Source organism: Mustela putorius, unplaced genomic scaffold (genome assembly GCF_011764305.1).
Source record: "Mustela putorius furo isolate JIRA1106 unplaced genomic scaffold, ASM1176430v1.1 tig00000253_pilon_pilon_pilon, whole genome shotgun sequence".
Classification (NCBI taxonomy): Eukaryota; Metazoa; Chordata; class Mammalia; order Carnivora; family Mustelidae; genus Mustela; species Mustela putorius.
In genome coordinates, this window is record NW_025421329.1 from 11,509,932 (window position 1) to 11,570,879 (window position 60,948).

The 60,948-nt window shown below is 44.9% G+C and overlaps 2 protein-coding genes, 1 long non-coding RNA gene and 1 other non-coding gene across 9 annotated transcripts; 3 read left to right on the forward strand and 1 right to left on the reverse strand.

The window, feature by feature from the left end:
- Positions 1–1,253: 1,253 nt before the first annotated feature.
- CST7 (cystatin F) lies at positions 1,254–11,443 on the forward strand. Its single transcript, XM_004754083.3, has 4 exons — positions 1,254–1,409; positions 8,045–8,217; positions 9,585–9,701; positions 10,242–11,443. The coding sequence occupies exons 1-4, from the start codon at positions 1,340–1,342 to the stop codon at positions 10,317–10,319; spliced, it is 438 nt and encodes a 145-aa protein (XP_004754140.1). The 5' UTR covers positions 1,254–1,339; the 3' UTR covers positions 10,320–11,443.
- A 2,443-nt stretch (positions 11,444–13,886) lies between these two features.
- LOC101671220 (adipocyte plasma membrane associated protein) lies at positions 13,887–59,046 on the reverse strand. 6 transcript variants are annotated; one of them, XM_045078471.1, is made up of 9 exons: positions 58,822–59,045; positions 47,307–47,423; positions 42,800–42,915; positions 26,973–27,065; positions 25,418–25,534; positions 23,956–24,130; positions 23,217–23,351; positions 22,580–22,772; positions 13,887–16,199 (listed from the first exon to the last, which is right to left on the reverse strand). In XM_045078471.1, the coding sequence occupies exons 1-9, from the start codon at positions 58,911–58,913 to the stop codon at positions 16,038–16,040; spliced, it is 1,200 nt and encodes a 399-aa protein (XP_044934406.1). In that variant the 5' UTR covers positions 58,914–59,045; the 3' UTR covers positions 13,887–16,037. The 6 variants fall into 6 exon arrangements, with proteins under 6 accessions (XP_044934406.1, XP_044934407.1, XP_004754141.1 ...); XM_045078472.1 differs by having other exon boundaries at positions 13,887–16,196; positions 58,822–59,044; XM_004754084.2 differs by having other exon boundaries at positions 13,887–16,132; positions 58,822–59,042.
- LOC123391605 lies at positions 19,823–24,051 on the forward strand. The gene is made up of 2 exons (XR_006606304.1): positions 19,823–21,508; positions 23,885–24,051. It is a non-coding gene; the product is annotated as an uncharacterized LOC123391605 (long non-coding RNA).
- On the forward strand, positions 27,509–27,612 carry LOC123391613. Its single transcript, XR_006606308.1, has one exon. It is a non-coding gene; the product is annotated as a U6 spliceosomal RNA (small nuclear RNA).
- Positions 59,047–60,948: the final 1,902 nt, after the last annotated feature.

Consider the following 60,948-nt stretch of genomic DNA (forward strand, 5'->3'; position numbering starts at 1 on the left):
TGTACACTGAGGAAGTCTCCAAGCCCCCACCATAACCATCAGGGGAAACTGAAGCACAGAGAGGCCATCCCTCAACCAAGGTCATCCAGGTGTTAAAAGGCAGAGCCAAATTCAAACAAATTCAAGCCATGTGCTCCAGAGACCCCACTCTAACTACTGGGTTGGGCATGTAAAGGGAAACAAACAAACCTCTGGGTCACCGTCTGTTCTGGAAAACCTCTGTTCTTCCTTTACCTTTGCTGGTGTGGAGCCAAAGCTGGGCAGTGATCAAACATTTAACCAGCAAACACTGCTGTCTGCCAGTTTCCAGATGCAGAAATCACCCAGAAGGAGCATGTTTCCTGGCGATGTCCATTCTCTGAAATTTCAGTCTACACCCCATTTTCCTGCCCACTTTCTAAGGGAGGATGCCCACTCACACCAGCAGAGGAGAGTCTCCTGCAGGGGGCCGCTCAGAAGCTGGAATCCTGGGACTGAGAAGCATGTCCTTTGGAGAAGAAAACCCAGATGATTCTGCTTTCAAAACCCCTGATTTCTGAAAAACAATCTAGGGGTTTGAAGGGGCGGGGCGGGGGGGGGAGGTTGGGGGAACCAGGTTGTGGGTATTAGAGAGGGCACGGATTGCATGGAGCACTGGTGTGGTGCAAAAACAATGAATACTGTTATGTTGAAAATAAATTGAAAACAAACAAACAAAAAACCACCCTGATTTCTTTTTAAGATTTTATTTGTTTGTTTATGACGGAGTGAACAAGATAGAGCACACGCAGTGCGGTAGCTGGGCAGGGTAGGAGGCAGAAGGAGAGGGAGAAGCAGACTCCCACCGGCAGGGAGCCCAGTGCAGTCTCATCCCAAGACCAGGGGATCATTACCTGAGCCCAAGGCAGACTCTTAACTGATTGAGCCACGCAGGCGCCCCCAGTAACTTTTTAAATGCGATGTCCCTTCCATGCACATTTCAAGGGTAGACACTCGCAAAGGTTTTGTTTTCTCACAGCTCTCATTTATCTTTCTCCTCCCCTTGCAAATACTCTCTGTTTGGAAACTCAATAAAGGAAGCGGTTGACTTTGTAGCCCAGACATGTGCAGGTGAGGAGCTTCTGGTCAAAATGATTCAGCAAGAAACCATCACCGCCCATCCCCACACCCTCCACCCCTACCCGCATCCCCCTTCCACCCCTACCCCACCCCCCTCACGGCGCCGCCCCCACCTGAGGCAAGCAGCCCCTATCCCCGCCAGGGGCGGTTTGTGGGGCGGGGCCCCCTCTTGGCTCCCTAGCACTACCGTTGGCAGGGGCCCCAGCTTCCCCAGCGCGCGCTGCCCTCTGCGCAGGCAGCCATGCGGCCCGTTGGGGTGCTGCTCGCCTTCTGCTGCCTAGTCTTGAGCACCACCGGAGATCATTTGCGAGGTAAGAGCAAGGTGTTAGGTGTTCCCTGGGCCGCTTCATGCCTGGGCTCCGGAGCTCTGGCGGCTCCCCGAGGCGAGGTCCGACGGCGGGGGGGACGCGTCCTGAGTTTCCTGCCCGGGCCCCAAGTGTCATTGCTGTCTTGCCAGCCCCGGGGGACTGCTCCGCGGCAGGGGCAGGCGGCTCCGCTCCAGGCAGCAGCTGCCCTTGCGGGGTTCAGGGATAGGAGGTCTGGGGCCTGCCTAGGGGCAAGAGAAGAGTCCTCTGTAATCCCCCGCCCTGCGGTCTCAACAGGGACTGAAAACTGTCTACCCAAAGGAGACTTCCCTGTGGCCCCTCCAGGAAGACCAAGCTCTGGGATGCCCCTTGGTTGTTAAGCAGTTTCTATCTGATGTCTGTGCTTCCTGCCTGCTGGTTGCTGTCCTGTGACTTGCCCACGCCCCACCATCAGAGCCTAAGGATCAGACACTTCCTGCCAGGCCAGCACAGGGGAGAAGGGGAGGGAAGGCACTGCTGCTGTGCTCCAGAAACTGAGGCACAAGGAGATTAGGTTACTTGCCCAAGTTACTTAGCCTGTGAGCACAGGTCCTCAATAGAGCACAGAGGAGCAAGCCATGCCATACCCTCATTGGAATCATAGGCTATGGTTGCTGGTGGAGACTTAGAGGGCCCCCACCCCATGTTCTTTAACCTGGCTAGTGGAGGGATCACATGCCCTCATGGTGACACTTGCTTCTGGCCCCTGGACTGTCTTGGGTCAGTGCTGCATGTGGGGCCCTCAGGGATAGGACACCCACCTCCTCTTTCTCCCCAACCTTCATTCTTAGCTCCCATGCTGAGGCCTCTTCTCAGGATACCACTTTCTTTCTCTGCCCCCCCCCCCCCACTTAGTACCCATCCCAGGGGCACAAGTCAGGGGAAGAAACCGAATGTTCAGAACAAAGAAGCACACTCCTTCACACTCTTTAGTGAAGGGTCTCCTGGAGAGATGCGGAGCCTGCCATCTTAACTGCATGGCAATTTAATAATTGATGGTCATTGTCAACTGTTTTGCCAAGTTCTTTCCCCTTGCCGCCATTTCTTCACGGAACAGAGCAGGGACGGGAACAGGACTGCATGGGGAATTCCAAGACAGGTGGCACTGGACGACTGTTAGTGTCCTCTCATGGGCAGGCCTCCCTCTGCCACGGCTCACTGTTGGACAAAACCCTCTCCAGTCCATGCCCAAAAGGGAGCCACCTGCCCCATCGGAGCAGCAGACCTCCCCTGTCGGCCTGCTCTCTATCACTGAGCGCCAGCTGGAAAGTCCAGAGCCTACACACACATGCAGAGAGCAGTGTACTACAGACTCCCCAAACCTTATAGCTGTGGAACCTGCAGCCTCCCTAAGCCTCAGGATCATCACCCAGGAGATGAGTAAAGAATTTCAGTACCCCTGGGCCTTTGAGAGGCCTGACTGCGCTGGCACGTGGAAGGCATTCTCACTGGGCCTGGGGTGCTTGGCAGCCACCTGTCCACATCCCTGCTCCGAGTCTCTGCCACACAAGTAGCCTACCCACGCCACCCCACACACCCCTCTGAAGCAATCTCTTCTGGTGCTTCTTTCATTTGACAGATGAGGGCCCCAGCAAGGGCCTCAGAAAGAGGGGCTTGGAGGTCCCTCTGTCTGGTGGTTGGACAGAGACAGGAACTCAGCCTACCCCAACTCTGCTCCCACAGCTCCCATAGCCTTTCCTTTCCCTCCTCGGAGAACAGATTCCAGTACCTTCTTGTGGGGGTGACAGGGCCCCTGATGTTGGTGTCCTCTGGGCATGTGACCTCCCCATGTCCAGACATTAAAGTGCACTGACCTAAATGCAGAGCCCTGTGGCATCTTCCCTCCCTAAGCCCTTCAGGACTTAGGAAATTGCCACATCAGTGTCCTCAACACTGTTAGATTCTGTTGAAACCCAAAAGTCCTTTCTCAACCTGTTAAGAGATAACTTTCTCCTGGGAAGCTCCACAGGGCTGCCACATCACATTCTGCCCCCCTCCCCTGCCCCCAGCCAAGTTTTCGGTGGCTCATCTTCTCATTACAGGTCTTTATAATTAGTTGAGCCTGGTTTAACCCTACCCTGCACTCCCCTGGGGCCTCAGTCTCTCCCCTGTAGAATATGGACCCACATGCTGCCTGCAGAGTGGTGACAAGGGAGGGACAGCTTTAACTCTCCTGCTCCCCAGACTTTGGCTGTGCAACACACACACTCCAGATACCACATCTCTGAGGACAGCTCAGGCCCCCTTTCATGGGGAAGGGACTGACCCCCTGGCCCGAACCCCAGGCCACCCAGCCTGCACTGTCACCATCTGCTCAGTACTCACTTGGTGGCCTCCATTCTTCCCTGAGGGAGAGCTCCTCTTTGGGATGTTTATTCTCCATGAGAAGCCTTTCCCTGCCGATTTCTCTTGAAGAATCCCAAAAATAGATTTGACTTTCAACTCTTTTTTAATTAAAAATTGAACTTTTATTGTTTCTTTAGACAACTGCACTGATGAAACTTTCCTGATTTAAAGCCTATATTTTAGGAAGACATGTAGTTAGATAAAAATAAACCAACTTCAGTATTTTTCCTAAACTTTTTGTAACATTACCAAATCACTTAGGAACTGACATCATGTGTTCCAAAAAGACACACATCTGAGGTTCAGCCTCACCTACTTTCTTTCACTTCAGTTTTTTTTTTTTTTTTTTTTCCTTTCCTAAAATGAAAGAGTGAGCAGGGGCAGGGTCCGAGAGAGAGGGAGAGAATCTCAAACAGAAACCCCTCGGCGTGGAGCCCAAGTTGGGGCTTGATCTCACGACCCTAAGATCATGACCTGAGCAGAAACTAAGAGTCAAATGCTTAACTGACTGAGCCACGAAGGCTTTTTCTTTCGCTTCATTTATAATCCTGCTCCATGCAAGCTAAATTACATTTGATACATTTTATTTTAAAAAAACATCAACAGTGGTTACTAAGATTGACTTTTAATTTGAGATAGTAAGAGTGATAACATTTTGTTGCTCTTGTTATACTTTTCTGTATTTTTCAATTTCCTACCCAAAATAGACAAGCTTATAATCACATAAAGCAATTTATACAAAGCAAAACATAGAAGCTATGTTGATCCACAGTAGGGAAAGGGGGAGCCCTAAGCTCTGACGGCCAGAATACACTGGAGGTTCCAACCCTTGCGCAAAAGTAGCTTCTTTCTTTCTCTTCCAGAAATGGAGGAGCAGAAATGAAGCCTGCAGTTGTTTGCCCAAATGGCTTTTGGTTTAAAGTACAAATCACACTGGACTTCGTGTGATGCGTGAGCACGGGTGCCATGGAAGCAGCCCTCGGCCTGCCCCCCCACAACTTAGGGTGTCTGTGTGCAGAGCCCAGAAGCCCCCCAGCACTACCACCTGAGTCACAGCCAAGGGGGTGGCTTGGGGAAATGCGGGTTCCAGGGCTTGACCCAGTCTGACCAGCCCAGCTGCTGGCACTCAATGATGCCAGCAGAACACAAGCAGCTTTCCTTGTTTCCATCTTTGGAGACTTTTAGCAAAGATTGTTCTAGGAGGGCTGGATTCTTGCAAAGGAGAATCCCAGTGCTGGTCGTGGACAGAACTTGGACCGGCAGATGGCCCTGACCCTGTGTTGGGCAAGGTACCGGCAGTATGCTGTTTTCATCAGGGACAGAGGGCCAGTTACATGGGGCTGCTAAAGCTTAGGGAGCCTTGCAGAGGAGTCATGAGATTCATCTTGATGTTTCAGCTTTGGGTCCAAGAATCCAGCTGGGGGAGACCAGTTTGCCAGGTGGGGCCCTGCTTGGTCAGGCAGTGCTGACCAGGGGATGACCCCCTCCAGGGTCCCAGAACACACATAGACTTGTGTCTTCTCTGCCTACTCTCAGTGCTCCTTCTGCTGCACCCCATATCGGGGAGGGCAGACCACCCAGCCAGATGCCCCCCAAACTGTCCTGGTTCTCACATTAAGCAGGGCTCTCACATACACAAGAGCCCAGAGCAGGTGCACAGCATATAACCACCTGCTAGGTGGTTCACCAGCCCAGCCAGTCCACTGGCCCCATAACCCAACCCCCCATACAAGGTAGGTGGTAGTTCCCTCAGCCCCCTTCTGTCAGTCCTCATGGGTGGGAGACTCCTTGTCCCCAGTGGGACATCCCAGTGCAGCTTTTGTTAAAGCTTCCATGCTCTGTTGAATTCATGCTGCCAGCTTCCTTCCCTAAAGTTGAGATTTCTTCACCGGGGAACCAGATGGTATCTTGACTCCCCCAGAGCTTTCATGCCTTCTGCCATTATTTTCTACCACCCAAATATACTCAGGTGTCTCGGGTCTGAGCTGGAGCTTGTCTCTCAGGAGTGGATGGGGTGGGGGGTGGCATGGAATGGGCACAGGTCAGCACCAGTATTTCTACCTTATATATGCTCAGCCCGGAAGCTTGGTTACCACTGCCACTACCCACACTCCCCAAGTCTCCACTTCCTGCTGCCTCAGCACCTCTGCCTCCTGCTAAACACAGTCTCCCCAGACTGAACACAGATGCCTGAGCCACCGGTGGTCCCCGAGATCATGGCAGAGGAAAGCAGAGTGAAGTCTCAGGGCAGTGCAGTCCCATGGGATCTTCGGAAAGGACACCGTGTCCCTCTCTGCATCCACCACCATGATCCCATGTGGCTACTGAGCCCCTGAAACGGGGCCATGCCACTGAGCTGCCCAACTTCACACTGTTAAATTTAATTAATGAATGAAAACAGCTCAGCTCTGAATTATCTCTGGCATGTTAACATTTCAGGGAAATCTAGGAGAGCGTCTTCCAAAAGAGAAATCTAGGAGAGCATCTTCCAAAAGGGGCAGCAGTTTACAAATCTAAAAACTCTCTTTCCCTTCTCCCTCCTTTCAGTTTATTTAGATTTTCCCCCAAAACTGTTATTTTTTTTAAGATTTTATTTATTTGACAAAGAGAGAGAAAACACAAGCAGGGGAGGGGCAGAGGGAAAGGGAGAAGCAGGTTCCCCACTGAGTGCAGAGTCCAACACGGACTCGATCCCAGGACCCTGAGATCATAACTTGAGCTGAAGTCACATGTCTGACTAAGCCACCCAGGCACCCCAACTTTTTGTTATTTTTAGACATCAGTTATCCACTGTAGAAATTGACATAAACTTAAATTAACCATGAGCCACCAACCAGAAAAGGCCACCACTTACTTGTGGCCATACAGAGCCTGTGGGGTTTTTTACAGCCCTGTTTTCTTTATAATAAAATCTGAAGTTTGTAACCCCAATGAGCACACACCCATGGCGGGCCCAGCCTTGCCTCTCAGCCCTTCCCCACAAGCCCTCCTTGCTTCGACCATGCTGGGGCCCTGAGCCCTCAGACCCCTCTGTCTTCCCAGCCCCCAGCTTGCTCTCGGCCCCTCCACCCAGATTGGGGCAGATGGCACAGCCTGGTCCTACATGTGCTGTGGACAGACCTCTGCACGACTCCCACCTTACTTCACCTGCTGCGCGGATGTCTGTTGTGCCTGTGTATTTATGGAACGTGGGCTCCAGTGAACATAAGCTTCTGTACGCCCAGTACCTACAGGATGAGGAGGGCTCCAGAAGGGCCATGGAGCGAGCTGGATGGAGGAGTGAAGTCAGGTCCTTTTCGGTGAGGGCCCTTGGGGTGTGGCCAGGCTCTGCTTCTGTGGGGCCTGAGACAGAAGATATGGAGAGGAGAGGGGCAGATAATGGGGGTCCCTGGTTCTGACAGACACTGGGGGACCCATGTGCTGGGGTAGAAGCCCCTCATGTTCCTTACCCCATCTTTTATCCAAGTATGGGCCTCCTTGGAATATTGGAAGAGCATGGAGGGATGAAAGAAAGTCAATCATCCCTCCCTCCACCACATGCCAGCCCTGCAATGGAGCTGTGTGGGATAAAGTCGCACGGCCTGACCCCGTCCTTGGACTTGCACCCAGATGGGCATGGCAGGAGGCAGCAGATGAGGGGCATCAGGTGCTACACTGCTGCCAGAAGCCAGGTGCCAGGGGGTAGCCCCCGGATGGGCTAACCCAGAGCCTGGATGCTGGGTGGACTCTGACAAGAATCACTGAGGGAGAGGACAGCAGCCATGTCCTCACATAGGAGAAGGCAGGACAGACCTCTGGGCACTTCTCCGTGGTCCACTTCGTTGGGGACAAATGAAGGGGCTGGATCTAGATGACAGTGTCCTCAAAGGCCAATGGGGCACCTTCTTCTAAGCCCTGGGGCTGTGTCCTATCTGGAGGCTCCGCCACCTGAAGAAACATTCAAGGTTTCTTTAACACATGTTAGCAACGACTCTAGGTTCTGCAAAAGACTGTGTGGGCAGGCACAGCGAGCTGGGACTACATTTTATACCTCACGGTGCCACCCCTCATGCTTAGTCCTCAACTCTGAGGAGGGAGAAATTGTGGGGCACACAACAATGCACTGTGGGGAGTGGGGTGGCTGGCTGAGGGGTAGGTAAACGACCAGGGGCCACACAGGGAGCAGATGGCAGAAACAAGGTGTGAGGTGCGACCCTGGGCCCAAGGACCCTGGTCATAGCAATGCTTTTGTCTGGTTCTATGCGTCTCTGTTTCAGGTTTTTGTTCCCAGACCCTTAACCCAGATGGGAAGCCAGGATTTCCCAAAAAAATAAACCCCCACGACCCAGGAGTCCTCCAAGCAGCCAGACACAGCGCTGAAAGTTTCAACAACTGTACCAATGACATCTTCTTGTTCAAGGAGTCTCACATCAGCAGAGCTCTGGTCCAGGTGAGGGCTGGGGACACCTCTAAGAGGCCAGGCTGCAGTGGCTCCTGTCTTACCGACCTGCCTAGTGCCCATCTAGAACCCAGACCCAGTCCAGGAGGCTGAGAGTGGCAGCCACAAATAGTCCATGAGTAGCCAGAGGTACCCTGGGCACAGTAAGAAGGCCCTGAGCCGCCTCTTGTGAAAACAAGCTCCTCCTGGGCGGAGCCATCAGGCTGGGGCCCACAGTATATCTAAAGTGGAACCCAGGAGGCCAGGGGTGGAACAGGCCCTCACAGATGGGCGTGCTGAAGGCTCTCAGTCGGGGAGAAGCAGAATGCCAGCCTGCAGGAACCACTAACCCATCAGAGCCCCCGCCCTGGCTTGCCCCACCTTGCCCCATTGTCTGCACCACAGCGCCAAGGGACCTCTTGCCATTGTCCATATGGGCCCACGTCACTCAGAGAGCTTGCCCAAACCACTGCCTCATCCCCACACACAAACCCCAGGGAAAGAGGGTGAGGGGGTCCCACTCTAACACCAACAGTTTTTAGGAATACTGATAACGGTTTCTCCTGTGTAATAGGATTACTGGAAATTCTTATAATCCTTATTCTTTTAAAAAATCACAAATTATTTAAGAGCAGCATATTTTCATGATTAGAAAGCATGTGGCAGAAAGGGAAGCTGGTATGGGGTGGGCTTTAAAAGCTGATTTCCCATCGGAAAGTGTTACCTCCCCAGGGACTCAGCCCCAGGGACTGTGGGATCTTTGTGAGCCAGACTCTCAACTGCAGAACAGAACAAGTTCCTGGTGCGCCTGCCAGTGCTCAAGGGAGGGGGCGGATGGGACGTTATCCCTCAGTGACATTGGGACGACTTTATTCCACCTGGGCCTTGGCAGGGCTGAGGCTTTATTGGGAGACCATAATGAGAAGGAACCAAGTTGCTGCCACATGCAAGTGGAAAAGCTTTATTTTCTAACTGGGGGAGGAAACAAGCTACCACTGCTGGCACTCAGCGTGGGTCAGCACTGGCCACAGGTAGGTGTCGGGGATGGAGGTGAGGCACAGGTGCCGTCCCCACTGATGGAGAGCTCTGGGCAGGAAGGAAATATTCTAGGACAGACTCAGAGCCTCAGTCTCTTCTGGGGACGAGAACGGGCATCGTGAACAGGAACGACAAAGGCAGAGAGGGGCCTGGGTCCAAGCAGCAGCTTCCCTCCCAGAGTTCTCTGGTGAGTCCCAGACAGGCCCCTACACCCTCAGCCCCTTTAAGGGGGCATATGTTGGCATCCTTCCCCACTCTCCATGCCTCCTCCTGCTGGTAGAGGAGCAGCCACCCTTCTGTCCTGGACCGAGTAACACCCACCTGACCCTTTTTCCCCTTAGATCGTGAAGGGCCTGAAGTACATGCTTGACATGAAGATTGGCAGAACTTCTTGCAAGAAGATCCAGCACCCTATTCTAGATAACTGTGACTTCCAGACCAACCATACCTTAAAAAGGGTAAAACGAAGGGGTCTCACCTCCTCACAACCACTCACTGACGTCCCAGCCCTCACCTGTTCCCCGGGCTTTGGGAAACATCTCTGCTTGCAAGTTTCCAAATCTCACTCCCAGCATCCCTGCAGTGCCCACAGACCCGGGAGAACACAGAGAGGGCTCCCAAGAGGCAACGTCCAACCACCTGTCCTGAGGGGCACAGCTCCAGGAAATCAACACCCTGGGCTTGGGGCCAGGGAGGTTAGAACAAAAGGAGCTTTCAGACAGTTCAGAAATCATATACACACATACACATTCAGGAGAGAGCAAACATGACAATCTAACTTGCAAAAGAAAGTGAAAAGCGTATATTCTTAAACCTCTCAACTTCTCTGCAGATGTGAAATTTCTCAAAATAGAAACTTAGGGCAGGGGGAGAACGTCATAAGGAAGAGGCGTGCATGCACAGCCCACAGCAGCGGCACGGGGGACCTAACCGCTGTGGAGCGTTTCGGGAGGGTGGCCTCTGCGACGGGGGTCTCAGCGTGCCCTTCTTTGTTGCAGACTTTCAGCTGCTACTCAGAAGTTTGGGTCATCCCCTGGCTCCAGAAGTTCGAGGTGTCCATTCTCCACTGTCACTGACTTCCGCCTCTCAACTACACTGCACTCGTGCTCTGTACTGCGCTAGGTCACAGCCCAGCCCTGGCTGTCACAGGCCCTCGGACCTTCCGAAGTAGTCCCCCACCAGTGAGCAGAAATGGGAGTGCCCCTGGGGTCAGCATAGGGATTATGTATTTCGCATTTTCTTCTAACCCTAATTTCTTCTAACCCTAATTTCACTGATGCTCTGGTGGTAATTACTCAGGTTCTGGACCCCCGAGTGAGCCTCCTCCCATCCACTCCCACCTGATTACTTGGTGGTCCCACATTCAGCAATGAAAGCGCAGAGATCCATCCCTTTGACCAAATTAACGGTTACAGCACTGGGCAGGGGGACAAGTCAGCTATTGTGCATCTTGACCTTTTGTGCATGAATAAAGTTATGAATAAATATGAATAAAGAACTGACCATCGCAAAGCAACAACTGTTGCTTTTTCCCTGTTAAAAGAAGTCAGGAAGGCGAGGTGAGCAGTGTGAGGGATCCCCCTCACTGAGTGGTCTTATGAGTCTAAGTGATTTCCATACAGCACGTTGGAGCCTTTTCCAGCCTTTCACTGCTAGCTAAAATATACTGAAGACCAGAACAGCTAGAAACAGGCCAGCCTGTGTCCACATCATGAACTGGCGTAACGAGTAGCACCCCATTTTGGAGGGCACTGACGCTCCAGCTGGACTTTCTTCTAACCAGGAGTCATACACCCAAGTTCCCTCCACTGCCTTGGAGGCTCAGGATGTGCTCAGCTGTATCTGGGCAGGCAGAGTGCTGGGACCACCTCCCATGGCCCCTCAGGAGAGGGGAGCCTGGGTTAGGGATGGACACACTGTGCTGGGGAGGAAGCAGTAGGTGCTGGCATCCTTGTCAAATACAGGGCTCCAGCTGACACTGGAAGCAGTGCAAGACCAGGCCACAGACATGCCCAGGAGCTTGCAGACAGAGATTGGCTTCACTCAGAGAAGATAGCCCCCCCACCCTGCAAGCTTGCTCCAGTAGGCCTGGGTTGGAATGCAGAGCCTCTCACTTTGATTTCTTCCTCTCCAGTCCTCTTCAAACTATAGATTAGTACAAAATACACAATACACTGTTGCCTTAAAAAAAAAAAAAATACACACACACACAGACTTGGGGTACCTGGGTGGCTCAGTCAGTTAAGCCTCCAACTCTTGATTTCAGCTCAGGTCATGATCTCAGGGTCGTGAGATGGAGCCCCAGGTAGGACTCCATGTTCAGCCAGGAGTCTGCTTGAGAATCAATCTCTCCCTCTACTTCTGCCTCTGCCCTTCCCTGCTCTTTGCTCTCTAAATAAATCTTTAAAAAATATGGACTTGATCATTCATAGGAAACAAAATCTGCATTAAAAGACGTATGACAATTTAGTATGCAGCTGTAAACTTGATCAGTATGTACAACCCAAAATGAATTACCCTTTGGCTTCCTTCAGTGAGGAAAGAGCTTTTATTTCCAAATCCAAATTCATTTTTGCTGGTTCACCTCCTTGTGGTCATTTAATTCAGGGACAGTGGTGGCAACTATGCCACAAGACATTTAATTTATTTGATGATTCTGAAGGCCATCCTTTCATCAAGATAAATGAGTTCACCAGCACTGCTGACCTCATGCATACATAAACAAGTTGGCAGGAACACCAGTGTTAGAGCTTCAGAGTCCGATGGGCCTCAGGGCAGAGCTGAAGGGGCAGGATGATGCAGCAAATGAAGGAAGGAACCCACGTGAACTCCCAGTCGGTCTTCATTAACATTTAAATATGGTCCAGAGCACAGGAAGGCCAGGCCTTTCCTGAAAATCATTACTTAGGCCTCCAGAGCTACGGGCCCACCTAGCCTCACGTGGCCTCCTGGTCAGACATGAGAATGCACATACAGGTGTGGGGGAGAGTAACCTCATAGGACCTCTGCTCTGAGCCCAGCTGCATTTGAACCCCCCCACCAACCTCTGCCCAGCCAGAAGCCAGGGCTGACCATCCCTCTGGGACTGAGAAGGAAGCCTCAAATCTGAATCCAAAAATTCTCAGGTGTCAACATTAACCTATGCCCACAATTTTCAAAACATCATTTGGGGCCAAGTATTCAAAATCTCTTCCTATAAAGAGAAGTCTTAAGAACTAAGACAAACCAGCTCCTGCAGAAGCCAGCTGACCATAGGTCCCCAAATCTCAGGCTTCTGCAAACTTTTCTCTACATGAGGACCTTAGGTCTGAACTCTAGGTGACCTGAACTCTAGAATATGTCAGCTGTTTTATTATTCCCAATCTGCTTTATGTTCTATACTTCTATACTTCACAGAAGACAATGCTTGACTTTAATTAACTCTTAGTCTGGGCATGGTGGCACCAGAAGGAAAGGGTTTGAGTCAGTGAGCCAGCGAGAGGCTACTCTGATTTGTGGACGCCAACAGCTCATGTGCCTTGGTCCTCCACAGAGACACCTCTGCCAACCCCACTACTGGAGATGTTTTGCTACAGCTGCCTGCAGAGCAGGTCCTATGGGCATGAGGCTTGTTATAGCAATGTAACTCTGCTCCCCCACCCCACCCCATGAAATACTTCTCTCTAGACCGAGCACACCAAAGCCCAACCTGGGAACAGACTGGCCAGAGAGCCATTTGGTAGGATTCAAACAGATGAAACAGAACACCTGCATGGAGATGGTGTAACTTATCGTAGGTAGCAGGCATGGTCTTATTAATAACTGGTCTTATTGCCGACGCAATTTTAACTGCTCTTTTAAACTTAGAGCTTTACTCTGACTCAGAGGCAATGACTGTGACACAGAGGGAAGCTGTGATATCATCAATGTTATTCTCACTGAGAAAATATAAAGTTAAGTACATAGGATTCTAAGACATAACAGAATTAGGACTGAAGAGAAAAAATACTCATTGCTCAAGGTCTCAAAAACTGAGCAAACCCAGTCAAAATTCTAACAGTCTCGCCCTGAGTGTTCTAGTTTTCCCTGGCCATGCCCAACATCTCCTCACCAGCTATACTGAGATTCTCAAGGATTCAGCTCTACTGACCCTGCTCCAGGTGTCCGCCCAGCCCAGCCCCTCTCTAGGGTACAGGTGGGCCCTGGCAATGAGGAGTGCCCCACCATTGCCATGGGGACCACCTGTGAAGCTTGAAACTATGATGATGCTAGGCCACTCTGGAAGACTGGGAATTCCAGAGGACTTTGATGTGCAGCCAACATCTAGCCCCTGGGCTGGGTCCTAGGAACACCATCCTGCCTCATTGCCCAGATTTCCCAGCAGATCCCGAAGTCAGACCATGGGTCCTGACTCAGCAGTGTGCCCAGTGAGTCTGGGCAAATCCTCTCCAACCACTCCCCCAAGCCTCAGTTCCCCCTATAAAATGACTATTATCTCTTTCCATCAATAAAGTGTCAGTGTTCACAAAAACACTTTACAAACTAAAGACCACTCTGCAAATGCATGTTGATGATAAAAATCACAAAATAGGGCTTCTGTCCTGTTAAAGGTAGTATCTGAGTCCCACTGGAGGTTTTGTAGTAGACAATAAAGAAGCACACAATGAATGAATCACTTGATTTAATTTTAAAAGCAGGTTAGTAATTCACATTAGGGCAAATCTGCTTTAAGTTTACAACAAAACCATACCACATATTTAAACCTAATGAGGCCATATTTTGTACCTCAGCATGGCAATTACCAGATAAAACACAGGAAGTGACACGTTGAGACAGAAAATCAACATCTAAGTCAAAATCAAGACTCCTTTGCTAAAAACAGTGAAAAGCAATTTACCAGCTTCTTTACCTTGGTGAAAAGCAAGGACTAAAAAGCAAAGCCCTCTGTTCTCAATTAAGAAGTCAGCTTTTATACATTCCACACATTTAAATTGTTTTTTATGGCAGAATGATCACTTTTTACCTTATTCCTATACAGCTGATATATGGGGTGCACCATCATCCATTCAAAAGTATTTCATAATCTATATGCAATTTTCTTTCCCCTAAAGTAACATAAATAACATTGCGTCATTGACCTAACACATTCTGGGTCACATCGGCTGGACTGAAGCCAGTCTCCGGCTCTGTCCCACTGTTGTTGCACTTAAAGCTATCCCTGAGCACACAACACAACAGAGGAGCCAACCTTCAGATCCTGACTCTTTCCCCTACCATGAGGCCAGGCCAGTGCAGGGGATGGGGGCCACGGTTGGGAGAGGGAGCAGATGGGTTGTTGCCAGCCAGTGCAATACCGCACAAGCAGTTCAGGTTTTATCACAGTCATCATTGACTATTTAAATGATTTCCTTGTCAAGTGACTGAAAACGATTCCAGAGACACATGTCTTATGTATTCTCACAAACAGCCAGGACAGAAAGGAGCAGGTATCAGCCCCATTCTGTGGGCTGGAAATAGGAACACAGTGTAATATCGACTTGCCCAGAATGAAGCACCACCAGGAGGTGATGGCCAGAGGCACTTCCCCTGTGAGGGACACTGAGCAAGCCAGATGGACTGTTTGTCCCTAAGCAACCTTTTGTCTGGCTGATAGGATCCTCCTATCAGCCTGCAATGGAATCAAACTCCATTCACCAACCCAATTATATTAGAGAAGAAACTTCCAGGCAACACCATCAGAAAAGGTTAATGAGCAGGAAAATCAATTTAATTATCATTATTATACAGGTCCCCCTGACAAAATTAGGACTGGTTTGTACATACTTGTCAGGATATATAGCAATTTCGGGCTTGTGACACTCCAGCAAATGATATTAACATGTGCACTATTCATCTACTAGTCTATAGGTAAGGAACAAAGGGATGTCAACAGGACTCCCTTAGATCCTGCCCTGTAGTATCCAACTGCTGGATCATTCCATCGAGGTGGGAGATTATTCACAAAGTTTAGCAGGTCCATTCTGAGCTCCTGGGATCAACATGCCTCTATCCACTTACTCAGGTCCTTGTCTTTAAATGGTTGATGGGGACTCAGGAGTCTTAAAAACCCTGTGGTTCAGAGTGGGGCTGAACCAAAGTAGGCTGGAGGGGGCGAGCTATAGAAGGGAACACACAGGATCAAGGGCCCACGTCCCATACGGCTCTAGAGAATACAGCTCTACCACTTACACAGCTCTACCCACCAGCCTCCACACTTTTGCACTGAGCTCTCCTTGCCCTTCCTGTGCCCCACCCCCAAAGTCAGGTATTACCGCATTTTATAGTAAAGGTACTGAGGCTGGCAGGACAGCAGTAGTGAAAACAAGATCCCTGGACATTTCATCTGCTCTATCCACCAAACCCTGAGGCCTACTATAAGTCCTAGAGAATCACTGTACTTAGAAAGGTTTTTAAAGAGAAAATGGTTTAACATAGATTTATCTTCCCTGTGGCATGTTATGCTTCCCTCTAGGTGCAATGTGAAACCCAGGTGAGGGGTATCCCACAGGGGCCCAGACATCCACAGGGTCTCACTGTCCACTTCCAATGTCCATATCCAAGGACTGGCAAGTGCAGGAAGAAAGGGCTGTGTGCACGGGATCTCCTGGATCAGTGGTGGTGCCCAGTGTGAGGACTTCTGGCACAGCCATGATCAAGGCTGCTAAACAGACTGGAGGCTGAGTCTGCAGAGGAAGGGGGCCCTGAAGGAGCCCAGGTATAGGTGGCCGTCGTGCTCGTGCACTTCACTGATGTAGGAAGCCACCTGCCCGTTGGGATCATGCAAGCTTCTCCGGAAGGCCCCGCTGTCGCTGAGTTCTAGAACAAGGCTGTACCGTGGTACAAACTTCATCACAGTCTCCTGACTGAACAGCTGGAAGGGAAGCACAGTGTGAGGAGAGGTTAGCTTCTGACCAAGAGGGTGTTGTGAGCAGATCCTGCTAAAAACAAGACCGCAGGCTCAAAATGGATTCAGTTACGCTCAGCCCCAAGTCACCAAATTGAGACCTACCTTATTTACAGTTTGGGTTGTCCTAGAAATGGAATCTTAAACCAGTCAATCAGGAATCACCTGAACAGTACCAGACGTGAGGTAATCTGCCTGCCATCCCCTAAAGGAAAGTCAGCTGGTGATAACCAATCTGTTTTTTTTTTTCCAGCGTAACCTCCTTGCTCCCTCTCCCTCCTGCCTATAAAAGTCTTTCATTTTGTACTGCTCCTCCCAGCTTCCTTTCTGTATTGGATGGTCTCTGACTCATGAGTCACTGAACAAAGCCAATAAGCTGACAGGTATTCAGCTGAATTTTGTTTTTCACAAATGCCACATCCCCTCACCATCCTGTAAGGGCCCAGCTCTTCTAATGACAGGAAAGCTACATAAAGCAGAGGCAGGTTAACCCAGCTCCCTTGCCCCTGGCACAGGGCCTGTCATTCTGCAGACCTCCCCCACATCTGCCCCCATGCACAGTAGGCCAAGGATCCTCCCGTCACCTGCATCCAGAGGCAAGGCTAGTCTGGCACCAGGATGGTAGCTTTCCAACAGCCCTCACCATAGTACCCACCAGACCCGATGCAGGTGCCACACCAGATGACCTGGGTGAACCGAGAGAAGGGTTCATGGCTCCTCACATCCGAGGAAGACACAGTACTGAAGCTAAGCCCATGCTGACATAGACCCCAGAATGTCAGGTTAAAACCAGCACAGCCTAACTAGAATAAATGCCATGCCCTCAGACTGGGCTTAAAATATTTCACATGTGCAAAGTGCAAATGATGGAGAGCTGAGAGTGGTTCATGTTGGAGAAAAGACCTGGACAGGTTAAATGAATGTGCCCCTGCCACCCAGGCCCTGGCAGCTCTGCTTGAAGCCAGTGTAGCGATAACATCCACAAGGAGCAGAGCACCCTCCAGGAGCCCCGTGGCTCAGCCAGGTCAAGGGCCACAAGGGACTACTGAAGGGTTTTAAGCAGAGAAACCAGAAGGTGAGATACACAATTTCTGGCAGAGCAGGACACCAGGGAGGAAATGACGACAGTATGCTACTGCATAAGACCAGTGAGTGAAAATTAATAGGCAGATGTATACCTTTTAATGTAAGGGTAAACAGCCAAACAACTGTAAATGTCCAATGAATAATGTCTCCTAGTCATTGGAAAGGTCCAAGCAGCCATATAAATCACCTGTGTTCTGGAAAGTTGTAGGGTAATCAGAGTTGATTATAGCTTAAAATACTTCGTAAGACTTCCCATGGCCCCTGAAATGCCACCTCACTTCAGTGCCAGGTCCTCCTTCTCTGTTCTCTCCATCTTATCCCTAAGGCATGTCATCCCCTCTCCTGGGATTAAGTTGTTTTCCCAGAAAGCTCTCAAATCTCCACCCCAATTTCCAAATCCTAGGGCTGACCCTTCTCCACCCAGAATTTCTAATAGCTCTTCAAACTCGATAGACACCCTGTCTAAGGAAACAGGGTCCTGGACACCAGCTGCTGACCCCTGCCCTCCGTTCTCTCCAGTCCCTGCAAGCCTGGCACCACAGGGTATCATCATGTGCTCTGTACGTACCATCCCCACGCCAGGCCCTGCCCCACCACCCTTCCTGGCTCAGCAGCCTCCTCCACACCAGGCTCTTCACAGCCTGTGGAGCCATGCTACAGGCTGCTCCCCAAGAAGCAGCTACAGTTGTCTCTTTAAAACTGTCTCATACTACATCACACCTCTCCTGCAGAAGTCAGTCAGGGAGCAGCTTGTAGGTCCAGCAAGGTAGGTGTGTGCAGAGGCTGGAACTGCAGTGGCTCAGACCACGAGTCAGTCCAAGCAGGGTGAGAGAGAGTCCACACTGGGGGGCGGGCAGGGGCATGGAATATGGTTTTGGAGCCCAAGCAGGGCCTGGCACAGGCTGGCAGAGCCCAGGCAGATTGAGGAGGGTGTTTACCTAGGGACAGCTTGGTATAAGCAACAGAACCCTTGAGGGGAAAGGCAGGTGCCTCACATAGCCAGGAGGAGGGAGAAGGCCCAGTATGGATGCCAGAGCCCTAGCAGGGGCCATGTGATGGGGGAAATGGCCACAGACTGGTGACATCCTGGGAATCTGATCAAACAGATATGAAGGATAATAGGATCCAGGTGTTTCACTATTACAGAAGAGAAAAACTATTATGGAAGTGGAGAAAACCAGAATAAATCCTGTGATATGGGACCAGCATTACTTACAGTTTTCAATTTAAATAAACAGATGACAAATAAATGAACACATGTATAAACATGTACACGTACACCAAATACACAGCTGACCTTGAACAACACCAGTCTGAACCATAGCAGATCTACCTATATGCAATTTTCTTTGATAGATACAATGCTATACATATATTTTCTCTCCCTTATTATTTTGTTAATAATACTCTTTCTCTAGCTTACTTTATTATAAAAATACACATAACTACAAATTACATGTTAATCAACTGTTACTGGTGAGGCTTCTAATCAACAGTAGTTGTTAATAGTCTTTGGCAGGCAAAGGAAACAAAAGCGAAGATGAACTTTTGGGACTTCATCAAGATCAAAAGCTTCTGCACAGCAAAGAAACAGTCAACAAAACAAAGAGGCAACCCACGGAATGGGAGAAGATATTTACAAATGACAGTACAGACAAAAGGTTGATATCCAGGATCTATAAAGAACTCCTCAAACTCAACACACACAAAACAGACAATCATATTAAAAAATGGACAAAAGATATGAACAGACACTTCCCCAATGAAGACATACAAATGGCTATCAGACACATGAAAAAATGTTCATCATCACTAGCCATCAGCGAGATTCAAATTAAAACCACATTGAGATACCACCTTACACCAGTTAGAATGGCCAAAATTAGCAAGACAGGAAAGAACATGTGTTGGAGAGGATGTGGAGAAAGGGGAACCTTCTTACACTGTTGGTAGGAATGTAAGTTGGTGCAGCCTCTTTGGAGAACAGTGTGGAGATTCCTCAAGAATTTAAAAATAGAGCTTCCCTATGACCCTGCAATTGCACTACTGGGTATTTACCCCAAAGATACAGATGGAGTGAAAAGAAGGGCCATCTGTACCCCAATGTTTATAGCAGCAATGACCACGGTTGCCAAACTGTGGAAAGAACCAAGATGCCCTTCAACGGACGAATGGATAAGAAAGATGTGGTCCATATACACTATGGAGTATTATGCCTCCATCAGAAAGGATGAATACCCAACTTTTGTAGCAACATGGACAGGACTGGAAGAGATTATGCTAAGTGAAATAAGTCAAGAAATAAATCAAGCAGAGGGAGTCAATTATCATATGGTTTCACTTATTTGTGGAGCATAACAAATAGCATGGAGGACAAGGGGAGATGGAGAGGAGAAGGGAGTTGAGGGAAATTGGAAGGGGAGGTGAACCATGAGAGACTATGGACTCTGAAAAACAATCTGAGGGTTCTGAAGGGGTGGGGGGTGAGAGGCTGGGGGAACCAGGTGGTGGGTACTAGAGAGGGCACGGAATGCATGGAGCACTGGGTGTGGTGCAAAAACAATGAATACTGTTATGCTGAAAAGAAATTTAAAAAAATAGTCTTTGGGGAGTCAAAGGTTATATGCAGATTTTTGACTGTTTGGGGCCCAGTGCCCCTAGCCCCGTGTTGCTCAAGGGTTAAATGTATTTATCTATGTATGAATACAAACACATATGTTCCCCAGCTTTGTCTGTTTAGGGGGACTAGAAGCAGTGACACACCAAAAGCCATGAGCACATGTAGCACCAGATCCCCTGTAAAAGGAACCAGGGCTCATGGAGAAGTGGTCGATTACAGAGTTGGGGCACGATAAGCCTGAACAACGTGTTGTGCCAGAAAGTAAGGAACCACTCCAAAAACAGTAGGGGCATGTGCAAAGGTCAAAGCCACACTGAGGGGGCTTCCGCTGGCCACAGCCAATCTGAGCCTCAAAATAAATAATGGCAGTAAGAGATTAAAAATCACTGAAAAATAAAGGCAACCAGGAGATCACACTGATGTTTACTTATTTAGAAAGTACCTCCCCACAAAATATCTATTAATTACCAAGGGAAAAAGAGTGACTTCACAGTGGAGAAGCCAGCATTCATCACTGAATCACATGGCCAACGCTGCCACCACCAGTATGGGACAAGCTGACATCATGTGCCTCTAGACAAGACATACTAAGAACACAAGTTCTGTGGTCTTCCTGCCAGAGACACATAACCTAAGTCTAATCATGAGAAATGCCCAATGACCCACACGGAGGAACATTCTACAACATGACTGACCTGTAATTCTCAAAAAGATCAAGACTGAGGAGCTATTCCAGATCGAAGGAGAATAAAGAGACATGGCAGCTGAAGGCCACATCTCAGCCTGGGTCGAATCCACGAGGGCAACTCCCCAAACCCTGATGACGACAGGGCATCAGGTCAGCAACTTACTTGCAAATAGTTCAGGGAAAGAAATTCTTTGTACCCTCTTGTTAATTTTCTAATTCTGATACTATCTCAAAACTAAAAACAAAAAAAATCCTCCATGACTTCAATGAAAGTTAGGATAAGATCTAGACTTTGTCATGTCTGCAAGGCCTATGGTCCTCTCCCACTGGTCTCGATCTGCTTCAGGAAGGTGTGGAGCTCTCCTGTACTGGGAACATGTGCCACCACTCCAGCTCCTCCTCGTGCTTGTAGTCTTATCTCTGAGCACACATCACTGCCACAGTAATTTCTGAGCACCCGTCATGTTCTAGGTGCTGGGGACAAAGGAGCGAATGAAACAGATGAACACCTGCCCTGATGGAGCATGCGTTCTGTCAGGGGCTGGGGTGGGGAGAGACACACCAGCACCGCTTCACTGTGGGAAAATGGACAGGAACAGAAAGAGAACACCTACAGTAGTCAGCTATAGGCATTATATGCATATTCCCATTACATTTTTTTCAGTACCTAATGAAATAGAATGATGCTGTTACTCCTCCCACTTGAAAGATAGAGGAATTAAGGCAGAGAGGTCACATCATTTGGCCAGGGTCCCACAACTGGCCTAGCCTTCAAAACCCCTGTTCTTAAAAACAAACAAACAAAAAAACCCTGTCCTTCCTCCTACCTCACCACCCTGCCTTCTTTTCACAGTGGGAAAAGATGCTGGCTCTGGAGCCAACGAGGCAAAGAAGAGGAAAATATCCACAGAACTTGCAACAAAACTAAAGGCCATAGACCAGCATCCAGGTACCTACAGCCCCTCAGCAGGGACCAGGCATAGGGCCCAGCACTGTGCAGACTCGGTAATTATTGCCTGGTACCTTCCAAGGCCTTAAGTTACCATTATTTTAATATCTATTCAATATTCAAATCCATCCTCAGTTTCAAATGTCTATTCAGCCTGTGAAATGGAGCTTGTTGGAAATGAAGACTTCTGCATGACACAAGTGCCAATATTAGCCAGTTCCTCATCCACAGTGTAAGACACAGGGAATTACACTGAGGTCATTTCAGGGAAGTCACTGGAGGAAAGGCTTCATTAAATGGTTTGTGGCTGGCCATTGGTGAGGGTGGGTGATTATTTTTGTAATGAAAAAGAGTTTGGTGTGCTGAGGTTAAAGGTCAGGATCCTCTGGGGATGGGGGAATATGACTGATGGGAAGGCTTCAGAGGGCAGGAGGAACCAGGGTGGGATGGGATCTGAGGAAAGTGTGTCTCCATGTGTGGCTACAGGAAGGTGTGCCTGACACCCTTTGAGGAGGAACAGCAGTGTGGTCTGCAGGGGCCCCACTTGAAGGCCAAGTTGCAGGGTCTATGGAGTGGGGAGAAGGCCTGAAACAGCTATCAAAAAGGGGCAGGTGTGATTGACAGGACAGAATGGTGAGGGTGATGGTAAAAATACCCACACAAGGAAACCAGAAGGGTAACATCAAAGGGTTCAAGTGTTTCAACTTACATTTCAGTCTGAAGCATAAAATGTGTTTTAAAGAAGTCACTAAAAGTGAGGCACCTGGGTGGTTTAGCTGCTTAAGCATCCGATGCTTGGCTCTCAATTTCATGTTGGGTCATCACTCATCATCTCAGAGGCATGAGATCAGCCCTGCAGTGGGCTCCACACTGGGTGTGGAGTCTGCTTAAGACTCTCTCTCCCATTCTCCCTCCCTTTGACCCTCTGCTCACTCACACGTAAAATATAAGTCACTGTAAGTACCAAATATTATAAGCAGCATGAGAATTTTTAGAGCTCCAAAGGTCAAAATAGATTGTAATTAGATGCATTTTCATTTTGTTTTCTGGAATTAGAGTTTTCATAGTTACCTTAAAAATCATTCTTTTTATATAGGGTCTCTCAGATAAGAAATCCAACATAGAAAACCCAGGGTTGGAGCGAATGGTTGCCATGCCAACCCAGTACCCTCCAGAGCTGCTAGGTCGGATGTTGTCTGGAAATCCAGGCAGGTTCTCCACGAACAGATCAGCCCCTCCCTTCATCAGGCCTGACAGGTAGAATCTGAAAAATTCATCCAAGCAAATGGTGAGCAGTGGTCCCCAAATTTAAGGAAAACTTTTAGTCAAACACCAAAATGGCCTTAGTCCCAATTGATTTATAACTGTAGACGTGTCCACTGTGAAGGAAGACACAAGATGGTGAAAGGGGCACTCACCACCCTAGGGGAAAGCTAGAAGCAGTAGCAGGGAGTTGGCCTACCCAGTAGAGAAAGGAACCCAGGATGTGTGGTCAGCATTAAATTGAGACCCTCCTAGACTGCAAGTTTTAAGCAGGCTGAGATGGAGGAGAAAGAAAAGGCACCCCTGACTTTTACTGCTTCCACTATCAACAAAGGAGAAGGTGCCCTGCCCCAACTCCAATTATGTAGGTCAACACCTCCCTGACCCAGGCTGGGCCACAGCGAGCTCTGGCACACCCCCAAAGCTCGGCTAGGGCCACACACACCTTCTTATCCTCGCCATTGTCGTCTCCGCCACCAGTACAAAGTCCTCCGTGGGAGAAAGCTGCACTCCGTTAGGGAACCGCAACTGGTCCAGTAAAACCTTCACTTCCTTGGTCTCTGTGTCATACTCTAATAGGCTGTGGAGCACCAACAGCAAATGCTCAAGTGGGAGAGTCTGTGGCCCCTGCCACCTTGGAGCCTTGCTCCCCTCTGAGCCTCAGGCAGAGGGCCTATGGAAGGGGATCTGCCTCATGCTGTAGTGACAGGCCCCCTAGTGGTCCTCTACCCAGACCTCACTCCAGGCTAGCCCCTGGGGGCCTTCCCATCCAGAGCAGACCCCAGGCATCCTCTTCTAAAGAACCCCTCAGTCAGTTCTTTGGCTGAACCAGGAGCTGGCTCACCACCAGGGAGGGCCCCCATGGCTCCAGCCTCAAAGGAGTCCCCGTTGGGAGGGATGACCTGAAACGGAGGCCAGCCTGGGAGGTGTCACCCAGACTGCCTAGACCACATGCTCAGATCGACTGGCCTGTTTTAATTATATTTTTTCAAAGAGAAAGTGAGGACATCTTGTTCTGTTTTGTTGCATCCATCACCTGTTTCCAGAAGTCATGAAAGTCCCATCTCTAAAGCTATAATATTATTCTCAGAAACACTCCAATGACTCCCACAGATAAACTCTGCTGAAGTCACCCTGCCTGACTGATGATCTCACCAAGTAGAAGACTTGAAATGAACACTCACCGTCCATCATCTGTTCCCTCCATAACCAGAAGCAGGTAATCTCGTCTTTGCCATTTGCTGCTAGAATCCGTAAAATAAATCTTCTTCCCATCCTGAGTTATTGTAAGATCATTCACAAAGGACATTTTCCTCCCCTCAATGGGTGTCTCAGAGGAGATCAGCAGTTTCACTTCACCTAGGTAGGAAGAAAGAAAAGAAGAGAGGGAGGGAAAAAGGGAGGGACAAAATAGGAAAGAAAAAAGAAAATAATGAAAAAAGGAAGGAAAGGAGGGAGGAAGAGAAGACCTGTTTTCATTCTAAGAACTTGTAGGTCAATAATTTCAAAGTCTCAATCAGCCTACCGGATTTAAAAGGAAAAACTAAAATGGGCTTCTCCATGTCATATGCTAGTAGATTTATTTCCTCTTCCAGTAAAAAACACTGTTTTCCTTTCTTCCAGCTCTTAGAGATGAATGTTTTTACATGACTTCATTAACAGCAAAACCCTTCCTCTAAGGATGAGGACCTCTTCCTTTCACCAAGACCAAATGACTTTTGGGGCACCTGGGTGGCTCAGTTGGTTAAGCAACTGGCTTCAACTCAGGTCATGATCCCAGGGTCCTGGGATCGAGCCCCACACTGGGCTCCTTGTTCAATGGGAAGCCTGCTTCTCCCTCTCCCACTCCCCCTGCTTGTGTTCCTCTTTTATTGTCATTCTCTCTGTCAAATAAATAAATATAGAATCTTTAAAAAAAAATACCAAATGACATTTAAAAAATCTATTAAGAATCTTAGGTGAAAGGCAACTATCTTTCAGTTTGCTTGACAGAAATACAAAATGCTCCATTCATCCAGTTTTAAATACAGAAATGGTGACAGTGGTAAACTTTAAAAACAGGAGAGTAACCATTTATAGAGTGCTAAACTGTCTCAATGTACAATCTCATTTAAACCCTCACACAATCTCACAAGGCAGGCATTACCAACAGGCAAGCCCTGTTTCATGGATGAGTAACCTGTGCACAGAGAGACTAAGGCACCTGCAGTCACATAGCCAGCCAACAGCAGAGGGGGCTATCCAGAGCCCCAGGCACCCCCACCCCCACAATAACAAATTCTTGCGTCATACAAACTCCCCCGCTGAAGCACACACAGGGAGAAAAATGGGAGGAGGAAGTGGACAAAGAACAATTAAACAGATAGGAAACAAAGTGGAAGATAAGACAGAGACACAGAAAAATAAAGACAGGAGTTCTAACATTTTGTGGACTAGACCCTGTTGCTAAAACACAAACAGGAAATTAGGGTATTGTTACTTGATACCTGATATGTGTAAGCAGTACTTCCAAGATTGTTCAATGAATAAGAAAATATTAGAGTCTCCAGTAGACTGTACTGAACAAATTCTATTAAATCCACTTATGCACATATTGTTTAAAACATCTGAAATAATCCCAGAAGGAAATAAGGCATTGCTACATACGTTTCCAGGGATTAACTTCAAATAGTCCCTTATATGCATCAGCCACAAAAAGGGTTCCATTGGGCCCCGCCCGGATGCCTAGGGGCCTCCCACAAGCAGGCTCATCATCTCGGGTTTCTAGGGAAACAAATGGATAGGAATCAGTGGCTGGTCCCAGACTGTACCTGTGCCTCCAAGTACCTATTCCATCCCTTCCTAAATATACATCCTGCTGTTCAGAACAGAAAAGGATATGGCTTTAGAAACTTAACCCCCAGTATTCCAGTCCCCTCAGAACTTATGACACTGTCTGGTGTATCCAGAAGGACCACCTGAGAATATAGAACAAACCAAGAGCAATTGGTATCCAAGAATTGCATTCATATCAGCATCCTGAGGCTTGAACAGTTAACTCGGGGACATCATCAGGACCCAGGCCCCAACTCTAGAATTCCCCCCAAGGACCTCAGTAATTGTCAGTTTAATCCCAACTGCTGACCTGAATATTCTGCCTGTCTAGGACCTTGGCAGTTTTCCCTCCACCTGGCTTACAGGGAGAGATACTATTTTATTCCTCAGATTAATACCTATACTCCTTTTAAACCTGTGGCAATGCATATTTATTGCAGGTGTGTTCACTGCCAGGCTTCGTATGCAAGGATGCTTCTGTAAACTGCTTACTGAAGGGGTGCTCAGTGCAAGGTGCCTTCTGTGGGGTGCTTTATGAAGGGTGCTTAGTGCAGGGTGCTTTCCATGGGGTGCTTACTACAGGAATCCTTACTGCAGGACACTTACCATTGGGCCACTTCCTGCCAAAATACAGAGTGGAAAAGGCAGGTTAAAAAAAAAAAATGAATGTAGAGTATGATCCCATCACAAAACCAGAGTACCCATGAACAGAAAGAGCTCTGACAACCTATGTACTAAAATGTTAATAGTTATATCTGTGAAGACTCTCAGGTGACTTTTACTTTCTCCTTGTACCTTTGTACAATGAAAATGCATCATTTTTACAAAAGCATTGTAGCTCTTAAAAAGTGGTAACTACTAAGAAAACTGTGGGCTACCAAGTTTTAAACAGTGAGATTCTTCTAGTCTAATTTCCCCAAACCTGAGTGACATACAGGTGTTTTCACTCTGAAAGACACTGCTGAAATTCCTGAGAAGCTAACGCAGGAACAACATTTCGGCATGCAAGTGATGACCGAGCAGACTGCTGCTCCATAGCAGCACACTGACCATGGCTATTAATCTTCCTCAAAGTGGCCTCAAGGGGGAACGCCACTATGGAATGACAGAGGTGTGGGGCCCTAAAGTAACTGGCAGGTGCTGGGGCCACTGCCTAGCTGGCAAGCTGCACCTGCATGGTGACAATCAGGTACCATGAGGTCCAGGGACCACACGGCAAATGAAGAGCTGGGGGTAACACTCAGGTCAGGCTCTGTTGGCCATGTGGTCAGGGGCTCTTCATCTGCAAGGATGAACCTGACTTCTAAGGAAATTTAGCTCCGCCCAGCCATTCAGCACCTTTCTCAATGATCACAGATAGATATTGGGGGTGCTGTCACTGACTTACTGCATGGACCTGAACCAAGCCGAGCGATGGTCTCTATTTCACCATTTTCAAGTTTTACGATCTGGCCATCTGCTGTACCAGTAAACATCACATCTGTTTAAAAAAATAAAAAGGAACAAGAGAGTTACTAGATTAACCTAAGAACTGTGATCATACTGCCTTCTACAACAGAGGGGGTCTGTTTGTATTTTGCATCTCTAGAAAGAAAATGACAGCTTTGAAGATGAAGGAGAGGTGATGTCTGAGTTCTTAAAAAGTCCATAAAGCATGCAGTGATAAAACTATGAAGGCCTGGGGCACTGGCACATGGGCTTCAACCTGACACTGGAACAAGAGTGTAGAAGACACCAGTCAATGAAAAAACTGTGAGGATTTTCCACTCTCAAAAGAGTGTGGACTCTTGGGCTAACCTTCAGCACTCAGGGACATTTGTTCATGTCTGCCTCAGGTTGATGTCTGCTGCACACACTGATTATACCCAACTAAAGGGGAAGAAATGCTAAGAAGTGCCTCAGGATAAAACTAAAGCACATTAAGTGTTCACTTTATCAGTACATGTACTACAACTGGAACAACACAGAGATTAGCATGGCTGCTGCACAAAGATGACATGCAGATTCGTGAAACATTCCATAGTTTTTGAATATATATGGGCAAACTCTAGGACAACTACTAAAACAATTTTTTTTAGAAAAAGTATAATTGATAGGTTAAGCAAGAAGACAAAATGGAATCATAAAATGGTCAATTAAAACTATAAGAGCTATACTTGTGGTGAATACAGCATAATGTATAAATTTGTCAATCACTAAGTTGTTCACCTAAAATTAATGTAACACTGTGTGTCAACTATACAAAAAACAAAACAAAACCAAAAACTATAAAAGGCCAGAGAGTGCAGAAAAAAATAGGGAAAAAAAACAAAGGAACAAATAGAAAACAGTAACATAATGGTAAACATGAATTTAACTACATCAATTGTCACTTTATCACCTTTATCATCAATGGTTTAAGTATACTATTAAAAAACGGACTCTCAGAGTAAATTAAAAAAAAATAAGACTCAACTGCATGTTGTCCTTAAGAAACTCACTTTAAATACAAAGACACACATAGATTAAATATAAAGGGATAGAAGAAGATATACCATGCCAACACTAATCCAAAGAAAGGGAGTAGCTACATTGATCTTGGACACAGCCAACTTCAGAGAAAAAAAACATTATCAGGGACAAAGAAGAATAATACATATAGTAAGTGGTCAATCTTCCAAGAAGACATAATAAGCTTTAATGTGTATGTGCTTAATAAAAGCATCAAATATCATGAAGCAAGGCTGATAGAAATGCAAGAAGAGGCAGATAAATACAAGAGCTGAAAACTTCAGCATCTCTCTATCAGAAATGGACAGGCTCTAAAGATAGAAAATCAATAATCACATAGTTGAACACAACAGCACCATTGATCAACTGGATACAATTGACATCTATCAACTGCTCAACCAAATGCAGCAAAATACACATTTTTCTCAAGCTCATATAGAACATTCAGCAAGACAGACTACAATCTGGGCCATAAAACACACCTTAACAAATTTAAAAGAACAGAAATCATACATTGCTGCTCTCAGACCACAATGGAATTAAGACAGACAAATGGCTGGAAATTCCTGAATTACTTAAAGATTAACACACTTCTAATTAGAAGTTATTTAACTCATAGGTCGAAGAAGAAATCTCAAGAGAAACTGAAGAACATTTTAAACTAAATGAAAATGAAAGTACAACTTCTCAAAATATGTGGGATGCAGTGAAAGCAGTGCTTAGGGAGAAATTTATAGCATTGAATGTATATATTAGGAAGGAAGAAAGATCTAAAATCAATCATCTAAGCATCTATCTTAGGAAACTAGGAAAAGAAGAGCAAAGCAAACCCAAGATAAACAGAAGAAAGAAATAATAAATAAAAGTTAGAACAGATATCAATGAAATTGAAAAGAGGAAATCAAAAGAAAAAAATTAGCAAAACCAAAAGATGGTTCTTTGAAAAGATCCATAAATGATAATCGCTTAGCCAGGCTAACTAAGTTAAAAAGAGAGGAGATACAAATTGCCAATATCAGAAATGAAAGACAGAACATCCCTACAGACTCCATGGACAGAAAAGGATAATAAAGGAGTATCATGAACAGCTCTATGTTCAGAACTTTGGTGACCTAGATGAAAAAACCAATATTCTGAAAAATGCAATCAGCCAAAACACACACAAGAAGAAACAGACTATTTGAATAGGCCTGTATCTATTGAAGAAATGAATCAATAACTAATAACCTTCCAAAGAGAAAAACCATAAAGTTTTCACCAATGGGTTCACTGATTAATTCTACCAAACAATTAAGGAAGAAATGACACCAATTCCCTATAATCTCTTCTAGAAAATAGAAGAAGAGGAAATAGTTGCTAAAATTTTCTACGAAGCCAGCATTAGTCTAATGCCAAAACCAGACAGTCATTACAAAAAACCTATAGATCAAGATCTCTCATGAATACAAATGCAAAAATCCAGGGCACCTGGGTGGCTCAGTTGGTTAAGCATCTGCCTTCAGATTCCAGGGTCCTGGGATCAAGTACTGGTCAGGGCTCTCTACTCCTCCCTCCTGCCTGCTTTTTTTTTTTTTTTTTAATTTTTTTAATTACACATATAACGTATTATTTGCCCCAGGAGTACAGGTCTGTGAATGATCAGGCTTACACACTTCACAGCACTCGCCATAGCACATACCCTCCCCAATGTCCATAACCCAACCATCCTCTTCATACCCTGCTCCCCGCAGCAATCCTCAAATTTGTTTTATGAGCTTAAGAGTCTCTTACGGTTTATCTCCCTCCCGATCCCACCTTGTTTCATTTTTTCTTTCTCTAACCCCAAACCTCCACTTTGCCTCTCAAATTCCTCGTATCAGGGAAATCATATAATTGTCTTTCTCTGATTGACTTATTTCGCTCAGCATAATACCCTGTAGTTCCATCCACGTTGTTGCAAATGGTTAAGATTTCATTTCTTTTGATGGCTGCATAGTATTCCGTTATATATATACACCACATCACTTTATTCATTCATCTGTTGATGGACATCTAGGTTCTTTCCATAGTTTGGCTATTGTGGACATTGCTGCTATAAACATTCGAGTGCACATGCCCATTTGGATCACTACATTTGAATCTTTAAGGTAAACACCCAGGAGTGCAATTGCTGGGTCAAAGGGTAGCTCTATTTTCAACTTTTTGGGGAACCTCCATGTTGTTTTCCAGAATGGCTGCACCAGCTTGCATTCCTACCAATAGTGTAGGAGGGTTCCCCTTTCTCCATATCCTTGCCAGCCATTCTGACTTGTGTGAGGTTGTATCTCACTGTGGTTTTGATTTGCATTTCCCTGATGCTGAGCGATGTTGAGCACTTTTTCTTGTGTCTGTTGGCCATCTGGATGTCTTCTTTGCAGAAATGTCTGTTCATGTCCTCTGCCCATTTCTTGATTGGATTATTTGTTCTTTGGATGTTGAGTTTGATAACTTCTTTATAGATTTTGGATACTAGCCCTTTATCTGATATGTCATTTGCAAATATCTTCACCCATTCTGTCAACTGTCTTTTGGTTTTGTTGACTGTTTCCTTTGCTGTGCAAAAAAAGCTTTTTATCTTGGTGAAGTCCCAATAGTTCATTTTTGCCCTTGCTTCCCTTACCTTTGGCAATGTTTCTAGGAAGAAGTTGCTCTGGCTGAGGTCGAAGAGGTTGCTGCCTGTGTTCTCCTCAAAGATTTGGTTGGATTCCTGTCTCATATTGAGGTCTTTCATCCATTTTGAGTCTATTTTTATGTGTGGTATAAGGAATGGGTCCAGTTTCATTTTTCTTCATGCGGCTGTCCAATTTTCCCAACACCATTTGTTGAAGAGACTGTCTTTTTTCCATTGGACATTCTTTCCTGCTTTGTACAAGATTAGCTGACCATAGAGCTGAGGGTCTATTTCTGGACTCTCTATTCTGTTCCATTGATCTATGTGTTTGTTTTTGTGCCAGTACCATAATATCTTGAAAATTACAGCTTTGCAATAGAGCTTGAAGTCTGGAATTGTGATGCCACCAACTTTGGCTTTCTCTTTCAACATTCCTCTGGCTATTCGAGGTCTTTTCTGGCCACATATAAAGTTTAGGATTATTTGTTCCATTTCTTTGAAAAAAATTGATGGCATTTTGATAGGGATTTCACTAAACATGTAGATTGCATTAGGTAGCATAGACATTTTCACAATATTTGTTCTTCCAATCCATGAGCATGGAACATTTTTCCATTTCCTTGTATCTTCCTCAATTGCTTTCATGAGTACTTTTATAGTTTGCTGAGTACAGATACGTTGCCTCTTTGGTTAGGTTTATTCCTAGGTATCTTATGGCTTTAGGTGCAATTATAAATGGGATTGACTCCTTAAGTTCTCATTCTTCTGTCTTGCTGTTGGTGTAAAGAAATGCAACTGACTTCTGTGCATTGATTTTTACATCCTGATACTTTATTGAATTCCTGAACAAGTTCTAGAAGATTTGGAGTGGAGTCTTTTGGGTTTTCCACATAAAGTATCATATCATCTGCAAAGAGTGAGAGTTTGACTTCTTTGCCAATTCAGATGCCTTTGATTTCTTTTTGTTGTTTGACTGCCAAAACTAGGACTTCTAGTACTATGTTGAATAGCAGTTGTGATAGTGGACATCCATGCCATGTTCCTGACCTTAGGGGAAAAGCTCTCATTTTTTCCCCATTGAGAGTGATATTTGATGTGGGTTTTTCATAGTTCGCTTTGATAATCTTGAGGTATGTACCCTCTATCCCTACACTTTGAAGAGTTTTGATCAAGAAAGGATGCTGTACTTTGTCAAATACTTTTTCAGCATCTTTTGAGAGTATCATATGGTTCTTGTTCTTTTGTTAATGTACTGTATCACACTGGTTGATCTGCAGATGTTGAACCAACCTTGCAGCCCTGGAATAAATCCCACTTGGTCGTGGTGAAAAATCCTTTTAATGTACTGTTGGGTCTTATTGGCTAGTATTTTGGTGAGAAGTTTTGCATCTGTGTTTATCAAGGACATTGATCTGTAATTTTCCTTTTCGGTGAGGTCTTTGTCTGGTTTTGGGATCATGATAATGCTGGCCTCGTAAAATTAGTTTGGAAGTTTTCCTTCCATTTCTATTGTTTGGAACAGTTTCAAGAGAATAGGTATTAATTCTTCTTTAAGTGGTTGGTAGAATTCCCCTGGGAAGCCATCTGGCCCTGGGCTCTTGTTTGTTAGGAGATTTTTGATGAGTGCTTCAATCTCCTTACTAGTTATGGGTCTGTTTAGGTTTTCTATTTCTTTCTGGTTCAGTTGTGGTAGTTTATACGTCTCTACAAATGCAACCATTTCTTCCAAATTGTCAAATTTCCTGGTGTATAGTTGCTCGTAATATGTTCTTATAATTGTTTACATTCAGGGTAACTACTGAAAGATATGAATTTAGTGCCGCTGTAGTGCCTGTAAGATGACTGTTACTGTATATTGTCTCTGTTCCTTTCCATTTAGGCTCTCTTTTTGCTTACAGGACCCCTTTCAGTATTTCCTATAGGGCTGGTTTGGTGTTTACAAATTCTTTTAGTTTTTGTTTGTCCTGGAAGCTTTTTATCTCACTTTCTATTTTCAATGATTACCTAGGTGGATATAGTATTCTAGGCTGCATGTTTTTCTCGTTTAGTGCTCTAAATATATCATGGCAGCTCTTTCTGGCCTGTCAGGTCTCTGTGGACAACTCTGCTGCCAATCTAATATTTTTACCATTGTATGTTACAGACTTCTTGTCCCAGGCTGCTTTCAGGATTTTCTCTTTGTCACTAAGACTTGGAAGTTTTAGTATTAGATGATGGGGTGTGGATGGATTTTTATTGATTTTGAAGGGGGTTCTCTGTGCCTCCTGGATTTTGATGCTTATTCCCTTTGCCATTTTAGGGAAATTCTCTACTATAATTCACTCCAATATACCTTCTGTCCCCTTCTCTCTTTCCTCTTCGTCTGGAATCCCAATTATTCTAATATTGTTTCATCTTATGGTATCACTTATCTCTCAAATTCTCCCCTCGTGGTCCAGTAGTTTGTCTCTCTTTTGCTCAGCCTCTTTATTCTCTGTCATTTGGTCTTCTATATCACTAATTCTCTCTTCTGTCTCATTTATCCTAGCAGTAAGAGGCTCCATTTTTTATGGCACCTCCTTAATAGCTTTTTAAATTTCAGGTAGGTTAGATTTTAGTTCTTTTATTTCTCCAGAAAGGGCTTTGATTTCTCCAAACAGGGTTTCTCTACTATCTTCCATGCCTTTTTGGAGCCCAGCTAGCACCTTGAGAATTGTCATTCGGAACTCTAGATCTGTCATATTACCAAAGTCCATATTGATTAGGTCCCTAGCCTTTGGTACTGCCTCTTGTTCTCCAACCACCCCCCACCCTGCCGTGGTGAGTTTTTCTGCCTTGTCATTTTATCCAGATAAGAACATATGACTGAAAGAATAAAATACTAAAAGGGTGGCAAAGACCTCAGAAAAATGTATGCTAACCAAATCAAAAGAGACCCCAAATCAGGAGGAGAAGAAAGGGGGTAAAAAGAAAATTTTTAAAAAGTTATATATATATACATACAGATAGATAGATAGGTAGATAGACAGATATTATTCTAATATCTATATATATTAGACTGATGAATAGAACAGAGCCACTCACTTGATTTAGGGTGTATTTTGGTCTCTTAGAAGAAACTACCTCCCAAAATTTAAAAGAAAGGAAAATTTATATATATACAAAAATAACAGTAAACATGATGAAGGGACAGAGTATGATTGTAAAGAAGAAAATTTTTTTTTTAATTCTAAAAAAGGAATTGATAAGTTAGTTGGAAAAAGAAAGATAAAGAAATTGGAGAGAATTTGCTCAGGCTGGAGACTAGAACAAAGCCCTGTGCTGCTGCCCCTCGGAACAATTTGTTACTTAAACTGTAACCCCTGGAGGATTTTACTAGTTGCCAAGCACATTTAAATATGGCCTTAAAAAATACTGATACTGACAACAGGTCTTTGGGGAGAAGGACGATGTACGACCGTGAAGCTGGGCAGCTGGGGATGCCCGGCTTGCTCAGGGTGGAATGCGGCCCCTTCACAGAAGCTGGGCAGCTGGGGATACCTGGCTCGCCCAGGGCGGAACGCCGGCTGCTTCAGGGAAGCCGAGCACCCGGGAACGCCCGCCCGGTCAGCTCAGGGGGGAACGAAAAACCGCCTGCTTGCTTCCCTTTTTCCTTATCGCTCCTTTCTCTTCCCAGAAGTGCCCATTGTTAGTTAGATGAGTCCTTTGAATGTGCTTGGTTAACTATAAACCGTACCCTCACCGTACCCTCCTCCTTGCTTGCCTGCAAGACGTGACTAACGTTTGACCTTCATCAGTCCTTCTGTTGGCTATTGTTTTCTATCTAATAAAAGTGAGACTGTGGAGTTGCTCCTGGCAGCAGTCCTTTTCGACTGTTGTCCCCTGCTCCCAGTCTTTTGCAGCTGACTTGTTTCTGCCTAATTCTTCTCTCATCGCCGACTGGAAGCAGCAGCCCTGTGCTAGATTTAGGGTATATTTTGATCTATTAGAAAAAATTATATATCAAAATTCTTTAGAAGAAAAAAACCCTATATGTATACAAAAAATAAAGTTAGATACAAGGAAGGATAAAATATGACTATAATAATGAAGGTTTAAAAAGATTTTTTTTAGAAAGGTATTGTTTTAAGATAAATTAGTAAATGTTCAAGGAGGAAAGAAGAAAATTTTAAAAAATTAGAATAAGAAAAAAATAAAATAAAAAAAAAATAACTTTGCAAGACTAAAGAATCATGGGGAGAAAGCCATGAATTCCATGCTTTGCCTTCCCCTCCTCTGGAATTCAACAGAATTCCAAGGAGAACAACATTCTCCTTGATCAGTGAGCTTGGTCTTGGCTGGATGTTTTTGCTGATTTCTGGGGGAGGGGCCTGTGGTAGTGATTCTCAAATGTCTTTGCCTGAGGCGGAATTGCACTGCCCTTGCCAGGGCCAGGCTAAGTAATCTCCTCGGGTTTGCTCTTGGGAGCTTTTGTTCCCTAAATGCTTTCTGTAGAGCTCTGGAGGACAGGAATGAAAATGGTGGCCTCCAAATCTCTGGCCCGAAGAAGCCGAGAGCTCAGGACCCTACTCCTCAATGCACTGACAGAGAAAAGCAGTCAATCACTCCCATCTCCCTGTCTCCGGTGGCACTCGAGCTCACCCAGCCTGTGATTGAGCATCTCTGTCTCTGGCACACAGCACCGCTTGGAGTCTCCAAACCCAGGAGATTCTTGGTGCCCTGTTCTTCTAGCAGAGGAAGATGGGTCTCTCCAGATCTGCCACTTGTGGGGTCCCTGCTCAAAGAGCAGTGGTCCGACTATGCCACAGATCACAGTTTAAGGTAACCCCAAGCTGAGAGCTCACTCCTCAATTCCATCTCTTAGTCAGCTTCCCCACTCTGATACCTGTGAGCTCTGCTACACCCAGACACCCTTGATTCTTCTGTGATCCCGTGGAACCTAAGACCACACTGTCCCTGTGAGGGCTTCCCCCCGGCTCAGCCTCTAGAGTGATGTCCCTCAGTGGAGCAGACCTAAAAATTTGGATTTTGTGTTCCGTTGCTCCACACTTGCCAGGGGCTGGCCCTTCTCCCCAGGGTCTATCTTCCTGTTGCTTCAGATTTACTTCTCCTCAGGTCCTACCTTTCAGAAAATGGTGATTTTCTGTTTCTAGAATTGCTACTCTTCTTCTCTTCGATCTTCTGTTAGGTTTGTAGGTGTTTGGAACGGTTTGATAACTATCTAGCTGATCTCCTGTGACCTGATGTCATTTCAGTCTGCTACTCCTTCACTATCTTGCCTCTCCCCTCTCCTGCCTGCTTTTCTATCTCCCTCTGCTCTTCCCTGCCCCACCCCCCACTCATGCCCTCTCTCTCAAAAAATGAATAAAATCTTAAAAAAAAAAAAAGAAAATCACTTAAGTAATCCATAATATGAACAGATTAGAGAAAAATCACATGATCATATCTACAGATGCATAAAAGCATCTGATAAACTCAGACACTCTTTGTATTTTATTTAATTCATTTATTTGACAGAGAGAGATCACAAGTAGACAGAGAGGCAGGCGGGGTGGGGGGAAGCAGGCTTCCTGCTGAGCAGAGAGTCCAATGTGGGGCTTTATCCCAGGACCCTGAGATCATGACCTGAGCCAAAGGCAGAGGCTTAACCCACTGAGCTACCCAGGTCCCCCTCCAACACCCGTTCTTGATAAAAATTTTACAATAGGATATTACTCATCAGAATGAATACCCAACTTCTCCATCAACATGGATGGGACTGGAGGAGATTATGCTAAGTGAAATAAGTCAAGCAGAGAAAGTCAAGTATCATAAGGTTTCACTTACTTGTGGAACATAAGGAATAGCATGGAGGACATTAAGAGAAGGAAGGAAAAAATGAAGGGGGGGCATTGGAGAGGGAGATGAACCACGAGAAACTGTGGACTCTGAGAAACAAACTAAGGGTTTTAGAGGGGGGGTGGAGGGGGGGGTTAGCCTGGTGATGGGTATTAAGGAGGGCACATATTGCATGGAGCACTGGGTGTTATATGCAAACAATGAATCCTGGAACACTACATCAAAAACTAATGATGTACTGTATGAAGACTAACCTAACATTAAAAAAAAAAAAAAGAATAAGAACAAGAAGAAGAAAAGTATCTAGGGATCTAACTCACCCTAAATTAAACTAATGTAGTGTAGGTTAAAATTAGGTGGTAGAAGGATGGAGAAAAAAGTAGGGAACTAAATATATCATGTTTCACAACCTGTAAAAAAGAAAAGAAAAAGAAAGAAAGAAAGAAAAAGAAACTTTCCGCAAATTAGAAATAGAAAGGCACTTCCTCAACTTGAAAAGAACATCTACAATATACTGACAGCTAACATCATAATTACTGGTGACAAACTTAGAAGCTTTCCTACTAAAACGAGGAGCAAAAGCAAAGAATGTCCTCCCCTCACCACTCCTTCACAATACTGTACTAGAAGTCCTGGCTAATGTAATAAAAGAAGGAAATAAAAGGCATACTGATTGATAAGGGAGAAATAAATCTGTCTTTGTTCAAAGATAATATGACTGTCTATGTAGAAAATCCCAAAGAATCAACAACAACAAAAAAACTCCTAGAACTAATAAGTGATTATAGCAAAGTTTCAGGATACAAGGACACTATGCAAAAATCAATTGCTTCCCTATACACCAGCAATGAACAAGGAAAACTTTAAATTAAAAACAGAATAGCATTTACATTAGCACCCAAAAGAATAAAACATTTAGGTCTAAATATAGCAAAATATGTACAAGATCTATATGAAGAAAACTATAAAACTCTGATAAAAGAAATTTTAAAAAACTAAATAAATGGAAAGATTTTCCAGGTCCATCCATAGGAAGATTCAATACTGCAAAAAAGCTTAGTTGTTCCCAACTTGATTCATAGATTCAAAGCAATCCCAATCAAAATCCCAGGAAATTATTTTGTATATATCCTAAAACTGATTATAATGTTCTTATGGAAAAGGAAAAGATCCAGAATGGCCAACAAAATATTGAAGAACAAAGCCAACAGTATGACACTACTTGACTTCCAGACTTACTGAAATGCTACAGTAAACAAGATATTATGGTAATGGCAAAAGAATAAGACAATTCTATGAAACAGAATAGAGTACAGAATCAGACCCACATAAATTAGTCAACTGATGTTTCACAATATTATCTTACATAATATATTATAATATAATGGAGCAAAGACTGTATTTTCTCCAAATGGTGCTGAAACAACTGGACATCCACATGTAAAAAATGAATCTAGACACAGACATTACACCTTTCATGACAGTTAATTAAAAATGGATGATAGACCTGAATGTAAAGCACAAAAGTATAAAACTCCTAGAGGAGAAAATAGGAGAAAATTTAGGTGACTTTGGATGTGGTGAAGTCTTTTTAGATACAGTAAAGACATAATGATGGAGAAATAACTGTTGTTGGACTTCATTAAAGGAAACTTCTGCTCTGTGAAAGACACTGTTGAGAGAATTAGAAAATAAGCCACAGACTGGGCGAAAATACTTGTAAAATATATATCTGATAAAGGAATTGTTATCCAAAATATACAAAGAACTCTTAAAATCAACAATAAGAAAATGAACCCAATTTTATAAATGGCCAATAGCCTTAGATACCTCACCACAGAAGATATGCAAATAGAAAATGAGCATATGAAAAGATGCTCAACATTACATGTCCATTAGGGAATTACAAACTGAAACAATGAACTACCACCACACATATCTCAGAATGGTCAAAAATCGAAAACACAGACAACACCAAATGCTGATGAAGATGTAGACCAACAGGAATGTTCATTCACTGCTGGTCAGAATGCACAATGGTTCAGCCAATCTGGAAGATAGTCTGACAGTTTCTTGAAAAACTAAATATATTCTTAGAATCCAGCAATTGTGTTCCTTAGTATTTACCCAAATGAGTTGAAAACATAAGTCCACAGAAAAACCTGCATGTGGATGTTTATAGCAGCTTTATTCATAATTGCCAAAATTTGGAAGTAACCAAGGTGTCCTTTAGTAGGTAAACAGAAAAACTGGTACATTCACACATGGAGTATTACCATCAATAAAAAGGCATAAGCTTTATGGATTGGAAGAACAAATATTTTCACAATATTTCACAATATTACTGAAATTTCAGAAATGAGCTGCATGGATTGGAAGAATAAATATGCTACATAGAGCAATCTACACATTTAGTGCAATCCCTATCAAAATACCATCAACTTTTCCCAAAGAAATGGAACAAATAATCCTAAAATTTATATGGAACCAGAAAGGACCCTGAATAGGCAGAGGAACGTTGAAAAAGAAAACTAAAGTGGGCAACATCACAATTCCAGACTTCAAACTCTATTACAAAACTGTAATCATCAAGACAGGATGGTACTAGCACAAAAACAGACACATAGATCAATGGAACAGAATAGAGAGTCCAGAAATAGACCCTCAGCTCTATGGTCAGCTAATCTTGTACAAAGCAGGAAAGAATGTCCAATGGAAAAGTCTCATCAACAAATCGTGGTGGGAAAATTGGACAGCCACATGAAGAAAAATGAAACTGGACCCATTCCTTATACCACACATAAAAATAGACTCAAAATGGATGAAAGACCTCAATATGAGACAGGAATCCAACCAAATCTTTGAGGAGAACACAGGCAGCAACCTCTTCGACCTCAGCCACAGCAACTTCTTCCTAGAAACATTGCCAAAGGTAAGGGAAGCAAGGGCAAAAATGAACTATTGGGACTTCACCAAGATAAAAAGCTTTTTTTGCACAGCAAAGGAAACAGTCAACAAAACCAAAAGACAGTTGACAGAATGGGTGAAGATATTTGCAAATGACATATCAGATAAAGGGCTAGTATCCAAAATCTATAAAGAAGTTATCAAACTCAACATCCAAAGAACAAATAATCCAATCAAGAAATGGGCAGAGGACATGAACAGACATTTCTGCAAAGAAGACATCCAGATGGCCAACAGACACAAGAAAAAGTGCTCAACATCGCTCAGCATCAGGGAAATGCAAATCAAAACCACAGTGAGATACAACCTCACACAAGTCAGAATGGCTGGCAAGGATATGGAGAAAGGGGAACCCTCCTACACTGTTGGTGGGAATGCAAGCTGGTACAGCCACTCAGGAAAAAAGTATGGAAGTACCTCAAAAAGTTGAAAATAGAGCTACCCTATAACCCAGCAATTGCATTCCTGAGTATTTACCCTAAATGTACAAATGTAGTGATCTGAAGGGGCACATGCACCCCAATGTTTACAGCAGCAATGTCCACAACAGTCAAAATATGGAAAGAGCCTCGATCTCCATCAACAGATGAATGGATAAAGAAGATGTGGTATATACATAATGGAATATTAAGCAGACATCAAAGAAACCCAAAAAACAAAATCTTACCACTTTTAATGGCATGGATGGAACTTATTACGCTAAGCAAAATAAGTCAATCAGAGAAAGACAATTATATGATCTCACTGATATGAGGAATTTGAGGAACAACACAGAGGATCATAGGGGAAGGGAGGGAAAAATAAAACTAGATGAAACCAGAGACGGAGACAAACCATAAGAGACTCTTAATCTCAGGAAACAAACTGAGAGTTGCTGGAGGGGAGGGGGACGGGACGGATGGGGTGGCTGAGTGATGGACACTGGGAAGGTATATGTTATGGTGAGTTCTGTGAATTGTGTTAAGACTGGTGAATCAGACACCTGTACCCTTGAAACAAATAATACTTTATATGTTAATTTTTAAAAAAAGGAATGAGCTATGAAGCCACGAAAAGACATGGAGGAACCTTAAGTGCATATTAATAAGTGACGGAAGCCAATCTGAATAGGCTGCATGCTATATGATTCCAATTCTGTGACATTCTGGAAAAGGCAGAACTATGGGGAACACTAGAAAGATAAGTGTTTCCAGAGGTTGCAGGATGGTAGGGATAAACAGGTGGAGCTCAGAGGATTTGGGGGAATTTTAGGACAATGAAACTACTCTGTATGATATGATAATGGTGGATACACATCATTCGTACATCTGTCCAAACTTATAGAATATATGACACCAAGAGTAAGCCCTATGGTAAACCATGGCCTCCATGTCCTAATGACATGTCAGGGTAGGTTCATCTATTGTAACACATGTTCCACTCTGGTATCAGTGTTGATAACAGAAGAGGTTGTGTATATGTGCTGGTGGGGGATTGGGTGTATGATAAACCTCTGTACCTTCCCCTCAATTTTGCTATGAATCTAAAATGCTCTATGAATTGCTCAAAACTACATCAAAAACTAATTATGTACTATATGTTGGCTAATTGAACATAAAAAATAAAATAATATAATATAATAAAATAAAATTTATTTAAAACAATAAACGCATGTTAATTGGTGATTACTCTCCCCACACCCTCCTAAGGCCAGTGCCTTCCTCCAGTATCAGCTATATCCCCCAGGACAACTCCAAAAGGCAGATGGGAAGCAGTGGTTCCCTGGGGCCTAAGCATACCTGCAGAGGGGGTAAGAGACCCCCACTGTGCCTAACAGTGTTCACAGAGAGAACAACCAACTCCTTTAAGGAAAAAGGCAAGCCCTGGTGCCATGGAGCAATGAGGTGTCAGCCCAAGAGGAAAGGGAAGGGACAAGAGAAACATTCTCTTTAAAAGATAACAAAAAAAGATTACTCTTATTCCTTGGAGTTCCAGTTTAAATATCAATTTTGGCTTTTCACCAAAAACAAAACTTGTTATATTAATAAACGTCAGTATCTTTTGAAGAGAAATACAAGGTTCTATCATGAAAGGCCTATCCCTCTTACAATTTTGACTGCCAGCCAGACCACTAACATTTACAGAAAGGCACCAGACTAGGTCCTACATCCAATAGCAGGGGAGAGAGAAGGGGTCCATCCCACTGAGGGACCGCCATGCTCTGCCCAAGGCGAAGCCACACACTTCGGACACAGGAGTTTACCACCGCCGCACAGAAGCATACCATACTGCCCAGTGAGGCAGCCTCCCCCAGCAAGATGCTCAGAAATCCTCACGCCATTTTCAGCTCTTCAACTGCTCGGTAACTGTGTCTTTTTTTTTTTTTTTTTTAAAGATTTTATTTATTTATTTGACAGAGATCACAAGTAGGCAGAGGAAGGCAGAGAGAGAGAGAGAGAGAGAGAGAGAGAGAGAGAAAAGCAGGCTCCCTGCTGAGCAGAGAGCCCGATGCGGGGCTTGATCCCAGGACCCTGAGATCATGACCTGAGCCGAAGGCAGAGGATTAACCCACTGGGCCACCCAGGCGCCCCTAACTGTGTCTTTTGATTCTGGAGCTTAATCTTCATTCTAAAAGGCAGATAATGCCTAGTGGCTAGAAACTCAAGAATTAGAACCAGATCCATGTCTAGCTCTCAAGTTTGGGCAAGTCTGAAGCAGTTAAGTTACCCTTAAACATACCCACCAAAGTCAGCTTCAAACAAAACAAACCAAACAACCTAACAGTGGAAATCATTTGTATTCTTTTTTCTTTTTTTTTAGATTATTTTATTTAAGAGAGTGTGAGCTAGCATGAGCAAGGGGAGCAGCAGGCTGAGGGAGAGAGATAGGGAGAAGCAGACTCTCCACAAGCAGGGAGCCAGCTCGGTCTCAATCCCAAGCCCCGGGATCATGACCTGAGCCAAAAGCAGATGCCCAACCCCCAACCGACTGAGGCACCCAGGTGCCCCTCATTTGTATTCTTTTCAGAATGGAATCTTTGCAAAGACAAACTGAATGAAGAAAAATGTCCTATCGAGTAACACCTATCTTTGATTAATGAACATCCATCAGTGTGTTTCCTTTTTCCTTTCAATTTAATGGGCCCAACACTTTGAACAGAATGAAGTGCTCCACAGACATGAACTCAAAACTTGTAACTCAGAGAGCTGAGGGGTCCTGTCTACAGCTGAGGAGGATGGCCAGAGCCCCCCCCACCCAGAAGCAGGGTGCATCAAGGCTGCTCTGGCAGAATCCCCCCTCAGGGAGCCTTGAAGTTTCAGGGCTTTACTCACCCCCAATATTTGCTATGGACTCTGGCCCAATAAGTTGATTTTCAAACAGCCTTTCCGCCTGTTGTAACTTCATATTTGGTTGCAGAACACCAAGCAAGAGAAGGGGTTCTTTGAAGCTGTAAAATAATGCAATTATAGGGATTTGTCTATAAGAAATACATGAAGAAAGTGTTTACTGAGGACCTTCATGCGTAACTCCCCACTCTTTGATAAAGAGGGCATACTGCAATAACATCCTTAGTTGCCAGAAACACAAAGGCTAAAGAAAACACCATTCTAGGAGATCAGAAAAGGTCATAGTATTAAAAAACATTAAAATATGATTATGGCTAATGCAAGAACTTTGGTAATCAGCTGAGAGTATCTGGGGCCTCCACTTACTCAAGCTCCAGTCTCAGTCCAATGCCCTGACAAAGGTTAGACATCATCCCACCCTCTGATTCACATGCCCTGGCATTTATTTTTCAGTATCTGCCCAGTCATTAAAATCCCAACTAAGACAGAGGGGAGTGGTGGTGACATCCCACAGCTGATAGCCTCGCTTCCTATTTCACAGAGAAAACAGAAGAAACAAGAAGAGTTTGTCCTGGCCTGGTGTCACCAGCCTATCATCCAGCACAGGTGCTCTCTGCCTCCTGCCTGTCCCTCTCAGGGCCCAGCCAGGTTTCTCTCTGAAGCCAGCTTACACTGGGCCCTGGACCCTTCCTCTGACAACAGACTGAGCTCCAGGAATCTTCCCTCTCTGCTGGTCCTTCTCAGCCTTCAAATCCTGCTGGTGGCACTTTCGGGAGGCAGACATGGTTGAAGGTCCTCTCCCCATGTCCTTTGCTACCACCCTGGTCCAGGCCACCATCTTCTGGCCCCTGCTTCCTCCATATTCTCTACAATGTATATCCTCAACCCAGCACTGTGCACCTTGTGAAATACATTCAGATCACAGCGTTCAGCTCTCACAGCCCTGCAATGGCCCCATCTCAGCTAGAGCCTATGGCCTTGCAGGGGTGCCCTTCTCCCTGCAGTCTGGCCAGTCACCTCTCTCAGGTCTTCTCCTCCTGTTCACTCTGCCCTCTACAGGGCCCTCCCTGCCGGTTCCTGACAGGAAGGTCAGGAACTTCCCGCCCTTAAATCCTTGGCACCAGCTCCTCTGTGCTCTGCCCTCACCTTCTCAGGGAGGCCTGCTCTGACCACCCAATATAATACACCAGACCTCCCTCCAAAGCGAAGTTCCCGACACTCTATTTTCTCTATAGCACTTAGTAGCTGCTCACTTCTCTGTTGCATATACTGTCTATCCCCACTAGAACACATGGCCCATGAGATCAGGGATTTGTGTTTTTCACTGCTGTATCTCAAGCACCTGCCTATAGGTTCCCAACCAACACTGCAGGAAGGAGGAGGAAGGGAAGGAAGGGGCAAAGAGGGAAAATATCTCCCAATTCCTGCCCTACCTTGCCCTCAAGCAGGGGAGTTTCCCAGTCACTGTTCCAGAGTGGGAGACCCAAGAGGGAAGGGGAAGCTGAAACTGTTGAATGAAAAAGAAGCTTCCCTGTCTTGCCCAACCCTCTTCCCTTTCCAGCAGAACACCTACTGCCTCCCCTGAGTCAAGCATGTGCTTAGGACACAGCACAATTTCCTCTGAATTAAACTCCCCCAACCCACCCCTCTTTCACTCTACCCTGCCTCCCAGTTACAGCTTTCACCTGCTTTAAAAGAAAAAACAATCATGATTTAACTAGGTGTTAATGAAGTTATTAAAAGAATTAAGTTAATAAAGTTATTAGATAAGTATCTACCTAATAAAGCTACGAGTTTTACTTCTAAATGAAGAGAGCAGGGCTGCAACCTGCATACTTTGTTGAGAAAAGCCTAGGATATGGAGATGGACATGGCTAGGTTTGAATTCTGACCTTGGGAAGGTCAGCCCTCCCAAGGTGCACGTGAAGACTGAACAACACAGACAAGCATGTACAGCCCAGGGACAGAGGACAGTACACCCGAGACTCAGCCACCCCCTTCTGCCCAATCCTTGACCTTGCCTAATTCCCTATACAAAGGAAGTCCTCGAGAAATATTTGTAGCATCAACCTAATCAGTATTTCATGCACCATCCCTGCCAACAAGCAGCCTGAGTATTATCTCAATAGGGAGGCAAGAAGAAAACTTTTATGAGAAAATGCAAAGGATGGGCAAGAAAGGGCCCTAACTCTTGCAGCCTGAGCAGCAGGAGCATCAAGGAAGAATGGCCTCAGGAAGGCCAGCCAGGCCACATGGACCCTTGCTAAAGCCTATGAACTCAAAAACTCTTATCAGCTCCCTGTTAACTCCCAAGTGCTGCTAACTCTTATTAAGTCCCATTAACTTCATGTGTCAAATGTATCCTAAAGAACTGACCAAAATCCTCCAAAAATCAGAATGTCTTGTATGTCCTATCTACCACAGTCTGTACATTTTCCAAACAAGGAAGAAAGAAGGGTGCTTTGCATGGCAGGTTTTTGACAAGGCCCTGCAATCTTCCTGGTGACTGCTCCCTAGAACTAAAACCAACTGCATAATAGTCCATTCTGGAGGGGCCTGCACCCATCTTCATTTTTCTCTGTGATTTCCCGGCAATTGCTGAGTGTGGTCTCAGCTCTCCCCCAGAGGACATGGACACCAGAGATAGACTCTCTGAGGCACTTCCGTCAGCCATCCTCCCTCCTGTCCAGTTGGCCGGATCCTGCTCCCCACGGCAGTCGCTGGTGGAGAGAACAGAGGTGCAGCAGAAGCTGAGAGCTCTGCTCTCCTGTCAGCATCAATACTGCAACCACCCACTTGCTCCACACAGTGTGTTTCCCTTCCTTGCTCTTTTTGCTCTGAACAGAGTTTGAAAGAAGCCCTTTTTGCTGCTGCTGTTAGCATTTTCCTCCAAACCTCAGCTCACTTCTGTTCTTCTAACTCCTCCAGTCTTCTGCTTTTGTTCTGCATTTGGGGTTGCCCCTTCCAATTATTGAGCAAGTCACCTTCTAAGTCTGAGCATGGGAAAGATCCCTGTCAGCCACCCTGGTTTCACTGGGCTTCTCCTCCCTCCCCTTCTCACAAGGCTCATTTACTCTACAGAGAGAATGTACTTTGTACAATTTCAAATCCTTAGTGGGCCACTTTCCCTTTCGGTTTCTGGTCAGGAGCACACACCTGTCTTTCCTTTGAATTTCTTCACTCTTCCCACATATAAATTCACCTTTACCGAGATCAAAGGTCTCCAGTCACTGAAGCTCCATGTTCCTCTGCTCTTTTCACTTTCCTGCTCTTCTCCAAGGCTAACTTCCCAGTCCAGATTTTGATGCCCAGCTGTGGACACAGCTCACACTCCCACCTTAGCCAACTAGATTATTCAGAAAACCCCAAGTCAGTTTCTATTTGTTCTACATGTTGACGGGGCTTAGCAAGAGAGAACCCCTATCACCCACAGTGTGCACCAGTCAGGACACCAAGTATGCCCTTGGGCCTAGCTCAGCCAGAGGACAAATGGAGAGGTCCACCAACACACCAGGAATTAGAAGTCACCACTGTCATGGGTCTACAATGCCTAGGCCTACACACAATCCCAAAGTTATGCAAGCTAATTATGTTTTAACAGCACCATATACATTACTAATTCTAAATCCAGCAACAGAAAAAGTTGACTCTTATATACAAATGTCACTCTAAGGTAGAATTGTGTCCTCTTTGTATCTTTGTATTCAGCTACCTACCTTAAGCATTCTAAATGCTGTATACATTCTCAGTGAACTGAGTACAACATAAAGCCTTAATTTTATTTATAAAACACACACATTATTCAGTGTTATATTCACTCTATAATGGGACACAGGTCTTGCCTGAAGTTTTTAAAATCACTTAAAATAAACTTCGAAAAGCTTCACTTCTCTGGAAAGTTCAAGAGCAAAGGGGAATTTACTTGTCAAACCAGATTGCACAACCCTTTGGCATAAGCTCAAATCAATGCCATAAATCATCACAACATTAAGAGCCTGGCTCTGCATTACTATAATTACAAACGTGAATGCATTTCATAGGGTCCTAGGTAAATACTATTTTTTTCAAGTTATAATGGACTACATTACTCATAGATGCCCACCAATGAGAGATAACTTAGGAAAAACAGATTACTAATTATAAGGCTTTTGAAAAAATCAGTACTTAACAAAATTTAAACAAAGGAACTTAACCTTTTTGTGTGCTTTTGCCACTTCAAATGAATTCATGTTAATTAACACATAAACTTCTCTTATTGGGGATTTTTCTGGGTTTTATATGCGGTTTTTCATTTTTGTTTTTGAAATCTTATGAACAATACCATTCATATATTGTGTAACATCTGATTCCATACAAAACTCAAGCATTAAAGAAATCACAAATATCTCTCTTTCCTAGTAACTTACCTTTCAGAACAAATTGGGTATCCTAGACATTATCCCACCCTACCCTTGCGAAGCAAGCCCTCCCAAAAATGACCAGGACAGCTCACCTGAGAGGCTGTGGGTCTATAGGAGACTCCAGGAGCAGCATGGCTCCAAGCAGGGGAACGGTGAGGGAGACAGCCAGCATCAAGAAGGTCACTCGGAACACACGGCCACTAAAGGAGCTGCCAGAATCAGGGAAATACAAATCAAAACCACAATAAGATACCACCTCACACCAGTCAGAATGGCTAAAATTAACAAGTCAGGAAATGACATATGCTGGTGAGGATGCAGAGAAAGGGGAACCCTCTTACACTGTTGGTGGGAATGCAAGCTGGTGCAACCACTCTGGAAAACAGCCTGGGGGGTTCCTCAAAAAGTTGAAAATAGAACTACCCTACAACCCAGTAATTGCACTACTGGGTATTCACCCTAAAGATACAAGCATAGTGATCCAAAGGGGCATGTGCACCCAAATGTTTATAGCAGCAATGTCCACAATAGCCAAACTATGGAAAGAACCTAGATGTCCATCAACAGATGAATGGATAAAGAAGATGTGGTATATATACACAATGGAATACTATGCAGCCAACAAAAGAAATGAAATATTGCATTCACGATGACATGGATGGAACTAGAGGGTATTATGCTTAGCAAAATAAGTCAAGCAGAGAAAGACAAATATCATATGATCTCCCTGATATGAGGAAGTGGAGATGCAATGTGGGGGTTGTGGGGGGTAGGAAAAAAATAAGTGAAACAAGATGGGATTGGGAGGGAGACAAACCATAAGAGACTCTTAATCTCACAAAACAAACTGAGGGTTGCCAGGGGGAGGGGGGTAGAGAGAGAGTGGTGGGGTTATGGACATTGGGGAGGGTATATGTTATGGTGTGTGCTGTGAAGTGTGTAAACCTGGCAATTCACAGATCTGTACCCCTGGGGCTAATAATACATTATATGTTTATTTAAAAAAATAAAAATAAATTATAATTTTTAAAAAAGGAGCTGCCAGAGATGGAATATACAAAGGTGATCAGCAGCAGCTGAGATGGGACAAGTCCAGCTGGTCTCAAAGCCTGTGAAGCAAGAGCAGGCTTTTAGTCTGGTCTCATTGCGAGACCACTGACCTCTGCGGCTTGTGATGAAACTTTAGGACTGTTTGCTATGATTGGCAAACATGCTTCTGTTCTTTTTTTTTAATCTTCCAGCTGTGTGGGAAAGTCTTATCAGTTATTTGCCAGATAGTCTGATAAACTGAACCTTCAATCTCCAAGAGATTTGCAGTCTCCAAGAGGGCAAATCAGAGAACTGGTAAACACAAAAATGGAATAAAGAGTGCGATGATGTAATGCAAACACACCCGTCTACAAGAGAAGATGTGTTTACCAAAAGTCACTATTTCCTAGTATATGGATTTAAAGCAGCAACGTTCAGTCTTATGGGTCTCTAAGATTCCCAGCTTTGGTGGATAAAAGAGATAAAGACAAATTCATGAAGCAAAGAGAACACAATACAACTTGCTGAGAGTCTGATTCTCCAGTCATTTTGCCAATCACACTACACCTTCAAGAATTCAGAAGCAAATCTCAGCTCTCGACCTTTAGAGGGCTGACAGATACTGACAGTTACTCACAAAGAATCTATACAATCACAATTCCAAGTCATCACTACTAAAGGCTTGGGAAGATCTAAAAGCTGCCTTGGGAATCTTGTGTGATGTTTTCGGACAAATGACCAATGGTAACTAAAACGATCCTCACTGACATCATTACTCACGTGGTAAACAGCACATTTAGCCTCTTCGCTACTTCATAGGATCATTACTTGCTTTAAGTGCATTCAAATTTATTATATACTTACATCAAGATTAACTTTAAGCAAATAAATCATGTGCTCCTAAGTTGAAGAATCTTTCCCTATCCCCTCCCCCCCCAAAAAAAAGTTGACTTAAAAAAAATCAAGACTCACACTTAACAAACACTTCATCAAAGAGCTGCGTTTTGTTTGAGTCTTGACAGGCTAGCCTTCCACTGTATAAACCTGATTCCAGGTACAGTACAGAAATGTGGGGCCTAAAGGCCAGCTCTAACTTCCCCAACAGCCAGCTATGCCACTTCAGGCAGGTTTCTTCACATGAAGCCCATGGGCTCCCCACTATGTAAGAGAGTTTTGTAACCTCAATGCCCCACCCAATTTAAATATGCATGATTTTAATAAATGAAATGGCAAAAAATAAAGCATCTGTTTTGACCAGTAGAAATGAAAAGCAAAGGGAAAGAAAAAGAGGAGAGAGGAGAAGATTCTCCCCTAGTGCCTCCAGAAAGGGACACAGTCCTGTCGACACCTTGACTTCAGCACAGGGAGAACTGTCCGGGACTACCTAAAGTCAGAACTGCAAGTTCATCCTGTGTTGTTGTTTAAGCCATGATGTATGGGGTCATTTGTCATGTCAGCCATAGAAAACTAATCTAGTTTTCTAATTAAATTAGTTTCGTTGCCTGGAAGTAGGGTATTCCTGCAACAAATACCTGAATCTGTAGAAGTAGCTTTGGAATTGAGCAGCAGATAGAGGAAGGAAAAATACTGAGAAGTAGGATAGAAAATTTTGTCCAGATTTCCTTAAACAGACTTAGTAGAAAAACAAACGTTAAAGACTCTACTAGCTAGGACTCAGAAGGCAGTGAGGAGCATGGTAGAGGAAATGTACATGATCTCAGAAGATGCTTAAATCGTTGGGAACAGACAGACACCAAAGGCGCCACCGATAAGGGCTCTCAAGGATGTCAGAAACAAGTTATTGGAAGCTGAAGGAGAGCAGATCCTTATTATACTACATCCTGCAGCAATGTGGAAAGCAGAACTTGTAAATGATAAGCCAGGATGCCGAGCTAAGGCCCTTTCCAAGCAGAGTAGAAGGTGCTGTCTGGTTTCTTCTCCTTTCTCTTCCAGAACAGGACAGTATAGGGAGTAGCACTGAGCACTTCCTTTTACCTTTGACATTTCCCCCTTTGGTAATGAGAACGCTATTCTGTGTCTATCTTCCTTCTAATAATCCTTCAAAAATGAATTTTCTTCCTAACTTCCCTCTCTGCACTCATACAGGGCTCAGAGCCCAAACCCTACCCAGGCAAAATGCCAGGTCGCCAGCCTTTCCCTCTTGCTACCTGGGAAAGGAGGTGATCCATCCTACAGACCTGGCTGGGAGAGGCCAAGGGTGCCCAGGCTCCTGGAAGGGATCCCTAGGAAGAGAAAATCCAGGCCAACCTCTACCTCCCAGCCCTGTCTCCTATCTCCAGGGCCACAGAGTCTTCTAATGCAACTGACTGATGCCACTCAAGTGTGCAAGAGCACAGTGCATGAAAATGCACATATGGCATGGGATCAGCTGCGAAACTGTCATGACAGCAGGCTGATGCAACCTGCTGAGAGGTCTGAAAAGAAGAATGATAAAAACAATGACAATAAGAACATGCCACGCAACATGCTTCATGTGGGTAGCTAGCTAGGTGGAACTATGTATATCTCTACTTTTCAAAGAGAAAAGTGGTCAGAGAAAGACAAGTGTGCCCACAGCCCACTGCCAGAACTGAAGGAGCACAACAGAGGGCCAGGTCTGGTTCTAAAGCTGCAGTCACCATTAACAACGTCACCTGCTATGGACAAGCAGACAGAGAGAAGACCTACAGCCCTCAGGGCCGGAGTTGGAAAAACTCAGAACAACTTGATCATGACATTCTGCACATTTCGTATACATGGGATCATACAATATGTGACCTCCGTGAATGGCTCCTTCCACTCAGCATATGTTTTGAGGCTCATCCAGGCTGCAGTACAGATCAGTAACTCATTTATTTTCATGACTCAGTACTATTCCATTGTAAGTATATACTGGCATATCTCATTTTACTGTGCTTCACAGACATTACATATTTTTTTATAAGTTTAAGGTTCCAGAATTCAGTGGAGGAGGTAACTGCTGATGTGGTAGAAACAGCAAGAGAACCAGAATCAGAAGTGGAGCCTGAAGATGTGGCTGAGTTGCTGTAATCTCATGATAAAACTTTCACAGATGAAGAGTTGCTTCTTATGGATGAGCCAAGAAAGTGATTTCTTGAGATGGGATCTACTCCTGGTGAAGAGGCTGTGAAGATTCTTGGAATGACCATGGGGGAATTAGAATAGCACATAAACTTAGATGATAAAGCAGTGGCAGATTTTGAGGGGATTGATTCCAATTTTGAAAGAAGTCATATCAGTGCTATCAGCAGCATCACCTGCTATAGAGAAACTGTTTGTGAAAGGAAGAGCCAATTGATATGTCAAATGTATCTTATTTTAAGAAACTGCCACAACCACCTTAGGCTTCAGCTACCATTACCCTGATCAGTCAGCAGCTCAAATGACAGTTAGCATTCTTGGACAATAAATTATTTTTTAACTTAATGTAAAGGTATGTACATTGTTTTCTAGACATAATGCTATCGCACACTTAACAGATTACAGTATAGTATAAACACAACTTTTCTATGCACTGGGAAACCAAAAACTTCATTTGACTCACATTATTAAGATAAAAGTGGTCTGAAACTGAACACACAATTTCTCAGAAGTACGCCTGTATCACAAGTGGTTTATCCACTCATTCCCTGACAGATAAGAGGGTAAGAGGGGGAAATAAGGTGTGATTACTTAATAGGTAAAAGGTGTTTTTATGGGGTGATGAAAAAGTTTTGAAACTAGAACATGTTGCCTAACACTATATATCACTAAACTATATACACTCTAAAGCAGGTAATTTTATGTCACGTGAATTTCACCTCAATTTTTAAAAGTGTTAACAGTGATGAAAATGTTCTAAACTTATATTATGGTGATTCTGGCAAAAATTTGTGAATATACTAAAAACCAATGAACTGGACATTTAAAAACTACATAAATTTTATCCTGTTAAAAAAACAAACAAACAAACAAAAAAGTCAATGACCCAACTGTGCAAACTGCCACTCTGAGGCCAGGATGCTGTAACTTAAGCAATTTTCTTTAAATGGCCGAAAGCCTTTTAATACAATAGAAATAACAGAGTATCTATATGGTAAAGCAGGACTGTTTACAAGTATAACTGACAGAAATGGCTGACCCTGTGGTTCTTTTACAAGCAGAATCCCCAGAGAGATAAATACAGAGGCACATGGTGAGGCTACACTGCACAAATCATTTGGGTAAGGTCCAATAAGGAAGTCCATGTCCTCGAAAGGGGGCTGATGTAATCACTCCTCCCCTACCTCCCCAGCCCAGGAAAGGTGCAGTCCCTTAGGGGAAACTGAATTGTAAAATCTTTCACCACAGCTGTCATTAACATAAGTGGTGACAATGGCCAAAATGCTACTTTACCTTTTCCTTACCTGACATGATTCCACATAAAACACATCCTTCTCATTTGTCTTAGACTCCTATACTGTACATTCTTATAACACACTGTAGCTTACATTTTTTTAAAATCTTAAATTTAGTAATCCAACTCACAGATTGTGACATGCTGCTTGAACATCTGGTTACCCCTTCACATAATAGTAAAAGGCTCACTGATTCCCAGAAGAAAAAGTCCAGCCAGGACTGAAAGCGGGCGCTTCCAACTAGAAAGGCAGCCAGACACTGGGAGCCAATCTTTGCCAGAGTTCTAGTGAATGCCCTCTTACAATCACAGTCTAAAAAGCTGAAGGAAAATTCAGAGGCCACCCAGTCCAATGCTCACAAATGTGGTCAGTCCCTGGCCTGCCTACACCAGATGACTGGGGCAACAAGGCCCAGGAATTCTTACTGGGCAAGCCAGCGTGGGACTGGGGAGCCTTTTTTCTTGTGCTCCTCAGTTGTCCCTGATGTGCAGCTGGATACCATCAACCTCATCCCATCCAACTCTCCACTGGGTGATAATATCCATCAGCATCCCCCTGGCTGCTCATGAGACACAGCCTCTACTGGAAAGTTCTATGGTCAAGTTTTACAAACAAACACTTAAACTCCTTTAGCAGTGCTGTCCAATGGAACTCTCTTGGTAATGACAGAAATGCAGCAACCACTAGCTAGGTGTGGCAGCTGAGCACCTGGAATGGGGCTAGCATGTTATCTACATGAGCTAAAGATAGCCACTGTGTACTGTATTTATTTCCTCACTACAGGCTGAGACCCATTAGCTCAACAGGCCCACCAGCACCAAACTCAAACTTTTATAGACAAGGTTATTTTAAAAATAGCCAAACAAGCAAACTTCTAGCCATTTAGAGTCTGCCTGTTTTGCATACTCTATAAATCTCACCAATAGCAGTCACCCATTGATAAGACAGGGCCTGGATATTTTAAGGCCCTGAGCTGCTGCTGTTGCCCCTGGAGCTCTCTGACCCAGAGACTCACCTAGATAGAGGAGGCTGCTCTCTTACCCTCCTCACTAACCTCCCTTTCTGGACTGGGGCCCTTCTCCTGTCCAAGTGTCACCCAATAAAGCTTGTGTGTGCCACTGCCACCTCATATCCATATCTTTTTTCCTTTATCAGCCCCCAAATCCCTCAAACTCCCTACACTGTACAAATGAGAAACTGAATTTTTAATATAGTCCAATCAAATTAAATAGCCACATAAGGCAAACGGCTGCCACATCAGACAGCACAGCTTCAACTCACTTAATCCTTCACACACAGCATTTAATAATCAACCACACACACGTGCCAGGTACTACCCAGGGCCCTGAGAGTTTCCCACCCTCTATATATTCTAATAAATAAGCAGATACCAGAGAGTGACAAGTACAACAAAGAAAAACACAGCAGGGTCAGGGGCAGGAGGAGGGGGAGGGCTGGCCACAATAGGGGTCAAAAGCAGGTGACCTCTGAACAGAGACTTCAGTGAAGGTAGGAAAATCTCAAACACCTGGGGCAGAGGAATGCAAGCATAAGTAACAGCAGGGGGGGGGGCGCCTGGGTGGCTCAGTGAGTTAAGCTGTTGCCTTCGGCTCAGGTCATGATCTCAGGGTCCTGGGATCGAGTCCCGCATCAGGCTCTCTGCTCAGCAGGGAGCCTGCTTCCCTCTCTCTCTCTCTCTCTGCCTGCCTCTCTGTCTACTTGTGATTTCTCTCTGTCAAATAAATAAATAAAATCTTAAAAAAAAAAAAAAAGTAATAGCAGGACTCAAGAACTTGGCATGAGTGAAGAACACATACTTTAAGGGGTTAAGTTTAAGCCCCCATTCCCAAACCTTGGCCACAGAGACAGAATGGCCAAGGCAGGCAGGCAGGCTGAGGCATGGTAAGTGAGGGGAAGATGGTGGAACAGGTTTGGCCCACGGCCAGGGGCAGATCCCACCGGCCCTAAAGGCCAGGGAAGTGCCCGCCAGAGTGCAGGATCGATGTTCATGAAGGTTACAGCATAAAGCAGTTCCCTCATTATTTTATGGGAGACATTGGCTGCTTGGGTCACCTCATGCAACATGTTCTAAGATAGACACTTTCCCTTTGCTTGCACTGACTGGGCCCAGATGAGTGCCCTCAGGAAGAACAAACCCTTGACCTCCCAGATCACACCATCCTTCACAGGCAAACCATCCCCAGTCCTGCAGGAGTCCCTCAGGTGGTGGGGCTTGCAGAACTTTCCTGGTTGTCTCAAGAGTTTGTAAAAATTCCCCCTAAAATGCGGTGCCCAGAGCTCAAAGCAAAGCTCTAGCCTAAACCATAAATGTCACTCCACAAAAAGGCTTTAATTGCCATGACTGAAAAGCAAGGAGATTTCACATAAAAATATGGGTTTCCAGCTTCTCTTGAAAAAGCAGAGATCTATGAAACCTAAGGCTGCAGGGCAGGTACACAGGATTTTCCGCTCCTCAGACACACATGCTCTTCTTCTCCTGGCCCCACACCTGCTCCAGACCTTAACACACCAGGATTTTCTAAGAACTAAACCAAATGATGGATGTATGTGCAGTGCTAAGACCAGGGTTTGGAACAAGAAAAGTGCTTCATAACTGACAGGTAGCAGGACTGCTGCTCTTCTGGAGGCATCTGAGTCTGTGACTGTCTGGCAGTGGAACCTCTGTACCTAAGCTCTGGGCACATTTATTTTGGCCCAAGGTTCATTCCTACAAACTCACAGTCACCTATAATTCTGCCTTTCCTCCACCTTTGCCTCCTGCCTCTGCACACCTGCCTCACGTTAACTTAAATAAAGGATACTCCATTTATCCCTCTCTATTTTCACTAACAAAGTGTTGCACATTTTGATGTTGCACATCATATTCTCTTTCCCAATCTGTGCTGACACATCCAGGAAGGCTGGCAACTTCCCTCCCAGATGCAGTTTGGGAAATAAACTTTTTTGCTCCAGTCTCTTAGAGAGCCCAAAGTGATGCTCACCTCCTTGAGGACATCTGCACCCTGGAATTTCCTAGATTTCTAAGCCCAAGAGAGCAATCATGGTGATGCAACAGGAGCTGTCAATAACTTTTGGCTCAGCCATGTGTTACAAAATCCTCTGTAACTTCACCAGGCAAACCTAAAAGGTGTTCTCCATCCCCTTCAGCATACAGGACATCAGGGCCTTGAGTCATAGACTGAAGGCTCCATGAGATCAAAAACAATCTGTGTTTTTTTTTAAAAAACCTATTAGTCACAAATCCATGGACGAGAGCCCCAGGTATCAAGGTGACCCCTGAACCTGAAAAAGTTAAATAGCAGCAAGCCCAGTCTTTTAACTGACTGCACCTTGAATTTGTTGGTTGCTCACATTCCTTTACACTGGGGCTCCCTGACTATAGATGCCTTCATTCATTTTAGCATTGAAAATAAGTTAGAAACAAGTTAAAAGAACGATCTGAAACACACATCCAAGGGGAGGGCTGAGAAGAAAACACTGATTCCTGACTCCTCATAACCACAACTTCATGATGGCCCCATCTGTCTCTCTACCCTGCCTTCCTTAATCTTCAGTCTTAAAAATGGAAACGGAAAATGAATATAGGAGGGATTCTTAATTAGCTTAAAATCCTTTAGAAGTTACTGAAAAACTGTTAACTTTTGAATATACTCACTCTTCAATCCTTAACAGTTACACAGAGACATTAAACAGCTACCCTCTCTTCCCAGATTGAACTATGTTCCAAAAGAGAAGGAACAGTATTAGTGTTGCAATCCTTCTGACAGAGTTTGTAAGGCATTTGGAGAAATTGATGCCAAATAACAGTAATTAAAAGTTTGCACTAGTATGTTAAAGTGCATAGCTCATCTATATTCCACACTGAAGAAAAGGAGTTAATGACCACATTCCTCAGTATAGCTTAAATACAGAAATTCAAGAGTTTTGGCATAAAACCTTATTTCCAAAGCATAATTTAAAAATACGCTTCTCAATCATTGTCCAGTTCCCACTGCTGTCCTCACTCATTCATTTCTGCTTCTCCTTTCACTCCATTACTCTAACTTTATATAAACCACTTGACTCCCATAGACTTAGGTACCCTCAGCTGTCAAACAGAGCTAACATTACATTTCATGTCAAGAGTCAGGAGACTAGCTAAGGTATCAGTAAGTGTCCCATCCACTAAAATCTACTGTCTTATTTCTGTTCTCTTGATTGAAGAACATACCATTCAAGGTCTTCTTTTTCCTGCTTAGCTCATCTAAAATTTACTCTACAGTTGTCAGATTTCTCCTTCCTTCAGATTCCTTTACTTCACCCACTATACACAATGCTTTCCTGTCTTTTGGTGAGTCCTCAACTTTTAAGGTAAATCAAGAAAACAGTGAGGTACTAGACATGATCATAAAAGAAATTAAAAAAAAGAGGAGAATTGCATCAGAAAAATAAGAAAAACAACTATAGAGTTACAATAATAAATGCAGAAAAAAATGACAACTCACTTTAAAAAAACAGACCATTACAGATACATAGAAATGGGGAAGAGAAAGAGAGAAATACAGGAAAATAAGAATAACATTCATGGAGAGAAGGTTTTGTAAAAGGTACAGTCAAAAAGAACAGCAGCAGATGATGATTCTGTAACATCCAGTTCATCCTGCCATTAAGTCAGAAATCCCACAGAGAAACTGAAAAACAATTTAATTAAATCTGCCCCTCTATCATGTGTCAGGAGTGTCAGAAAAGCCCAGCTGAGAGTTGGGTCCATCCAACAAGTGCTCTCAGGTGCCATATGCCCTGGTTTTCACCACACTCCACCTCAAGGCAAACTCAGAGCCAGCTGCATTTTCATTTCCCATGTACAAGTACACGAGCAAGGCTTGCTTTCATGGTTTCTGTAGTGCAGCCATGCCAGTCCTTGCATGTCCATTCTAAAAGGCTCCTCATTCATCAGCAGACCATGACTTCACAATATCCACAATCAGTAAGGTGACCAACTTGTCCTGGTTTGCCCAGGGTTAGCAATGAAAGTCCTGTGTCTCTGGAAACCTCTGAGTTTATTCAGCATATTACTGACCTTCCCACCGGCCCTAGGAGTCAAATATCACCAAACTATCTTCTCTGCAAATTGCCTTTCTAAAACCAAAACACTCCTTTCTGCAATAGCTCTCCTTCAAGTGTGGCCCTTTTATTATCATCAGTGAATATTCAGTCTGTTCCCACAAAACCTAGCCCTCATTATGTACCACAACCCTAGGCACACCAATAAATATTTCCAATATTTCTATCAACTTCTAGGCTATCGGTTCTACAACTTTGAGGTTGGTGTCCAGGAGGCCTCTTGGTCCTCCCTAAAAATTTACAGTTATGAGACTCAGGAGACAAAATTAAAGGGGGGAGTGTAAGTATTATATTTTTTAATGCATGTCTTGAGTTTTAGCAACAAAACATAGTATACTCAAATTCTGGAAGGTTCAGAGACGTGAAGGCCAAAAATCTGAGTTTGTTTTGTTTTTTAATTAGGTAGGCATCAACTAGTTTTCTATGATTCTCCAGCCCTATCAGGAAAAATCTGCAAGCCTAAACTCTCACAAAAGTTGCTTAACAATGTCACTTCTGTTCTCTACATTTTCCTGAAAACCACAGTGAAAACTGGTCACACAACGAGAGGTGGGAAGGTGCAGAAGAGCAGGTGCAGAGTCCAGCTCTTCGCGGGAACAGGAGCCGCGACCCGAGCATGCTTTCGGACTTCCTTTCAGAACAGGGACAGCGGGGAGCTGGGAAGACCTAGGACCGTGGCAAGGTGGCTCTCCCCCGGGGGACTGGGTAGGCCAGTAGGAAGGATAGGAAGGAGGGGGCGAGAAAGCTTGGGAAAGGCGAGGAAGCCACAGCTCTGTAAATTGGGGAAGGAATGAGGAGCAGAAAGGGGCAGATGTGGAGCGAGGCGGTCTCAGGACCCCAAGAACCAGGAAACAATGCTGAAATTGGGCGCAGGGTGCACCCAGGCCTTAAGGACCTGGCAAGTGCATTCGCTTGGTGGGAGCTTGTTTCTTCCCCCCATAAAACGAGTTTTGCCCGGGAAAGTAAATGGGATGAAGCCTGCAGAGCGCCTGGCAACGCATTTACCCAATTGCTGATACTGCCGTCCTAGTGGATACAGAGGGTCGACCCGGCCTACCTGCCGTCCTTGGCCTCGGGTGCCTGGCCATCGTCCATGACGACCTGCGACCGCAGGGGCCGCCGCTGCCTCAACCCGTCCGCCTCACTCATGGTGTGAGCCCTCAGTCGTCAAGCCCGTCACTAACCCGAACAGAGGAGTAAAAGCTCTGCCCCGGCCCGCCCCGGCCCGCCCCGGCCCTCCCCGGCCCTCCCCGGCCCTCCCCGGCCCTCCCCGGCCCTCCCCGGCCCTCCCCGGCCCTCCCCGGCCCTCCCCGGCCCTCCCCGGCCCTCCCCGGCCCTCCCCGGCCCTCCCCGGCCCTCCCCGATCCGGGCCACGCACCGCCCTCGGCCCCGCCCCGGCTGCGCGCGGAAGTGACGTGATTGGCGCGCTCCTTCCGTCAGCTGCCATGGCGCCCTCTAGAGCGTCCGTTGGGCGGTTCTTCTCGGCGGGATGGAGTGGAAGAGGTTGGGGAGGCCCCTGGCCAGGTGCGGGGCTCGGAAGTGGGCCCCGATCCAGTGAGGACGTTTCTGAAGCCCCAGATTGTGGGTAGTCTAACCCCGGGCACTTACAGCCCAGCCCTTCACTTCCTGAGTTCCTTTCACTGCTGGCGTTGGAACCCCCGCAGTCGGTAGGCGGGTGAACGTGCACATCGGCGGCGCTGGGCTGAGGTGTTGGCCCCTTGTGTGGGTAGAATGTGGCACTGCATGTTAAATGACAAAGAGCCTGGTTCTGGTTCGTATAGGCGGGGTAAATAAATAAATAAACAAATAAATAAAAATAAAACGAGTTGCATTGGAGCTTGGTTCGTACAGGCGTGGTAAAAATTAATTAATTAATTAATTGATTGATTAATTGACGGGTTGTATTGGAGGCTAGGAGGGCAGTAATGCTCACCGGAAAATCATATGACCTTTTACAAACAGATCCCTTTAAGGGGAAAATTTGGGACATATATGCTGTTCTTTAGATTAAGGCCACTGAATATTAAATCTTTTTGCTACAACAGAATATTTGATAAGGTTTGTGTAAGGGTTACCCTTGGAAGCAAAAGCGGGGTATATAGAAATCATTGATTACAATATAAGATCTAAGAAAGCACAAAGCAATCCTCAGTTCAAACATTTAACAATATTTTAATCAGCTAGGTCTATCTCTAGGTGCTGGGAGGTGATGGTGAGCAAACCATAGACAAGCTCCCTCACTGAAATTAAACTGGTGAGAGATGACTTTAATCAGGTTATCATAAAGATAAATGTGAAATGTAAAAATTGCATTACAGGGAAATAACATGATCTTATGAGAGTATTTCATGGATTAAAGACCTGAGAAATGACTAGGATTTTTAGAAGAAACAGGATTTCCAGGCAGAGGGAACCATATCCCATTATTGTGCATCATTTTTAGGAAAGTCATGTTCAAAATGGAGTATCAAGAGTTAATTTCCTTATTGCAACTAAAGTCTTTCCTGATCAAACATGCCATCGCCGTTCCTAGTGTTAGGTGGCACTAGAATCCCACATGGCTGTGGTAAGAGATGAAGAACCAGCATGAGTTCTGCAAGGATTATCAGGTCTGGCAGGGATATATAAGGCCTTGGCAATATTTTACTTCATTTCCTATCCAATACAATCAGGATAGCGGTTAGATCCAGGATAGTTCAGACAGCCCTGCATGATCTGGACCTGTCAGGATAATCCTATCTGGATTTTTCCCTCTTGAGTTTTAGACACTCAGCATTGCTTGTTGTTTTTAACTATGCCTCCCTGCTTTTGTCCATCTTATTCCTTCCTGTGAAAATGTTTTCCTTCACCACTTGGCCAAAACAACTTTTGTCATTTAGGACTCCCTTCAAGCATCATTGCTGAAAACTCTTCCCCTTTTCTTAAGCAGAACATCTTTGTTTCTAAGCCACTTTGAACATACCCCAAATATAGGATTTAGCTTATTGGATTAGAATTATTTGTATTCCATGCTCAGCATTAAAGCCCACCAATCAAAACAGTCAGGAACATACCTGTAAGTAATAGTAATAAGAAGTTAGGTTTATTGAACTTGCCATAGCAAAGAAATTAACCAGAGGACCTGTGAGGCACCTAAAAAATGGGAGGGTTATGGAAGGTCCTTGAGGGGTTAAGGCTGGTGTTT

Excerpts from the sequence above, each read along its gene's own strand:
- CST7 (XM_004754083.3), top strand. The coding sequence starts at position 1,340 with ATGCGGCCCGTTGGGGTGCTGCTCGCCTTCTGCTGCCTAGTCTTGAGC. Across the intron at positions 1,410-8,044 it reads CACCGGAGATCATTTGCGAG|GTTTTTGTTCCCAGACCCTT; the intron begins GTAAGAGCAAGG and ends TCTCTGTTTCAG. Across the intron at positions 9,702-10,241 it reads CCAACCATACCTTAAAAAGG|ACTTTCAGCTGCTACTCAGA; the intron begins GTAAAACGAAGG and ends TCTTTGTTGCAG.
- LOC101671220 (XM_004754084.2), bottom strand. The coding sequence starts at position 58,913 with ATGAGTGAGGCGGACGGGTTGAGGCAGCGGCGGCCCCTGCGGTCGCAG. Across the intron at positions 42,916-47,306 it reads ATAGACCCACAGCCTCTCAG|CTTCAAAGAACCCCTTCTCT; the intron begins GTGAGCTGTCCT and ends ATTATTTTACAG. Across the intron at positions 24,131-25,417 it reads TGAAGTTAATCCCTGGAAAC|GTGAAGTGAAACTGCTGATC; the intron begins GTATGTAGCAAT and ends CTTCCTACCTAG.